This window comes from Tamandua tetradactyla, chromosome 1, assembly GCF_023851605.1.
Source record: "Tamandua tetradactyla isolate mTamTet1 chromosome 1, mTamTet1.pri, whole genome shotgun sequence".
NCBI classification, from domain to species: domain Eukaryota; kingdom Metazoa; phylum Chordata; class Mammalia; order Pilosa; family Myrmecophagidae; genus Tamandua; species Tamandua tetradactyla.
This window is the reverse complement of record NC_135327.1, coordinates 36292532-36364620: the sequence shown is the minus strand read 5'-3', so window position 1 is coordinate 36364620 and position 72089 is coordinate 36292532. Positions and strand designations below refer to the sequence as shown.

The 72089-nt window shown below is 41.6% G+C and overlaps 2 protein-coding genes, 1 non-coding gene and 2 pseudogenes across 4 annotated transcripts; 4 read left to right on the top strand and 1 right to left on the bottom strand.

The window, feature by feature from the left end:
* The first annotated feature begins 35622 nt into the window (after window positions 1-35622).
* Window positions 35623-47327, top strand: LOC143684045 (cystatin-13-like). Of its 2 annotated transcripts, none has more exons than XM_077160717.1 (4): window positions 35623-35807; window positions 37410-37751; window positions 40692-40805; window positions 46999-47327. In XM_077160717.1, exons 2-4 carry the CDS (start codon window positions 37524-37526, stop codon window positions 47080-47082), a joined length of 426 nt encoding a protein of 141 aa, XP_077016832.1. In that variant the 5' UTR covers window positions 35623-35807; window positions 37410-37523; the 3' UTR covers window positions 47083-47327. The 2 variants fall into 2 exon arrangements, with proteins under 2 accessions (XP_077016832.1, XP_077016831.1); XM_077160716.1 differs by having other exon boundaries at window positions 37407-37751.
* A 2728-nt stretch (window positions 47328-50055) lies between these two features.
* Window positions 50056-53002, top strand: CST9L (cystatin 9 like). Its single transcript, XM_077160704.1, has 3 exons — window positions 50056-50337; window positions 51884-51994; window positions 52694-53002. Exons 1-3 carry the CDS (start codon window positions 50119-50121, stop codon window positions 52781-52783), a joined length of 420 nt encoding a protein of 139 aa, XP_077016819.1. The 5' UTR covers window positions 50056-50118; the 3' UTR covers window positions 52784-53002.
* A 3464-nt stretch (window positions 53003-56466) lies between these two features.
* LOC143680534 (ATP-binding cassette sub-family F member 2 pseudogene) lies at window positions 56467-58275 on the top strand (annotated as a pseudogene).
* Window positions 58276-60474: 2199 nt separating this feature from the next.
* TRNAG-UCC (transfer RNA glycine (anticodon UCC)) lies at window positions 60475-60545 on the top strand. Its single transcript has one exon. It is a non-coding gene; the product is annotated as a tRNA-Gly (tRNA).
* A 7518-nt stretch (window positions 60546-68063) lies between these two features.
* The window catches only part of LOC143680527 (actin-related protein 2/3 complex subunit 5 pseudogene), a 14329-nt pseudogene continuing 10303 nt past the window's right edge, over window positions 68064-72089 (bottom strand).

The window sequence follows — 72089 nt, the reverse complement described above, 5'->3', positions numbered from 1 at the left end:
TTATAAGGTCTTCAGCCATATTGATTGAGGCCCACTCTCTTTCAGTTTGGGCACACCGTAACTAATATCATCTTCAAAGGTCCTGTTTACAAATGGGTTCACAGCCACAGGACTTGGGACGTGAACATGCCCTTTGTGGGCCAGTCCTCATCAGAGTCCAATTGTTCTTCAAATACAGTCTGGTCAGTGGACTTCGGTATTTCTGTCCCAGATAGGATGAGGCCATGAAACGCAGAGCCCAGCCTCTGGTTTCTCAGTTCAGCCTAACTGATGCCACGCAGTGGAGAGGCCTGTCTCACCTCTTCCCTTCCCTACCATAGTCTACAACTCTCATTCTTCCTCTCCCACCTCACCTTCATGCCTCCTGCTTTTGTCTAATCAGGTCCCTTCCTCTGCTTCCTTGTTCTCCTGCTCAATATCTTCACCACACTAAGAGGCCATGGTTTGGATCTGAAGCATATTTTTACATTACTTGAGCTTAGTACACTTAACCTAATTAAAACTATTCTTCCCTATGGGCCAGGAAAACGCCACCAAAATTGCTTCCCTCACTCCTACATCCCAGGCACACTGATGGGATGGCCCAGAAAGGGCAGCAGGTAAGGGCACCAGGTAAAGGGGCGATTTGTGAGCTTGATGGATCCACTATACCTCATGTGTCTTATCTGGCTTCATTGAACATGTTCAAGGAGCACGTAAGTGTGTTGGAGAAAGATTGCCTTATGGGTCAATATCATGGATTGTCTTTCCTCCGAATCTCAGCTAGGTGGGAATCCCCAGGACCAGACATCTGGAGCAGGCAGACATCAGGCAGTGTGCAGCCAGCCTAGATGGGTCTGCTTCCCACGTGGGCCCAAGTACATGTCATATACATGTGCTTATATGCACGGCCTACTTGATTTTTAAGTGGTAAAACATGTCATCGTGGTTTAATTGGCAGAATATTTTCCTTAGTAGTTGTGCTGATTTGAGAAAATTTATGTACCCTAGAAAAGCCATGTTTTAATCCTAATCAATCTTGTGGAAGCAATGGTTTCTTTTAATCCCTATTCAGTACTATAGGTTGGAAACTTGATTAGGTTATCTCCAAGGAGATGTGACTCAATCAGTTGTGGGTATTAAAGTTGATTAGACATGTTTCCACCCATTCTACATGGGTCTTAATTAGTTTACTGGAATCCTTTAAAAGAGGAAGCATTTTGGAGAAAGGACATAACCACAAGAAGCAAACAGTCCACCAGTCAGTGACCTTTGAAGCTGAAGAAGGAAAACACCTCCTGGGGAGCTCTGTGAAACAAGGGGCCTGGAGAGAAAGCTAGCAGACGCTGTCATGTTTGCCATGTGTCCTTCAGCTGAAAGAGAAACACTGAACGTCATCGGCCTTTTTGAACCAAGATATCTTTTTCTGGATGCCTTGGATTGGACATTTCTATAGACTTGTTTTAATTTGGACAATTTCACAGCCTTAAAACTGTTAACTAAGAACTTATTAAATTCCCCTTTTTAAAAGCCATTCTGTTTCTGGTATATTGCATTCTGGCAGCTAGCAAACTATAAGAGTAGTCCATCAATAAGGGTGAATCATATGAAGGTATCATAGATTCAATAAAATAAAATAGTAATGAGCAATAATATATAACATTTATTGAACATTCCTCACATGTCAGATAGAGCACTAGGCATGTATTAATTTCATTTAATCACTACAAGATTAGCAGTGATTATATAAGGTAGAAACAAATACTATTGCTATTTTACACATTAAGAAAACAAGGTATACAGGAGCGTAATAATTACCCAAGACCATACAGCTAGTAATTGCAAATAGGAAGCGTCCGGGTCAGGCAGTCTAGTTATAGCATCAGCCAACTTAAACATTGTATCTAATTTTAACACTCAAAAAACACTGCTTACTTGGAAATAAACATCCACTGTAGGGGAAAATATCCACCACTCCCAGATCAACATTTATGAGTTAGAATCTGGTAAACTGGCCTAAATATCCAGATTATTAAGAAAACTACACTACACATAGCATTTTCTCTCTCTCTCTTTTTTTTTTTACTTTTTATTGCATAATATAACATACATACAAAGCAAAGAAAGAAAAAAGCAATAGTTTTCAGAGAACTCCTGAACAAGTGGTTACCAGACAGATCCCAGAGTTTGTCTAAGACTACCATACAATCATCTCAGATTTTCCCTCCCAGCTACTCCACAATATAGGAGGCTAGAAAGCATAAATATCTTTTATCACAACCGACTTTTTTTTCCTTCTTTGTAAAAAATAACGTATATGGAAAAAAACCAATAAATTTCAAAGCACTGCACAACAATTAGTTGTAGAGCAGATTTCAGAGTTTGGTACGGGTCACAATTCCACAATTTTAGGTTTTTACTTCTAGCTGCTCTAAGATACTGGAGACTAAAAGAAATATCAATTTAATGATTCAGCAATCATACTCGTTTGTTAAACCCTACCTTCTCTGTATAACTCCACCATCACCTTTGATAGCTCTATCCCTCTCTTTAGGGGTGATTCAGCCATGGCCATTCTAACTTTTTCATGTTAGAAGGGGCTGTCAATCCTATGGGATAGGGAGATGGAGCTAGCTGATGTACTGGAGAGGCTGGGCTCTCTAGGTTTCAGGACTTACGTGGCTCAGGGACCATCTGGAGGCTGTAGGTTTGTGGAAAATTACCCTAGTGCATGGAATCTTTGTAGAATCTTATATATCACCCTAGGTGTTCTTTAGGATTGGTTGGAATGGTTTTGGTTGGAGTTTGGAAGTTATGCTAGGTGGCAATGTCTAACTGAAGCTTGCATAAGAATGACCACCAGAGTAGCCTCTCAACTCTATTTTAACTCTCTCAATCCTGATACTTTATTAGTTGCACTTCTTTTCCTCTTTTTGGTCATGTTGGAATTTTTGATCCCATGGTGTCAGGGCCAGACTCATCCCTGGGAGTTATCTCCCACACCACCAGGGAGATTTTCATCCCTGGATATCATGTTCCACTTAGTAGAGAGAACAATGATTTCGCTTACAGAGTTGGGCTTAGAGAGAATGAGGCCGCAGCTGAGCAACATAAGAGGTACTCCAGAAGTAAGTCTTAGGTATACCAATAGGTAGGCTAAGTGTCACAAGAGTAAATGGCTTGGCCTATTGATTTGAAGTCCCTGGCGTTTGATACAGTATCAGTGGTTTCCCTGGTGGTAAAGTATAATAGCTCTATATTTTTTTCTCTCATTCTTCAAGGGAATTTGCCAATACTTTTTTATTTTCTGCTTAATATATTCTAGGATGTATCCAGGCATTACATTAAGTTATTGCATGCTCTATTTTTTTTTTGCACTGGCAGGCACCGGAAATTGAAACAGGTCTCTGTATGGCAGGTGAAAATTCTGCCGCTGAGCCACCATCGCACTCCCACAGTCTACTTTTAAAGATGTTTTTGTTTATGTTATGATTTGATTTAATTTAATCTTATCCCTTTCAATCTACCTCTCCAAATCCCTTCTCTTTCATTAACACAGCCTGACTGAAAAAACTGCAAGGCAGCCTTCATTTCCCCTACTTTGGATTTAATATGCCTTTGCTAAAAAGTTACAGGAACACACACATGTACACTACAGATGCAGACACGCACACTCCCTCATTTGCACATGCACACATTTACACACACATGAACACATGTAAATATCTTTCTCTGCCCTTCTCCAGAGTGGAGTCCTTTGTATGTAACCTCTAGTTTCTGTTAAAGAACTGCCTTGGGCCCTGAAAGCCAAACACTATCTGAACATGGGGTGCAGAGGCTACAGGGACCAGGAAAAACAGTGATCTAAAGGAAGTAGACATAAACACTTGCCACCTACCCAACATTTCAATGAATATAGCAGGAAATGGTAGGGGTGAGTGTGGGACCACTTGTGCTTTAATTTACCTCGCCTCTTGCTCTTCCTCTGAGGAAGGGATTCACTCTGGTGGACCCTAAGGTAAACTCTAAGACTTTTCGATGCTCTAAAAGTCTTGCTGCTCAGGGTGGCAGCATCAGCACCCCTCAAGAACTCGTTAGAAATGCAGAGTCTCAGGTCCCACCCAGACCCACTGAGTCAGAATCGGCATTTAATAAGCTCCCAGATGATTGGTGTGCACATTAGCACTGGAGCAGAAATACCCTAAATTCTTACACATTTCTCCAGGGTGCTGATTATAACTCCTCTAATTCTGTAAATTAACAAGAGATGACTGGCATTTTTTGAATATTGTAAATCCTGCGGTGTTTTTAAAATTTATTTTTATAAAGATTTTATATACTTGCCACTATTTTGTTTGTAATTAGCTTCCCAGTGGTTTTCTGGTTACTGCTGTAAATGGAAACCACCTTCCAATTTTTTGTGGTTTGTGTGGAGACTATAGTAGATTTTATTATGTAGTGAGGTTTTGGCCCCTTTCTTACTTCTTAGAGTAATGTGAGTGGGATTTGTATTGATTCTTTTGATGGTTAAACCAAAGGGTTTAGAAGTTACTGGGAGATGAGGTGGACACATCAGAAAGCAAAGAGGGCTTTGGAGGGTGTGCCCTGGCCCGCAGGTGGGTAGAGGAAAGGACAATCTGGCTTTCTGCCTTTGAGAGCAGCCTTATCTAAGAGAAGCCCTGTCATCATTCCTGGAAGCATGTGTGATTTCCTCTTCTCCATTCTTCAGATAACGCTGAGAGTCAGCACCAAAAGAGGAAGAAGGCTTCATGCAGTTTTCTCCTGTGAGACCCCCTGAGCCACGGAGAAAAATGAGTCCCCAGAGCCTTCATGCCAGTGTTCTGACTCTACCACACACGCCTCGGGATCTGACCCTTCCCAACTCCTCAGCCTTTTATCTCTGGTTTTTCTCCTCCCTTCTCTTTCAGTGCCCTCAATACCAGATCCCAGGAGTTCTGTCACAGCCAGCTCCGAGAAGGGCTTAGGGAAGCGGTCTCATCAACAATGTCCTCCCTCCCTGCCTCCTTCCCTCCTTCCTTCTCTTCCCTTTCTCCTTCCTCCCTCACTTCATCCTCCCTCCTCTTCCTCTCCTCCATCCCCTTCCTCCCATCTTTCTCTCCCCTCTTCCTTCCCACCCCTTTACCCCATGTCTCCTCCCATGTCCTCTCTTCCTTCTTCCTCCTTCCCCTTGTCCTCCTTTCTCTCTCCTTCCTTCTCTTCTTTCCCTCTTTCTCTTCCCTAAACTTGAAGCATAATTGATATTATATCTCATTACTGACTACATTTTTCTCATTTACAAAGTCAGTTGTGTTTTTCTGTAGACCAATGGGAACTAACAGAAATCATTTTGGGGCCCCTATCACCAACTTTCTGCTGAACCTGTGTGGCTGGATCAGTTCAAGGTCATTGATCTGCATGGGGTAGAATTAAGAATCTCTGCAGCCCCTCATGCTAGTCTATCCTCTCTATGGATTGATGAGGGCAGGTTACCAGCTTCTGGACAATACCTTCTGTGAGATTTGCTCCTGGGGGTGATCATGGCCAACACTGTTAAGGCCCTCACTGGCTTGGCTCCCACCACTGCCCAGTGTTATTTTGTCCTCTCCTTGATGAGGCTTCCGCCTTCCTCTGACTGCCTGTACCCCACATGACCTAAGACACAGAAAACATCCTCACCTGGAGTCACTAGAGCTCCAGGAAGCAACAGATAGTAGAAGATAAAGGGCAGGAGCAATGGGACATGAAGAGAGGAGCTGTTGGGCTTGGGTCACTGTGGTGGCTGTGAAACCAAGCTGGGGCCATAGAGGTGAAGGGACCAGCACATATTGCACGTCCTTCTTCCTACAGTGGCTTATCTGCCTATATAGGTAGGCACTGCCTCGCTACCTGGGAACCTAGTCCTAGCTAATCACTTTCATTCTTAAGTATGACCATTCTTGAGCACAAGGGAAAGGAGGTTCAAAATCTTAGCTGAATCATGGGAACCCCACAATGAGAAATGATGTCAGAAGCATGGGTTCTGTGCATGGATACCAGGGACAACTTAGGTTATGAGCCCAGGCCACAGACATTCATACGCTCATGTAGAAGATAAGCCACAGGTCAGATGTGGAAGATATAAGTTCTGCCCCAGCTCTTCCATTTCCTGGTCTCAGGACCTTTACTGTGGGACTCAACCCTGCAGCCTGCTCACTACAACTCAGAAGAACAGCAGAGCTGCCATCTTAGATGGTATTTCTTTGAAGTAGAGGGAAAGAATATGTAGTGGATAGGAGTTGTGTACTCCTGAAAACATGTTCTTCATCTTAACCCATTTTTGTGGATATGAACCCATTGTAAGTAGGACCTTTTGATGAGGTTACCTCAATTAAGATGAGGCCCAACTGAATCAGGATGGGTCTTAATTCTATTACTGGAGGCCTTATAAGGAAGGCCACAAAGAGAGAAGCCACAGTTTGCAGCCAGAAGCTGGAAGTCAACAGAATATGGAGGTAAAAGGAGAAGTGCCACCAAGTACATTGTTATGTGATGGAAAAGCAAAGGAATCCCAAAGATTGCTGGCCCACCAGAAGATACTGACCTCAGGGAAGGACCAAGCTTTCTAGCCTCTGAAAATGTTGTTAAGTCAATGCATTGCATGGTATTTGTTTTAGCAGTCAGGAAACTAAATTGGATGGTAAGAGAAGTACTGGATGTGTTTCCACATGCTTCAGTGGTATGGCATCATTTCCCCTTATCTTGGCTAAGAATACATTTGGATACTATTATTTATGATTCACTGATGGAGACAGCTAGAGCAATGGCTCTGAAACAGATGGCATAACTGGGGCTGGGTGTTGGATAGGTTTCCAAGGAAGATGGCAGACATCACCTTCACTGACTTTGTCAGCACACATCCATTTTTGCCTACTAAGTGGGATTTAGGTGAGAAGGCAGGACACCCAGTGGGTATTTAGCATAAGGAAGCTTCACAACCTGCCGCAGAGTTTGTGTACTTGAGGAGGGAGAATTGCATTGACAATGAACCAAATAAAACATGCAGTGAGCCTAGGTGGACTTAGTTGGATCCGTACTGTTAATCGAGGGCTTGGCACATTCCCACTCATGATCGTACCCATCAGCAGCACCTCCCACCTTTAGATAGGAACAATCTTTTGCTCTCATATAAGTTGTGGAAAAGCCGATTCAAGACAAACATCATGGTTTCTCTTCCATCAGAACAGTTGTAGATGAACTCTTGCACTACAAAAATGTTGGAACCAATTTGAGCTATAGAATACAGATAAAGTTATTGAAATACATTGTAAAGTGATTAATTTCTCCCTCTCTGTCCAGGCCTCTGTCCTTCCATGCAAGCCTCCCTCAGAACTCTCCCCAATCTCTGCCTTCAGGATGGAGGATCTGCCCAGAGTCAGGGATGTGGCTCTGTGTCCCAGGAAGAGGTCCCCACAGAGGATGGTCAACTGATGTGTCAAACTGCATGCTATTACTTTTGGATTAACACCCTTTAAAAAGTAAACTAGTCTGGGAGGGAACATGGTTCATCACCCATTTCTCCTTGGATCCATTATGTTCCAGCCATTTAGCAAGGACAGAATCTGACCTACACGTGCAATCCCAATTAGGGGTGCACTGCCCAGCAGGGTTCAGTGTCAGACATGGGGGCCAGTCTTGGGATCAGAATCCCTGGGCTATACTACCAAATTGGTAAAGTTGCTTAGTCTCTCTAGCACTCAGCTGTCTGATGGACCAAGTGAGAAGACAGGATTGTGTGACCTGTAGTTCTAGCTAAAATTATCTGATTTGATGATTTTTCCTATAGCACAACCCTCTTGATCCAGGGGCTGCTGAATCAAAAAAGATCCTTTAGAAATTTCCTTGGGGAATGGGGGTGGGGGCAAAGCAGTTCTTGGATTTTGAGCAGTTCTTACTCTGATCTACAGCCGGCACTGGGCCTTCTCTGCTAGGTGAAGTTTGCTGTAACTGCTGAGCCAATTCCACTATTGTGTCAAGCTCGTCATTTTGCAAAGGGCAGAGTCCTGTAGTGTGGTTTCTTTGGCCTGACCAGGCAAGGTTGAGCGAATGATTCTCCTTTAAGGAGCCAGCTATGGTCCTAAAGGTCCTGGCAGAGAGGGACAAGCAGGGGCCCAGAAGCAGAACCCCTGCATGTAAGCACGCCTTGGGGTGAGTTGCTGTGTCAGAGAGCTCTGGGGCCTATCCCTGTAGGGTCTGAGGTGGGGACAAGAGGGCCAGGGAAATGGGCAGAGGGAGAAAGGGTAGAGTGTTATGACCTTTCAGCCATTCTTTCCCTGAGAGTAACACCCCACACTTACCGTTTTGTTCATGCAGCAAGGTCCTGAGTGATACATAAAACCTGGGGACTTCTTCCCTTGAGCCCTCCCTCTCCCCAAAACTGAGAACCTTCTATTCTTTAGGCAGCAAGCACCATTGTGTTCTCTCTTTTGTCCCTGATCTGCTTTAAAGTTGCAAAAATCAAAGTCTGTATCATTTCAGGAGTAAAAGTGACCACAGGACTAACATCTTGCAATTCTTGGTTGGGACAAAGTCAATAGTGAGCGAGTGGGAGGAAGTAGCAGAATAAGGACCCATAGTTCTCTCTGGCCCTTCTTGGCTACAGGTCATTGAAATCCAATGCTTTCACAACCCCTCGCCTGGCTCCCTGCAGTGCTCCAGAAGTGCTTGTGGATAGGAAGAGGAGATATTCAGCATATTCTAATTGGGAAAATTAAGCAGGCTGAGCCCTGATCTTAATTCCAATGCAGTGGTATGTGTCTAAGGAGGAGGGCTTCCTCCCATAATGTTTTCTAGAGCTCCTTGAAAGACTGATAATTCTAGTTAAAATAAAATGGACAGATGACAGCCCTGCAGTGCTTAAGCTGTACACTGGTAAAATCAAACAGAGAAATAGTGAACATTATATGTATTTTCAGTTTACACTTGGATGGACTCTTATGGGGAACTTGAAACCAAATTCCAGAAGCCAAGAATTGTTTTTGCTTGAAAGGAATGATAGGTGATTTTTGGTTGTTGTCAAAACAAATGGTCTTTAAATTGAATTTAAATTTAAAATCGCTACCATCAGCACTGCTCCCCAGGAATCCAGGTAAAAGATATGTGTTTTTGTGATAGCTTATACAATATTGATGAAAATTTGTTTTGGAGGGGATGTGAGATGCCTGAATGCTTTGCTGGGGAAAATGTCTTTTGGAAGCAAAACTTTCCCAATTTCAAAATTTACTACATTCTGACAGTAATCAAAACTGTGTGGTAATAGCAGAGAGACAAATAATGCAGATTAATGGAACAGAATAGAGAAGCCGGAAATAGACCCACACAAATATGTTCAAATGATTTGTGACAAAAATGCAGAAGCAATTCATTAGAGAAATGATGGCCTTTTCAACAAATGTTGCTGAAGCAAGTGAACATCTCTAGGCAGGAAAATGACCCTCAACCTAACTCTCACACCTAACACAAAAACTAACTAATAATGGGTCACAGACTTAAATGTAAAGTGTAAAATTATAAAATGTTTAGGATAAAGATACAAGAGAAAATCTTTGAGGTCTTAGGACAAGGCAAAGAGCTCTCAAGCTTGATTCCAAATCACAATCCATAGAAGGGAAAACTGATAAATTGTACTTCATCAAATTTAAAAAATTGCTCTGCAAAAGACGCTGTTACGAGGATTAAAGGACAATCTTCAAAAAGGGAGAAAATATTTGCAAACCTCATATCTGTTAAAAGATGAGTGTCTAGAATATACAAAGAACTCTCAAACAGAATGTTAAAAAATCAGTCAATCAGATAAGGAGCCAAGATGGCATCTTAGTGAGGTGTGGGATTTAGTTCGTCCTTCAGAGCTGCTAGTAAATAGCCAGGAACAGTACAGAACAACTTCTGGGCCACACCAGTGACCAGACACACAACTTACAACAGTCTGGACAAGCTGGACCTGTAGCAATCCCACCCAGAATTATGAGTCCCCCAAGACGAGGTGGCCAGTGCCAGTTCCCCACAGGCTGGCTCCCAGAGGGAAAAGAAAAGAGACTTTACTAACAACAAGAGGCTGACCTCCACCAAGCTCCAATTTGTGGAATTAATTAACAAATTCTGACTACTGAAAATAAGCCCCCACTTCAGCTGAACCACGAATAAAAGCTAAAGTTGCTGGGTTTTGCCTTGCGGTAGAGGGGGCAGGGCTGACGGAAAAAGGAAAAAAAGTAGAGGTTTTTTTTTTTTTATCAGACAGCATAAAATATTTGAAAGGGTCTGGGACCTAAAGGAAAAGAGGGGGCACTTAGAACCTGGAGATACACAGAACAATGTACCAACTTATGTTATTGATTAGTAAACCCGAAGAATGGGGTCCTGCTATGAAAAAGATTTTCTTTTCTTTTCCTTTTTCTGGCTGTGTTTCTATGGCCTGACTGCTCTTTGGATACAACTGCAAGGCTTCTTGGGCTCCAACTGCCTCAGAAAGGACAGAATTAAGCTTGTTTGAGAGCTTATCTTGAGGTTGTGCCTTCCCCAGAAGAGGGGAGGGGCCCAGCTCAAGTGGAATCCCTCCCTCAAGGAATGTAGACCCCAGGGTCTGGAAAACTGAAGTGATTAATGCCAGCCTACAACCTCTCCCTCTGTCTTAACCATACCCCCAGCAGGGACAATCTGCTGAAGTTAAAGATACCACATCATCTTATGTTGGTGGGACCCACAAGCAGACAAGTGCCACATACTGGTCAGGATAGGAAAAACACAGAGTCTAGAGGCTTCATAGGAAAGTTTTTTAACCTACTGGGTTTCACCCTCAGAGAAAACTGATACAGGTGACTCTTTCCTCCTAGAGGAAGCCAGTTTAGTCTGGGAAAATCTGGCTGGGGCCTATAATACCTAAGTAGACCCTCCTAAGGGAGACAAAAAACATGCACCATACAGGCAGGGCAGGAAATAAGAACTGAAAAATTCTGATGTGTTAAACAAAACCTAAGATAGAGGTCTAGAATAAGATGAACTGAATGTCAAAGAACAGATAGACAACAAAGTCATCCCACAAGAAATCCTAGGTAAAAAAAAAAGTGAAAACAATCTCCAGAATTAAGGAAATTAAATGCCTTGATGCCAGCAACAAATAATGAATCATACTAGGAAAACTGAAGATATGGCCCAATCAAAGGAACAAACCAACAATTCAAATGAGATATAGGAGTTGAAACAGTTAATTCAGAATGTTCGAACAGACATGGAAAACTTCATCAAAAATCAAATCAATGAATTGAGGGAGGATATAAAGAAGGCAAGGGATGAACAAAAAGAAGAAATCAAAAGTATGAAAAACAAATCACAGAACTTATGGGATTGAAAGACACAGTAGAAGAGATTTAAAAAAAATGGAAACCCACAATGTTAGATTTCAAGAGGCAGAAGATAGGATTAGTGAATTGGAGGATTGGACATCTGAAATCCAACAAGTGAAAGAAAATATAGGAAAAAGAATGGAAAAGTATGAGCAGGGACTCAAGAAATTGAATGACAACATGAAGCACATGAATATATGTCTTGTGAGTGTCCCAGAGGAGAAGAGAAGGGAAAAGGAGGAGAAAAATGAATGGAGGAAATTATCACTGAAAATATCCCAACTCTTATGAAAGACTTAAAATTACAGATCCAAGAAGTGCAGCATACCCCAAATAGAATAGATCCAAATAGATGTACCCCAAATCACTTACTAATTAGAATGTCATATGTCAAAGAAAAAGAGAGAATATTGAAAGCAGCAAGAGAAAAGCAATCCATCACATACAAGGGAAACCCAATAAGACTATGCATAGATTTCTCAGCAGAAATCATGGAGGCAAGAAGACAGCAGTATGATATGTTTAAGATATTAAAAGAGAAAAACTGCCAACCTAGAATTCTATATCCAGTAAAATTGTCCTTCAAAAATGAGGGGAAAATTAAAACATTTTCAGACAAAAAGACACTGAGAGAATTTGTGACCAAAAGACCAGCTCTGCAAGAAATACTAACAGGAGCACTAGAGACAGATAGGAAAAGACAGGAAAGAGATGTGTGGAAAAGAGTGTAGAAATGAAGTCTATCAGTAAAGATAAAAAAGAATAAAAATTAGATATGACATATAAAATACAAAAAGCAAAATGGTAGAAGAAAGTACTGCCCCTACAGTAATAACACTAAATGTTAATGGGTTGAACTCCCCAATCAAAAGACATAAACTGGCAGAATGGATTAAAAAACAGGACCCATCTATATGCTGTCTACAGAAGATACATTTTAAGCCCAAGGATAAACATAGGTTGAAAGTGAAAGGTTGTGAAAAGATATTTCATGCAAACAAGAAAAGAGCAGGATACTAGACCATGAAGATGAAATAGACAACTTCCTAGAAAGGCATGAACAGTCAACATTAACTCGAGAAGCAATAGACGACCTCAACAAACCAATCACAAGTAAAGAAATTAAATTAGTCATTAAGACACTCCCAGAAAACAGAAGTCCAGGACCAGATGGCTTCACATGTGAATTCTACCAAACCTTCAAGAAAGAATTAGTACCAATCCTACTCAAACTCTTCAAAAAAATTGAAGAAGAGTGAAGGCTACCTAACTCATTCCATGAAGCCAACATCACCTTCATACCAAAGCCAGACAAAGATACTACCAGAAAAGAAAATTACAGACCAATCTCTCTAATGAATATAGACGCAAAAATCCTCAACAAAATTCTTCAAATCGGATCCAGCAGTGCATTAAAAGAATTATACACCATGACTAAGTAGGATTCATCCCAGGTATGCAAGGATGGTTCACCATAAGAACATAAATTAATGTAATGCACCATATCAACAAAACAAAGCAGACAAATCACATCATCATCTCCACTGACGCAGAAAAAGCATCCTTTCTTGTTGAAAACACTTCAAAGGATAGGAATAAAAGGGAATGTCCTCAACATGATAAAGGGAATATATGAAAAATCCACAGCTAACATCATCCTCAATGGGGAAAAACTGCAAATTTTCTCCCTAAGATCAGGGACAAGGTAAGGATGTTCACTATCACCATTGTTATTCAACATTGTATTGGTAGTTCTAGCCAGAGGAAAGGAAGAAGTAAAACTCTTACTGTTTGCAGATTATAATGATACTATATGTTGAAAACCCTGAAAAATACACAGCAAAACTACTAGAGCTAATAAATGAGTACAGCAAAGTTGCAGGTTACAAGATCAACCCTCAAAAATCTGTAGCACGTCTATACATTAATAATGAGCAATCTGAGGGGGAAACCAAGAAAAAAATTCTATTTACAATTGCAACCAGAAGAATAAAATATTTAGGAATAAATTTAACTAAGGATACAAAAGATCTATACAAATAAAACTACAAGAAATTGTTAAAAGAAATCACAGAAGACCTAAATAAATGGAAGGGCATACCGTGTTCATGGATTGGAAGATTAAATATAGTTAAGATGTTAATTGTACCTGAATTGATTTATAGATTCAATGCAATACCAATCAAAATCCTAAAAACTTACTTTTCAGAAATAGAAAAACCAATAAGCAAATGTATCTGGAAGGGCAGGGTACTCTGAATAGCTAAAAATATCCTGAGAAAGAAAAATGAAGTTGGAAGTCTCACACTACCTGACTTTAAGGTGTACTATGAAGCTACAGTGGTCAAAACAGCATGGTACTGACATAAAGGTAGATATGCTGACCAATGGAATTGAAGAGAGTGTTCAGAAATAGACCCTCTCATCTGTGGACAATTGATCTTTGATAAGGCAGTCAAGCCAACACACTTGGGACAGAACTGTCTCTTCAGTAAATGGTGCCTAGAGAACTGGATGTCCACATGCAAAAGAATGAAAGAGGATCCATATCTCACACCCCATACAAAAATTAACTCAAAATGGATCAAAGACCTAAAGATTGGACCTAAAACCATAAAACCTTTAGAAGAAAATGTAGGGAAATATCTTATAAATCTTATAGTAGGAGGTGGTTTCCCAGATCTTACACCCAAAGCATGAGCACTGAAGAAAGAAACAGATAAATGGGAACTCCTCAAAATTAAACACTTCTATGCATCAAAGAACTATGTCAAGAAAGTTAAAAAGACAGCCTACACAATGGGAGACAATATTTGGAAATGATATATCAGACAAGGGTCTAATATCCAGAATATATAAAGAAATTGTTCAACTCAACAACCAAAAGACAAACAACCCAATTACAAAATGGGCAACAGACATGAACACTTCTCAGAAGAGGAAATACAAATGGCCAAAAGGCACACGAAAAGATGCTCAACTTTCCTGTTTATTAGGGAAATGCAAATCAAAACCACAATGAAATATCATCTCACACCCACCAGAATTGCCATTATCAATAAAATAGAAAACAGCAAGTGCTGGAGAGGATGTGGAGAAAGAGGCACACTTATCCACTGTTGGTGGAAATGTAAAATGGTACAACCACTGTGGAAGGCAGTTTGGCAATTCCTCAGGAAACTAAGTATAGAATTGCCATATGACCCAATAATACCATTGCTAGGTATCTACTCAGATGACATGAGGGCAAGGACACATATGGACATTTGCACATCAGTGTTTATAGTGCATTATTTACAATTACCAAGAGATGGAAACAGTCCAAATGTCCATCAACAGACGAGTGGCCTAACAAGCTGCAGTATATACATGCGATGGAATATTATACAGCTATAAGACAGAATGAAGTTATGAAGTATGTAACAACATGGATGGACCCTGAGGACATCATGCTGAGTGAGATTAGCCAGAAACAAAAGGAAAAATACTATATGCTCTCACTGATATGAACTAACATTAATGAATGAACTTGGAGAATTTCAGTTAAGAACAGAGACCATCAGGAGATAGAAATAAGATAGACATTGGGTAATTGGAGCTCTAGGGCCACAGATTGTGCCATAGGATTGATTGTAAAAATTCAGAAATGGATAGCACAATACTATCTAACTGTAATACAACAATGTTAGTACACTGAATTAAGCTGTATGTGAAAATGATAGAGGGAGGAGGGCTGGGGGCACAAATGAAATCAGAAGGAAAGATAGATGATAAAGGCTGAGATGGTATAATCTAGGAATGCGTAAAGTGTACAATGATAGTGACTAAATGTACAAATTAAAAAATGCTTTTGCATGAGGAAGAAAAAGAAATGCCAATATTGCAGGATGTTGAAAATAGATGGTAATTCATATTTTAAAACTTTAACTTGTGCATGAGACTAAAGCAAAAAATGTTTATTTGGTACAAAATTTATATTTTGGCTAGTGCATCTCCTAATATAACTGAACACCATAAGCACATGGAACCTTAAGTAGGGCCTGAGATTTTGTACATTTGTTCAGAATGATGCCCCGATAAATCCCAGAGTGATGTGAACAGTGAATAAAAAGGTACTTGCAAAGTCCCCTTGGGGGAACGGTGAGAAAGAAGGAAAACTCAACTTCCCCATTTAGAGAAGTCCTGATATTCTCACAAGCAGTGAGGACAACAAAATTAATAGGCCAAGCCCTCAATCTTGAGGTTTGTTCATACAAAGTTTATCCCCACAAAGAATAGGCTAAGTCTACTTAAAATTAGGCCTGAGAGTCACCCCCAGAGAAGCTCTTGTGTTGCTCAGATGTGGCCTTCCTCTTAGTCAACATGGCAAGCGAACTCACTGCCTCCCAGCTCTTTACATGGGACATAACTCCCAGGGGTGTAAACCTCCCTAGCAACATGGGACAGAAATCCTAGAATGAGCTGGGATTCAGCATCAAGGGATTGAGAAAACCTTCTCAACTGAAAGGAGGAAGAGAGAAATGAGACAAAATAAAGCATCAGTGGTTGAGAGATTTCAAATAGAGTTGAGAGATTATCCTGGAGGTTATTCTTATGCATTATATAGATAACCTTTTCATAGTTTAAGGTGTATTAGAGAGGCTAGAAGGAAGGGCCTGAGCTGTATTCCAGTAGCCATGTTTCTTTAAGATGATTGTATGATATAGCTTTCACAAAGTGACTTGTTCTGATGCTCTTTTTATCTGTGGTATAGACAGATGAGTAAAAAATATGGATTTAAAATAAATAAATAATAGGGGGAAAAATGTCAAAATAAATCGGGTAGAGGGAAATACTAGTGGTCAATGAGAGGGAGGGGTATTTTTTCTTTTTTCTTTTTATTTGTTTTTCCAAAGTGATGTAAATGTTCTGAAAAATGATCATAGTGATGAATATACAACTATGTGATGATATTGTGAGCCACTGATTGCACACAAAGTATGGAATATTCATACGTTAAGAATGTTCACATTGTATTTTGATTGGTTTTATTAATAAAAATTAAAAAAAACCAAACAATCCAATTAGAAAAGGGGCAAAAATCATGAAGAGTTATCTCATGGAAAGGGATGTATAGATACCAGATAAGCATATGAAAAGATGCTTGATATTATTAGTCATTAAGCAATTACAATTAAATCCACAATGGGAAATCAGTAATCACCTATCAGAAAGACTGAAATAAAAGATGGCGACACCACCAAATGCTGGTGAGGAGGTGAAGAAACTGGTGGAAATGTAAAATGGTACCAGCACTCAGGAAAACAGTTGACAGTTTCTTTAAAAACTAAATATGCGATTATCATAGGATCCAAAAATTGCACTCCTGGGCAATTATCCAAGAGAAATGGAGACTTGTTTTCACACAAAAACCTGTGCACTAATGTTTATAGCAACTTTATTCATGACAACCCAAATCTGGAACCAACCCAGACATTTTTCAACAGGTAGCACATTCTTACTGCGTGATACTTCTCAGCAATTAAAAGGAACAGACTCTGGATAAACACACCATCTGGATGAGTCTCCAGAGAATGAGGCCGAGTGAATAGATGCCAAACCCCCAAAAGTATATATCACATGTTTCCATTCTGAAAATGGTAGTTATAGAAAAAGAGAACAGATTAGCAGCTGCTTGGGGCTGAGGAGGGGCAAGGGGCAGGAGGGAAGTGGTTGTGGTGACAGAAATGGTGTATCTGGAGTGAACTTGTGTTCATGTCCTGACTGTGATGTCGTCCTATAGTTCTATAAGATGGGTAAAGGGTACACAGAATCTCTGTCATGCTTACAACTGCATATGTAACTACAATTATCTCAGGATAAGAAGTTTAATTTAAAAAAAGTTTAAAAATGTCCTGGACCCATTAGGAAAATGGGCAAGGAGCATCAACAGTTAAAAAGATAGATACCAAGATACAAAGGTCTGTTAATATATGAAGGAGGCAACTCAGAGGTGCAGCAGCTGTCAAAGGGGCCAGTCCCATTATACTTAAGATAGTATAATCACTGCCAGTGTTATCTAAAGATTTTAAATTATTTATAAAAATAATGATTTTCACAAAACCTTTTGATTTGGTTAGACTGGTGGGTGAGCAGGAAAAATAAAACCCTTCTAATTTTTTGTTTGTTTGAACAGAGGCTAAAGCTTTTGAGAAACCAGTGGCATTTCCAGAAAACATTTTCAAATTTATATTTACTAATATATAGGAGAACTATGATGGAGAACTTTCAAATCACTAGGGGAACGAACCAAACAAACAAAAAACAATTCAGCAAACGTCAGTAAAGGGAAAAAGAAACAAGAGAAATCGTGATTAAAAGGAAAGAAAATTAATTAGCTGTTTACATGGATTTAAAACAATTAAAGATCACAAACATGTGAGTGGCTTAAATTCCGCTATTAAGAGACAGAAAAATATCATGCTTGTTAAGGATCCAAGATCTTGCAATCTAAAGTTTCTAACGGATAACTCTAAAGTTAAAGACTAGGAAAGATTATGTGTAAACTGGTGGATGAACACAGGTCTCGGGAACTGGACAGGCTGCCGTCCCCAAAGATTTGGAAAATGCAATGAGGCCAGAAAATGAAAGAACTGGTATAAACGTTAAGAAAGAGTAGAAAATCTCTTTTGTGGGATTACTGTTCACCTGGAAAACCCAACAGATTCTGTTAAAATGAATATTGGATCGGGCAGCCAAGGTGGCTCAGCAGGCAGATTTCTCGACTGCCATGCCAGAGACCAGGGATCGATTCCCCGATGCCTGCCCACGCAAAAAAAAAAAAAAAAAAAAAAAAATTGAACACTGGATCAAGCCGGTCCCCGCGCCACCTGCTCAGGGGGATCCTCCCCCTTTCGGGTTCTGAGGAAGCCACGCCCTCAACCCACATTTAGAACAACGCAGGCAACCTTCAGGAAATTTTTCTTGAAACAATAAATGAAGGGAGCCATTATTTAACATCATGAAAGGTGATTCAATCTGAATATATAATCACCCTGAACATAAATGCACCCCAAATTCTACATGGGCTTCAAAATAGAAAAGGCAAAAATGAACTATTACAAGGAGGCACTGAGAATTCCCCTGTGACGGGGAACTTTTCTACACACACCTTTTCCAGTGAATGAGAACAAGGGAGCCCCAAAGCAGAAAGAACTGGAGAAAGGGAAGCGCCCATCCATCTCAGGCTTTTCCGTCCAGCCCCGCACGCAGCCCTGGGCAGGTTTCTGGAACAAGGGCTAATCTCACCACAGTGGCTGAGTGGGGATGGACTGGAATTTGTCCTAAGCAAGAAGCTGGGTATGAGCATTACACTGTCAATGATAATAGCAAATGATGCACATGACTTGAGTCAGCTTAGGGCTGGGCTAAATCCATTAGGGAATGTTATTCCGCAATTGCAGGTGGAAAAGTTCCTCCTTATACGATGTGTTGGGTGGGAAGTGGTGGCAGAAAATAGCAATGAACAAATAAATAAGGCTGTTTCAGATATTCAAAAGCGGTCATAGAATATGAAATGGGGTAGTGGGTTAGAGACTGATGGAGAAGTGGGGGTAGCCTGAGAACTCCCCGAACCAGGTAGATCTTGCTCCACATTCTACTCTCCACATTTCTGTCCAAACCCACCTCCCCCGGTTCTTGCCCCGCCGCCACCGCTTGACCTAGGCATTACCTGGGGGTCGCCTCTGACTCCTCCTTCTCAAGACCATGTTTTCCCTGCATCTGATTCACCCCACTTGCACCCCAGTAGAAACCACCTCCTGTCTGAACCTCAATATATCAATAGCCTTTAACTTCAATATCTCCCATCATACAGAGGACCATATTAAAATATCAGAAATCATACCATGCCAGTTCTCTAGAGCTCCATGCTTAAATGTCTATTTTTCATTTTCATCTTTTTTTATTAATTAAAGAAAAAAAAGAAATTAACACAACATTTAGAAATCATTCCATTCTACATATGCAATCAGTAATTCTTAACATCATCATATAGATGAATGATCATCATTTCTTAGTACATTTGATCGATTTAGGAAAAGAACTAGCAAAACAACAGAAAAAGATATAGAATGTTAATAGAGAGAAAAAATAAAAATAATAATAGTAAAAAAAAGAAAAGGAAAAAGAAAAAATAGACAAACAAACAAACAGACAGACAAAAAAAAAAACCTATAGCTCAGATGCAGCTTCATTCAGTGTTTTAACATGATTACTTTACAATTAGGTATTATTGTGCTGTCCATTTTTGAGTTTTTGTATCTAGTCCTGTTGCACAGTCTGTATCCCTTCCGCTCCAATTACCCATTATCTTACCCTGTTTCTAACTCCTGCTGGACTCTGTTACCAATGACATATTCCAAGTTTATTCTCGAATGTCGGTTCACATCAGTGGGACCATACAGTATTTGTCCTTTAGTTTTTGGCTAGACTCACTCAGCATAATGTTCTCTAGGTCCATCCATGTTATTACATGCTTCATAAGTTTATTCTGTCTTAAAGCTGCATAATATTCCATCATATGTATATACCACAGTTTGTTTAGCCACTCGTCTGTTGATGGACATTTTGGCTGTTTCCATCTCTTTGCAATTGTAAATAACGCTGCTATAAACATTGGTGTGCAAATGTCCGTTTGTGTCTTTGCCCTTAAGTCCTTTGAGTAGATACCTAGCAATGGTATTGCTGGGTCATATGGCACTTCTATATTCAGCTTTTTGAGGAACCGCCAAACTGCCTTCCACAGTGGTTGCACCATTTGACATTCCCACCAACAGTGGATAAGTGTGCCTCTTTCTCCGCATCCTCTCCAGCACTTGTCATTTTCTGTTTTGTTGATAATGGCCATTCTGGTGGGTGTGAGATGATATCTCATTGTGGTTTTGATTTGCATTTCTCTAATGGCCAGGGACATTGAGCATCTCTTCATGTGCCTTTTGGCCATTTGTATTTCCTCTTCTGAGAGGTGTCTGTTCAAGTCTTTTTCCCATTTTGTAATTGGGTTGGCTGTCTTTTTGTTGTTGAGTTTAACAATCGCTTTATAAATTCTGGATACTAGACCTTTATCTGATATGTCATTTCCAAATATTGTCTCCCATTGTGTAGGCTGTCTTTCTACTTTCTTGATGAAGTTCTTTGATGCACAAAAGTGTTTAATTTTGAGGAGCTCCCATTTATTTATTTCCTTCTTCAGTGCTCTTGCTTTAGGTTTAAGGTCCATAAAACCGCCTCCAATTGTAAGTTTCATAAGATATCTCCCTATATTTTCCTCTAACTGTTTTATGGTCTTAGACCTAATGTTTAGATCTTTGATCCATTTTGAGTTAACTTTTGTATAGGGTGTGAGATACGGGTCTTCTTTCATTCTTTTGCATATGGATATCCAGTTCTCTAGGCACCATTTATTGAAGAGACTGTTCTGTCCCAGGTGAGTTGGCTTGATTGCCTTATCAAAGATCAAATGTCCATAGATGAGAGGGTCTATATCTGAGCACTCCATTCGATTCCATTGGTCGATATATCTCTCTTTATGCCAATACAATGCTGTTTTGACCACTGTGGCTTCATAATATGCCTTAAAGTCAGGCAGCGCGAGACCTCCACCTTCGTTTTTTTTCCTCAAGATGTTTTTAGCAATTCGGGGCACCCTGCCCTTCCAGATAAATTTGCTTATTGGTGTTTCTATTTCTGAAAAATAAGTTGTTGGGATTTTGATTGGTATTGCATTGAATCTGTAAATCAATTTAGGTAGGATTGACATCTTAACTATATTTAGTCTTCCAATCCATGAACACGGTATGCCCTTCCACCTATTTAGGTCTTCTGTGATTTCTTTTAACAGTTTTTTTGTAGTTTTCTTTATATAGGTTTTTTGTCTCTTTAGTTAAATTTATTCCTAGGTATTTTATTCTTTTAGTTGCAATTGTAAATGGGATTCATTTCTTGATTTCCCCCTCAGCTTGTTCATTCCTAGTGTATAGAAATGCTGCAGATTTTTGAATGTTGATCTTGTAACCTGCTACTTTGCTGTACTCATTTATTAGCTCTAGTAGTTTTGTTGTGGATTTTTCCGGGTTTTCGAAGTATAGTATCATATCATCTGCAAACAGTGATAGTTTTACTTCTTCCTTTCCAATTTTGATGCCTTGTAATTCTTTTTCTTGTCTAATTGCTCTGGCTAGAACCTCCAACACAATGTTGAATAATAGTGGTGATAATGGACATCCTTGTCTTGTTCCTGATCTTAGGGGAAAAGTTTTCAATTTTTCCCCATTGAGGATGATATTAGCTGTGGCTTTTTCATAATTCTCTCTATCATTTTAAGGAAGTTCCCTTGTATTCCTATCTTTTGAAGTGTTTTCAACAGGAAAGGATGTTGAATCTTGTCAAATGCCTTCTCTGCATCAATTGAGATGATCATGTGATTTTTCTGCTTTGATTTGTTAATATAGTGTATTACATTAATTGATTTTCTTATGTTGAACCATCCTTGCATACCTGGGATGAATCCTACTTGGTCATGATGTATAATTCTTTTAATGTGTTGTTGGATACAATTTGCTAGAATTTTATTGAGGATTTTTGCATCTATATTCATTAGAGAGATTGGTCTTTAGTTTTCTTTTTTTGTAATATCTTTGCCTGGTTTTGGTATGAGGGTGATGTTGGCTTCATAGAATGAATTAGGTAGTTTTCCCTCCACTTCGATTTTTTTGAAGAGTTTGAGGAGAGTTGGTACTAATTCTTTCTGGAATGTTTGATAGAATTCAGATGTGAAGCCGTCTGGTCCTGGACTTTTCTTTTTAGGAAGCTTTTGAATAACTGATTCAATTTCTTTACTTGTGATTGGTTTGTTGAGGTCATCTATTTCTTCTTGAGTCAAAGTTGGTTGTTCATGTCTTTCCAGGAACCCGTCCATTTCGTCTAAATTGTTGTATTTATTAGCATAAAGTTGTTCATAGTATCCTGTTATTACCTCCTTTATTTCTGTGAGGTCAGTAGTTATTCTCCTCTTCCATTTCTGATCTTATTTATTTGCATCCTCTCTCTTCTTCTTTTTGTCAATCTTGCTAAGAGCCCATCAATCTTATTGATTTTCTCATAGAACCAACTTCTGGTCTTATTGATTTTCTCTATTGTTTTCATGTTTTCCATTTCATTTATTTCTGCTCTAATCTTTGTTATTTCTTTCCTTTTGCTTGTTTTGGGATTAGTTTGCTGTTCTTTCTCCAGTTCTTCCAATTGATCAGTTAATTCGTGCATTTTTGCCTTTTCTTTTTTTCTGATATAGGCATTTAGGGCAATAAATTTCCCTCTTAGCACTGCCTTTGCTGTGCCCCATAAGTTTTGATACGTTGTGTTTTCATTTTCATTCGCCTCGAGGTATTTGCTAATTTCTCTAGCAATTTTTTCTTTGACCCACTCGTTGTTTATAAGTGTGTTGTTGAGCCTCCACGTATTTGTGAATTTTCTGGCACTCCACCTATTATTGATTTCCAACTTCATTCCTTTATGATCCGAGAAAGTGTTGTGTATGATTTCAATCTTTTTAAATTTGTTAAGACTTGCTTTGTGACCCAGCATATGGTCTATCTTTGAGAATGATCCATGAGCACTTGAGAAAAAGGTGTATCTTGCTGTTGTGGGATGTAATGTCCTATAAATGTCTGTTAAGTCTAGCTCCTTTATAGTAATATTCAGATTCTCTATTTCTTTATTGATCCTCTGTCTAGATGTTCTGTCCATTGATGAGAGTGGTGAATTGAAGTCTCCGACTATTATGGTATATAAGTCTATTTCCCTTTTCAGTGTTTGCAGTGTATTCCTCACGTATTTTGGGGCATTCTGGTTTGGTGCATAAATATTTATGATTGTTATGTCTTCTTGTTTAATTGTTCCTTTTATTAGTATATAGTGTCCTTCTTTGTCTCTTTTAACTGTTTTACATTTGAAGTCTAGTTTGTTGGATATTAGTATAGCCACTCCTGCTCTTTTCTGGTTGTTATTTGCATGAAATATCTTTTCCCAATCTTTCACTTTCAACCTGTGTTTATCTTTGGGTCTAAGATGTGTTTCCTATAGACAGCATATAGAAGGATCCTGTTTTTAAATCCATTCTGCCAGTCTATGTCTTTTGATTGGGGAATTCAGTCCATTAACATTTAGTGTTAATACTGTTTGGATAATATTTCCCTCTACCATTTTGCTTTTTGTATTATGTACATCATATCTGATTTTCCTTCTTTCTGCACCTTTCTCCATACCTCTCTCTTCTCTCTTTTCGTATCTGACTCTAGTGCTCCCTTTAGTATTTCTTGCAGAGCTGGTCTCTTGGTCACAAATTCTCTCAGTGACTTTTTGTCTGAGAATGTTTTAATTTCTCCCTCATTTTTGAAGGACAATTTTGCTGGATATAGAAGTCTTGGTTGGCAGTTTTTCTCTTTTAATAATTTAAATATATCATCCCACTGTCTTCTAGCTTCCATGGTTTCTGCTGAGAAATCTACACATAGTCTTATTGGGTTTCCCTTGTATGTGATGGATTGTTTTTCTCTTGCTGCTTTCAAGATCCTCTCTTTCTCTTTGACCTCTGACATTCTAACTAGTAAGTGTCTTGGAGAATGCCTATTTGGGTCTATTCTCTTTGGGATGCGCTGCACTTCTTGGATCTGTAATTTTAGGTCTTTCATAAGAGTTGGGAAATTTTCAGTGATAATTTCTTCCATTAGTTTTTCTCCTCCTTTTCCCTTCTCTTCTCCTTCTGGGACACCCACAACACGTATATTTGCGTGCTTCATTTTGTCCTTCAGTTCCCTGATTCCCTGTTCAAATTTTTTCATTCTTTTCCCTATAGTTTCTGTTTCTTTTTGGAATTCAGATGTTCCATCCTCCAAATCACTAATTCTATCTTCTGTCTCTTTAAATCTATCATTGTAAGTATCCATTGTTTTTTTCATCTTTTCTACTTTGTCCTTCACTTCCATAAGTTCTGTGATTTGTTTTTTCAGTTTTTCTATTTCTTCGTTTTGTTCAGCCCATGTTTTCTCCATGTCCTCCCTCAATTTATCGATTTGGTTTTTGAAGAGTTTTTCCATTTCTGTTCGTATATTCAGCATTAGTTGTCTCAGCTCCTGTATCTCATTTGAACTATTGGTTTGTTCCTTTGACTGGGCCATATTTTCAATTTTCTGAGTGTGATCCATTATCTTCTGCTGGTGTCTGGGCATTTAGTCAGATTTCCCTGTGTGTTTGACCCAACAGGTTGAAAGATTTTTCTGTGAAATCTCTGGGTTCTGTTTTTCTTATCCTGCCCAGTAGGTGGTGCTCGTGGCACTCGTTTGTCTGCGGGTCCCACCAGTAAAAGGTGCTGTGGGTCCTTTAACTTTGGAAAACTCTCGCCGTCGGGGAGGTTCGCCAGCCGAAGCAGCTTGGAAGAGTGCCAATCTGAATCTCCCAGCCGGCCTGGGGATCCGAACGCGGGGAGGGTCGCCGGCCGCCGCAGCCCGGGAGAGCACCCATCCGAATCTCCTAGCCAGCCCAGGGTGCCAAGTGTGGCAGGGGGGCGCCAGCCACCGCGGCCCGGGGGAGTACACCATTCCCAGCCAGACTGGGAAGCCACGTGTTTGAAAGGGACCCCGGTCACCCTTTTCCGCAGCCTGGGGTTCTCTGATCCAATTCTCCCAGCTGGTCCGGGGGGCCGCGCGTGGGGGGGGGCTCCAGGCGCTGCGGCTTGAAGGGACCGCCTGTCCAATTCTCCCAGCCAGCCCGGGAAGGAGGGAGGGCGGGACTCCAGCCGCCTGCCACCCCGGCCCGGGGAAGCGCGTGCCCCTCGGCGATCTCACCAGAGCGGGTTTCCCAGCCAGTCAGCCATTCCAGAATGGGGTACGCTGTCTTCTTGATCTCCGTCATGGCTCCGGGAGCTGTTCTGTATCGTTTCTACTCCCCTAGTAGCTGTTCTGGAGGAGGAACTAAGACCCGTGCGTGTTACTAAGCCGCCATCTTCTCCGGAAGTTCCTCCATTTTCATCTTTTTAAGTTATCTGATGGGCAAAGCACAATTATGGGAGGAGGAGCAAATGATGCAGCTGACAACAAAAGGTGGGGCAAGGGGATGGAAAAGGAAGGCTACTATTCTTACCCTACACAGATTCAGAAGGAACTACTGAAAGCCAATAGAGCAGAAGGAGAGGCTTAATTATATTTTTTAAACTTACAAAAGTAAGGAATTATCTACATTTACCTATCTGCTCAGACAGGGATAAGAAAAGGGAAGAATAAAGAGTCAATATGTGAACTAAATCCCCATCTTTCATATTAAACACACCCAATGATTCTATGATTTCTGGGAAATGGAACTAGGGTGGTTTCTTAGTTTGCCTTAGCACCAATAAAAATACCACAAACTCCGTTTGTCTTAATTGGAATTTATTGCCTTATGGTTTTGAGGCTAAAAGAAGTCCAGAATCAAGTTAATAACAAGCTTGATTTTTTCCCCAAAGAGTGTAAATTTTTGGTGCTGGCTGCTGGCAATCCCTGAGGGATTGGTTTGCATCTCTCCCTTGGTTATATGGAGATATCCTCTCTTTTCTGGCTTTTGAGACTTCTGAGTTCTCTTTCTAAGCCTCAGAAATCTGGATTAAGGACTACCCTGGTTCAGTTAACTATACCTTACAAATAATCTTAATGGTGGGTTCACACTTACAGGAGTGCAGATTAAGATTAAGAACATGAGTTTGTTGGGATATGTAGGTCAATTTACATTGAAGTGGAGTGGGCACTTGCTTTTCACCATTTTGAAGCCTTTTCTACTATTTGAATTTTAGATGGAACCTCGAAAAAATTTTAAGGAATTCTGTTTATTAAGAAATCAAACATTACTAAAAAACTTAACTTAAAAAATGAAATTCCCCTGTAATCACATCCCTCATGAACAAGCCTGTGAAGGGTTTGAAATTTCCAGATTCATTTTCTTTGAGCCTAATAAACCATTATCTTGATTATTTACTAAACTTGATTCCTTCTCTGCACATTGTTTTACAACTTGTTTATAAAATTTATATATATTAGATATCTTTCTTTGTCAGTACATGCACATAATTTGGCTACTTTCTTTAGCTCCCATTTCATAGGTACTAACATATTTTATTAGTCTATTGTTGAAACATATTTCAGCTATTCCTTCCATTCCTGTTCCTTTTTTGCTTTTTTTAGACTATTGGAAACTATGTTGCAGAGAATAATTTTAAATTGACTTTGTGCACATAGACAATAATTTCTAGGGGTTGAAATCATAGATGTAGAACATCGAGTGAAGAATATGTAACTTTTTAAATGTTTAGCAGAGATTGCTAAATCGTTATTAACAAAGGACAGCAGATTCCCACGCTTCTGAAGATACCCAAAGGTGCCTTATCAACCAGACATTGTCACTGTGTTTAATTTTTCCCCAATGTATAAGAGAAACGTTACAAAAAACTTTGGATAAATTGAATTTTTATTGTCAAGGGAGGTTAAGAATATTTTCACATGTTTATTAGAGATATTTAAACTTCTTTTTTCTGTGGCCTATGTGTTTATGAACTTTATTCATGTTTTCTATTGGAGTTTAGTCTTTAAAAAATTTTGACAACTCATATAATCCATTATCAATATTTTTATTCACAGTACCTGGATTTTATGTCATGCTTATAGAGGTCTTTCTGATCCCAAGCTTTTAACATTTTTTACCTTTCAATAAAAAAATTTTGTCCTAACTTTCAAAACAATAAAATGCACTTTATTATGTATTAAACCATCACTCTGATGAGAATTTAATAAATATAATATTTTTGGAACACTAATTGCAATCTGTACTTAAACTTTAAAAATAATCATATACTCTGAATCAGAAATTCACATCTGATGATTTATGCTAAAACTATAATCAGATACAGTATCACAAATTTATGTAAAAGGCTTTCAGTTGACCAAGATAAGGATGTAAGAGGCTCCAGGGTTCCATTTCCCCACAGACTCTGTGAGAAAATTACCAAAAACTGGCAAAGCCATCTCCCTCAGAACTCCAGAAAGCAGTTAAAGGGTTGCAGTAACTGGGTAAGTGCCAAAACAAGAAAGCACAGCTGTAAAAATGGTAGGAGACGTTCACAGTGCCTGTGCTGACCTCTCCCCTACAGCCCCACGGGCATGATGTGGAGACACCTCGTGGTACTGTTTCGGAGGGAGCAACCCCTAGGAACATACAGCGGTGCCTACGTGCTGGTGCCATCTAAAGGGGGCAGCCCGAAGGATGAACAAGAAGCACACTTCATGCTCATCCTCTCAGAAGCAGTTTGTGAATAGTTAAATCAGTGTAAACACGGTTAAGTCAAAGTAGCCTGGGATAAAAGGATTACCTGCATTAACCTGTACACTAGAGCAATTGGAGTGAAAAGAAGTCTAACTCATAAGGAGTAGAGGGGGCATCTGAATTCCCGTAAAGGGGAGATCTCCTAAGGACACAAGCGAGCACAAGTTTGGTAGAAGACCAGGACAAGACACAGGCTCAGAAAAGATGGAGAGGCCCCTGAACTTCACTTTCACTTTAGGCTGATTTTGTTGGTAGGAGATCTAGACTCTGACGGAGAGCATCGACCAGTACAGACCTAATTTCCAAAGACTTCGAAAAGTGATTTTTACATTTGTTTTTGTTAGCTACTAGCACCCAAGGACATTTCTATATCAATAACTGGGTATAAACACAAAGAACAGATAGTCCAGGGACTAAATCTCAGAGTTAACACCTTAAAATGTTAAAATGTAGAATGTAGAGTGTGCAAAAAAAAGATTAAAAGACAAACAATGAGAAAGAAAAGAATAATAATTCCAAAGGAAAAAGAAACCATCAACAAAGAACATCAGACTTCGGATATAGCAGACAAAGACTTTAAAAAAATCATTCTCAATATGCTCAAGGAGATAAAGTAAAACAGAGAAAGAGCAAAAGGATGTCAAAAAAATGATGAATGAATAATATGACAATCTAAGTAAAGTGATAGTAATCTCAAAAAAGAAGCTCCCTGACTTCTGGGAAGATGGGAATAAGGACAGGCAAAAATCACTCCATCACCAAGAGCACCTAAAGAACAGGCAGGAACTATCCAAAGCAGTGGTTCTGGGACTTGGGAGACCAGTGCAGTCCTGGTCCAACTTTGGGCCAGTGAAGTTAACCCTCTCAGTCCCGCAACCTAGAGCCTTTCCACAAAGCTCATAGAGTCATTAATCACACAAACTGAGAGTCCACGGCAAGAGACTAATCTCCATTGTGGTTCCTGTCGGATATCCCCCATCCCCAAGGCTGGCAGATGTGATACAGTCCTGGGAAAACTGTCGGCCAGCAAAGTTAATGTTCTCAGTTCTGCAGCCTAAAGCCTTTCCATACAGTGGACCAGGAGCCTGCAGCTCAAACTGGTTCCACAAACACAGAGACTGTGGTGAGAGATTGAGCTGCACCAGGGGACCCAGCACCCATCCCCCACCCCTGAGGCCAGAAGATCCAAGTGCATCTAGTTCTCATCCCACTGGCTACAGTGGGCTAGGAGAGACAGGGAGGGACTCCCCTTGGGGAAAGTGGGGAATGTGATATAATCTCGTTCCAGCTGCTGGCTGGAGAGGGTGATCCTCTGGATCTCACAGCCTTGAATCATTCCACACAGGAGCCCAGGGCACTTCCCCCTCACTAGTTCCACAAACAGAGAAGCTGCAGTTCCACTGCAGTCCCAAGCACCTTTCCTCCACGCCTGAGGACAACAGCCCCGCGTGTGCCTGGGTCTTGCCTGGCAGGCTGCAGTGGGAGACGTGGAACTGGTTTGACCCAACTGTTGGCTGGTGAAATAGAACAAGGGGAGCCACAGCCACGGTCCTTTCTGGACAGTAGTCCAAAGCACCACGAGACCTTTATTGCTGTTCACTGTAGAAACAGAAGGGTCAGAGAATTTAAAAAATAACTTAATCTTTGTAGGGCTGTGGGACATAGGTCGTCAAAGAGCATCAACTTTTGGGAAAGTGCAGTCTGAGGAGCTATTTTCCTAATACCTTTTCTAGGGCCCTTTGGAATGGGTCTGAACCCCTGCATGGGACTGTGGCCCTGGTTTGGCTGTGAAATACCGAAGGATCAAGTGCCAAAGTAAATTTTCACCATGAATCCAATAAAAATAAATTTTTAGACAAAAGAAAACCTAACTTTCAAAATAATCTAATCACTGATGATAATCTTATTCTGATAATCAGATACTCAGAAACCAGCAAAAAATCGCAAGACACATCAAGAAACAAGAAGATATGGCCAAGTCAAGTGATCAAATTAAAAAGTTGGAGAAAAACCAGAATTTGGAACAACTAATCAATGATGGTTAAACAAATCTCTTAAATAACTTCAATGAGATTGTTAAAGAAATAAAGGATATTAAGAAGACACTGGGAGACCATAAAGAAGAATTTGTAAAAATATGTAGAAAAATAGCAGATCTTATGGAAATGAAAGATATTATAGATGAAATTAAAGATATACTACAGACACACAAAAGCAAATTTGAAGGCGCAGAACAAAGAATCAGCAAACTAGAAGACGGAGCAACCAAACTCAAGCATGCAAAAGAACAGTGGGGAAAAATATGGAAGAATTTGGGCTTGGTCTCAGGGAGATTATTGATAACATGAAGAACACAAAGATAAACATTATATGGGTCTCAGAAAGAGAAGAGATGAGTAAAAGACCATAAAGAATATTTGAGGGCATAGTGGCTGAAAATTTCCCAACCCTTATAAAAGATATAAATATCCAAATCCAAGAAGCCAATATACTCCAAATAGAATAAATCTGAATAGACCCACTGAATAGTCAAGGAGAGAACCTTGACAGCAGCAAGAGAAGAGCAATTCACCACATACAGGGAAGCCACATAAGGCTCAGTGCTGACTTCTCTTCAGGCAGGCATTATGGAGGTGATAAGGCAAGTGGTATGATATAATTCCAATACGGAAAGTGAAAAATTACCAGCCAAAAATTCTTTATCTAGCAAATCAGCCCTTCAAAATGAATGAGAGCTAAAAATATTCACAGATAAACAAAAGCTGAGAGAGCTTGTTAGCAAGAGAGCTGTCCTGCAAGAAATACTAAAGGGAGTTTTGCTGGTGGAAAATAAAGACAGGAGAGAGATGTTTTCAGGAGAATATAGAATTAATGATCATTATTAAGGGTAACTGAAAGGATAAAAAGAGAGAAAAATAAAAGATTGACAAAAGCCGAAGAATAAAATGGTTGAAGTAAGGATGGCTTTTTTGTTCGTTTGATTTTGCTTTTGTTTACAGTTGGTTCATATTTTATTTTTAAAATATCTTTATTGACAAATCTTCACACATATACATCCCATACATGGTGTATAGTCAATGGCTTACTGTATCATCACTTAATTCATCACCATGATCATTTTTAGAACATTTGCATCACTCCAGAAAAAGAAATAAAAAGAAAAAAATCAGTACATCCCACATCCCTTACCCTTTCCTCTCATTGACCATTTGTATTTCAATCTACCCAATTCATTTTACCCCTTATCCCTACTATTATTTATTTATTTTTATCCATATTTTTTGCACTCATCTGTCCATATTCTGGATAAAAGGAACATTAGACACAAGATTTTCACAATCACACAACTACACTGTAAAAGTTATATTATTTTACAATCGTCTTCAAGAATCAAGGCTACTGGAACACAGCTCAACAGTTTCAGGTGCTTCCCTCCAGCCACTCCAATACAACATAAACTAAAAAGGAATATCTATATAATGCATAAGAAAAACCGTAAGGATAACCTATCAACTCTGAAATCTCTCAGCCAGTGAAATTTTATTTTATCTCATTTCTCTCTTCCCCCTTTTGGTCAAGAAACTTCTCTCAATCCCATGATGATGGGTCCTAGTGAATCCTGGGAGTTCTGTCCCACAAAGCAAGGGAGATTTATACCCCTGGGAGTCATGTTCAATGTAGGGGGTAGGGCACTGAGTTCACTTGCCAAGTTGGTTTAGAGAGAGAGAGACCACATATGAGCAACAAAAGAGGCTCTCTGGTGGTGATTCTTTGGCATAATTTTAAGTGGACTTAGCCTATCCTTTGCAGGAATAAGTTTCATAAGAGTGAACCCCAAGATCAAGTGTTCAGCCTATTGATTTGGTTGTCTGCACTGCTTATGAGAATATCAGAAATTGTCCAAATGACAAAGGTGAATATTTCCTTCTTTCTCCCCTGTCCCCCAAGGGGACTTCGCAAATATTTGTTTATTCACTGCCCAAATTACTTTGGGATATTTCGAGGCATCACACTAACCTGGACAAACCAACAAGATCTCACACTCTATTCAAGATTCCATGTACTTATGGTTTTCAAATAAACTGACCAGACAAGTTAAATTAGGTAATGTGCTACCCGAAATATAAATTTTGCACCAACTAAACATCTCTCCCATGGTCCGAGGATGGTTTTACAATACTAACATTGAATGCTATGGAATAAACTTCCCAACCAAAACACACAGATTGGCAGAATGGATTAAAAACTATGATCCGACCATGTGCTATTTACAAGACATTCATTTTAGACCCAAAGACACAAGTAGGTTGATAGTGAAAGGATGGTAAAGATATTCCATATAAGCAGTAATCAAAAAAAGCTGGGGTAGTTATATTAACATCAGACAAAATAGACTTTAATTGAAAAAATATTATGAGACAAAGGACACTACATATTAATAAAAGGCATAATTTACCAAAAGGAAATAAAAATCATAAGTATTTATGCAACTAATCAAGGTGAACCAAAGTATGAGGCAAGTACTGTCAAAACTGAAGGAGTAGTAGACATCTTTACAATAACAGTGGGAGGCTTGAATACAACGTTCTCTTCAATAGATAGAAGATCCAAACAGAGGATCAGTAAGGACAGACAGAACCTAATTAATATAATAAATGAACTAGATCTAACAGACATATATAGAACATTGCACCACAAAACAGCAGTATATACATTCTTCTCAAGTGCTCATGGAACATTCTCCAGGATAGACTACATGCTGGGACACAAAATAGATCCTAATAAATTTAAAAGGATTGAAATTATATAAAGCATTTCCTTTGATCATAATAAAATGAACCTGGAAATGAATAACAAATGGAGAAGCAAAAGCTTCACAAATCTACAGAGGTTGAAAAACATCCTCTTAAACAACCAAAGGGTCAAAAAGAAAATGCAGGAAAAATCAGTAAATATCTTGAGACAGGCAAAAACAAGAATAAAACATACCAAAACTTATGGGATGCAGCAAAGGCAGTGCTGAGAGGGAAATTTATAACCCAAAATGCCTACATTAAAAAGGAAGAAAGAGCTAAAACAAAGACCTAACTGAACGACTGGAGAAACAAGAAGAAAAACAGAAAACTAATTCCATCGCAAGCAGAAGGAAATAAATAATAAAAATTAGACAGGAAATAAATGAAATGGAGAATAAAAAAAATGATGGGGAAAATCAATAAAACCAAAACCTGGTTCTTTGAGAAGATCAATAAAATCAGCAAATTCCTAACAAGATTGACAAAAACACAAAAAAGAGAAGATGCAAATACACGAAATCAGAAATGGGGGGAGGGTCATTACCACAGACCCCAAATAAATAGAGCTGGACAATTTGGATGAAATGGAAAATTTCCTAGAAACACACGAACAACCTACACTGACTCTTGAAGAAACAGACGACTTCAACAAAGCAATCACAAGGAAAGAGATTGAATCATTCATCAAAAATCTTCCAATAAAGAAAAGCCCAGATGGCTTCACCAGCGAATTTTAGCCAGCATGCCAAGAAGAATTAACATGATTCTTGCTCAAACTTTTCCAAAATTTGAAGAAGAGGTAATACTACCTAACTAATTCTATGAAGCACAACCCTAATACTGAAGCCTGTAAGGATACTACAGGAAACCACTGACCAATTGCTCTAATGAATATAGGTACAAAAATCCTAAACAAAATACTTGCAAATAAAATCCAACAGCACAGTAAAAGAACTATACACCATGACAAAGTGGGTTTTTTTTCAGGTATGCAAGGTTGGTGCAACACAAAGTCAATTAATGTAATATACCTCATCAACAAATTGAAAGGGAAAAACGACATGATCATCTGATTAATGCAGAGAAGACCTTTGACAAAATCCAGCATCCTTTCTTAATAAAAGCAATTTGAAAGGCAGGAATCAAAGGAAATATCCTCAACATGATAAAGGGCACATATTAAAACCCCACAGAAAACATTGTATTCAATGGTGAAAGATTGAAAGCTTTCCCTCTTTGATTGGGAGCAAGACAAGGATGCCCACTGTACCACTGTTATTCAATTTTATGCTAGAAGTTCTAGCTAGAGCAATTAGGCGCACCCACACCCACATGCACACACACACACACACACACACACACACAAAACCCTGAAGAAAGTCTGCAGGCATCTAGCATACTTGTCACACGGGAAGGTCAGTGTCTACTGGTCCTTCTCTTCAGGGTTTCATTGTTTTCAGCTTCTGGCTTTAGTGGATTTCCCTCTGGGCTTCTGTGGACCCTCTCTTCATGCTCTCCAAGAGCTTTTCTTTGAGGTCTCTGGGTCTCACCTCTTTTCTTCTGTTTTATCTTTTCACAAAGGACTCCAGTGAAAAGATTAAGACCCACCTCGAGTGGGGTGGGTCACATCTCAATTGAAATAACCTAATCAAAAGGTCCCACCCACAATAGGTCTGCACCCACAGGGATGGATTAAAAGAACATGGCTTTTCCTGGGATACATAACAGCTTCAAACTAGTACAGGCTGTTCCTCAGAAAGCTAAGTATTGAGTTGCCTTATAATCTAGCAATCCTGCTATTGTTATATTCCCAGAAGACCTGAAATCAGGGACGTGAACAGACCCTTGCAGACCGATGTTCACAGTGGCATTATTCAGAATTGCCGAAAGTTAGAAACAAACCAAGTGTCCATCAACAGATGAATGAATATACAAAATGTGGTATATACATATGATGGCATATTACTCAGCAGTAAGAAGGAATGAAGTCCCGAAGCACACAACAACATGGATGAAACTTGAGGACATTATGTTGAGTGAAATAAGTCAGACACAAAAGAACAAATATTGTATGATTTCATTAATATGAACTAATTATAATATGCAAATTTATAGACATAAAATCTAGAATATAGGTTAGCAGGGGATAGAATGAGACTAGAGAATGGGGAATGGTTGTTTAATATGTACAGAATGTTTAACCAGGGTGAACTTAAATGTTTGGAAACAGAGGTGACCGTAGTATGTTATTGTGAGTATAATTAACAGTGCTCAATTGTGAGTGAATGTGGTAGAGAGGGGTAGTTTAGAGCCATATATGTCACCAGAAGGAAGGGTAGAGGTGAAAACATCAGAATATACAGCACAGTGAATCTTCTGGTGTCTGTGATCAACAGTTTAAAAATTAAAAAGTTCTTTCATGAACTAGAACAAATGTATGACACTAATACAAGGAGTTAATACTAGAGGGATATTTGGGAGAAAATGTACCTATTTCTAACTATGGACTATAAAATCCCTGGCTTGGGCAGTGACCCAAGGACCACAAATAGGGAACTCCAACAAGAGGGAAGTAAGCAGAGACAGGAGTCCTTACCCGGACAAGTTTAAAGATGGGGAAGATAAGTCCATTCTTTCATTCACTCACTCAACTCCTTCACTCCTTCATTCATTCAACAGTTTGGGCTGTTGCCAGCTGACACCTTTTGACTCCCTGGAAGGGCCTCCTCATGCCACCCCAGGCATGAGGCACCCCTGACTGCCTCCCCTCCTGGGGGCCTCTGGGTCCCAGATTCCCTGAGTCTGGCTGTTTGATGCCTCATCCTTCCTCCCAGACCATGGGGTCACATAGCAGTGCCTGATGGAAAAGGGCATGGAGGTGTTTTTGCTTCCCACTGGTTCACTACAAAACCAGAGATGACTCCATTAAGAGGTGTGGAACAAAAATGCCAAGGGCCTCCACATTGAGGGAGACCCTGGTGGTTCTCCTATACTGAAGATGTCTGGGGATGGCAGTATTCCTGCCAGAAACCCCTCACCTGAGCAGTGTCAGAAGCACTGGGTTACCTCACAAAGGGACTCTAGGTGTGGTCACCCGTGGGGGCTGTAGTCAGAGAGTAAAAGGAGCCCAGAGCTCTGAATCCCTGGTCAGGGGCAGGGCATGAACTGGGCACACTGGGCACCAACCGTGGCCGGAGGTTGGAGGAGGCAAGCAGCTCCAGTACTCAAGAAGGAAGAGGAGCCTTCAGGGACCTGGAGAGTCAGGACTTTTGAGGTGAGTCTGGGTGCAGCCGTGTCTGATAAGAAATCACTCCATCCCTGAGTTGCTTCCATATATATGCTCAGGCTAGCCATTCCAGGTCAGGGAGCAGAAGGGATCCCAGAGCACAGTGGATGCCCGAATCCCACCATTCATTAAATCAATTGAAAACATAGCACAAGAAGCAAGGAAAGAAAGCAGGTTAAGCTCTGGGTACATGTGGGATGGAGGTGGAAGGACCACATACCTGGACCCTGGGGTCCTTCAGAGTGCCCGCCTGTCTCTCCCTGCTGGCACAACCTTCACATTGATAGTGTGGTCACAAGTGCAGGCAGGGAGCTCAGCCCCAGACTGAAGGTGCTGAGACCTTATCCTGCAGAAGAGACGAGGGCAAGTCTGCCCATCCATAGCTGTTGCTCATAGATAAGTCTCCTGTACTACTTGGGCTTTATTTGCCTTACCTGGGGTAGGAGAAACTTAGGGATGGAATGATGTCACCTGTGGGCAGCCAAATGAAGACTTCATGGCTAGTCTGTGCTGTCGGGGGCTCATGGATAGTCAGTGATGAATATCAGTTGTCTCTCAGTTTTGTCATCATGTTCTGTGTACATCCTCTATCTGCTTTACTGACCACTTAATTTTAGTTAACATAACACAAATTCTGCCCATCTCTCTCAAGCTATTTGCTCATTCATCATCTTGAATTAACACATCCTAAGGACTTCACTGATATCTTACAAATGACCCCAATTTCTTCTACAGCAGAGTGGAGTCTCCTCAGAAGCAAATGCTCATTGCAAGTTGCCATCCATCCATACATGCCCAGTAGATTGAAGAGGGAGTAGAGGGATCTGTGAGGGCAGGTACAGAATTAAAACCTGGAGACCCCTTCAAGCAAGGAAGTAGCCTCAGGCATTTACTTGATTCTTTAGGAGCCTCATTTTTCTCCCACAAAGGGGTTTGGCTAATTCTATGGTCCCTGTGGGAGGTGGCAATGATTAAATGAGACAAAACATGGGAGGTGCTTATCAGAGGGCCTGGCAATACTCAGTAATGCTCGGTAATAGAGGCTCGGGCTACTAGCAATGAGCCCGACCAGAGAGGGCAGAGGTGGTGGGTGCAGTTTTGAGGTCTGTGGGAAGGCTTGGGATGCTAAGTGCGGAGTTTCCTGCACACCTTGGAGAGGTTTTGGGAAAGTAAGACGAGTTCCAAGACCCAAGTTCTATAGCGGAAGTCCTTCTGCAGGATCTGGTGCCTGTGTTTGTTCCATACTTAACACAAGTAGGCTCCTCCACTGAGGGTGGGGTGGCCTGTGCAGGTGAGACAAGAGGTCAGCATGGTACGGAATGGGTGTGCATGCATATGTTAGTGTGTGCACATAGGAGTGCACATGGGTTTGTACCTGTGTGTGTATTTGTGTGTGTGTGTGTATCTGTTTGTACCTGTGCGTCAGCTCCCAAGTGTGAGCACATGGAGATATGAATCCTTCCAGAAAGGAAAAGTCCAAGCAGAGCACATGGACTGAGCTGTAACTGCGGATTTCTCAGTTGGCTTCTCTTGGGGGAAAGAAAGAAAAGACCATTGTAAGAGAACCTCACTCCTTTCCAACCCCAGCAGTGCTAAGAGGAGCTGTGGGCCCAGCAGAGGCAGCCTGAGCCCACTCACACACGGTCAGCCCCCGCCCTGGCAAGACAGCAGGACTTGGACCTGTGCCCCCTTGGCTGAGGAGCCATGGCCAGACCCTGTCAGACCTTGCTGCTTGTGGTGGCTGCTACGGCACTGGCGCCCAGAAGCGTGCAAGCCTGGGGCTCACCCAAGGTGGTGAGGGAATTCCAAGACATCCCCGAAAGCTACGTGTATGTGCAGCAGGCGCTCTGGTTCGCCATGAAGGAGTACAACAAGGCCAGCCAGGACAAGTACTATTTCCGCGTGGTGAAGATTCTCAAGTCTCAGGAGCAGGTTGGTGCACGTGGGCTCTTTGGTTTCAGATCGTCAGCCAGGGGTGGAGAGAAGCCCTACCCACTGATGGCTATTGAAAGGGGGAATGGAAAACACAGCCATGGGATGCCTTTAGCTAAAAGTAATGTTAATTCTATGTTACACGTTTTTTTAAAAAAATTATATTTATAGGATGCATTGCTATTTTGAGATTCACCTGGAGTAGGGGACATCCATTAAACTAATTTAACATTGGTAAAAGAAAACTGGTAAAAAAAAATTGGTAGAAAAAAGTCTAGGTAAGGGCTCAGAAGGCAGCTGGAAGGGGGTCTGGGGGGCCAAGTTTGGGACAGTTTGGAGCATCAAAATGAACAACGTCAGGGATGGGTTATAACACAGTGAACAAGCAAACAAAAAAGAAAATCATGAGTCCAGCTAGCCTGGAAGAAGGGAGCTGGGACACAGAAAGGCCTTGCTGACCTTGCATGCTCCTTGTGTAAAGACACAGAACATACCTGCGACTAGATGTTGAAGGGACTTGACTATAAAGCCACGTTTTGCAGCCACCCAGTAATAAATTCAGGGAAAACTTCATCCAGAGTGCAATGGCCATATTGTCAGGGAACTAGCCCTGAGGGATTACTTATTCCTTACAAAGCAAAAACATACATTTATAGTCAGGGAATCTAGGGGAGGGAGGTGCATGTCTTCCAAGCTCTCAGCCTTTCCATCTCATGCCCACTGAAATGATGGGCTGAGGAGGATGCGGCACTACCTCTGTAGTTTCTTGCCCAAAATGCATACCCCAAATCTAACCACAAGTAACACTGAGGCATTCTGTAGGACCTCTTAAAAATATCAATTTTATGAAAGACAGAAAAAATGCTGAAAAGTTATTATAAAGGCGATATAAGAACACTATGACTAAATGTGACATGTGCTTCTTAATTACATCTGGCATTAATTTTAAGGGTTATAGTTTTGATCCTATAAGGTCTGATTTTTTCCCAAACCTGACACATAGTTCTTAAAATAGTTTTCACTCTTTTTCCAAAACGATCATTTTTGGCTTTTATCTTTTCTGTTTTGCCTATTCCCATGTCTGCAATGTTTAGCACAGTTCCATGCCTTGATAAGGAGGGCAGAAGCAGAATCTTTACTTGAGTTTGAGCTAGAGAGAAAAGGAGAAGATAAACTGGAAACTTTGTTTCCCAGTTAGCCCTACGCTTTGAAGCTGGCCACATTGTTGTGAAAACATGTAGTTTTTTATTTCTTAGCTGCTCCATAGTATTCTATGATGTGCAGTTCCCAAGTAGCGAATACCCACTTGCGCTCAGCTTTCCTGCTATCACAAGCACTTCTCTATGAACATCCGTGTGTACACCCTTACAGACCTGCTGAAAATTTCTCTGGGATGTTCCCAAGAGTGGGAATGCTAGTTCCAAGGGCATATATTATTTAACTTGCTCATATACCATAAAATTACCCAAAAGTTTTTGAATCCTTCCTTCTCCACCAACACTTGGCAGTTTTCTCTTTTCTTTCAATTTCTGAACTGTATAGATTGAAAAACTATTGACTTAATCCATATTTCTTTAAGTTTCAGTTTGAATATCTCTGTGAATGTTTGTTAGCATTTTGGGTTTTCTCATCTGTGAACTGACCATATGTTACTTTTCTCTTGAGGTCCCTATCTTCATTACAGAAGTTTTTGTGTACACTAGCTAGCATCTTTTGTTGGTTTTAGACACTGCAAATACCTTCTCCCAATCACCTATCTATTAACTTTGTCCATGCTCTCCTTTTTTGAAGATAAACTCTTAATTTTGATATAATCAAATTTTTTTCATTTTTTTCATTATTCTTCATGAACTGAGATTCACAAAGATCATCAATATTTGCTTTAAAACAAAAGCAAATTTAAAACAAAATATTGCTTTATCCTTTTGGATAAAGAAGAGAACCCAGCTTTATTGTTCTCCATGCAGTGAGTAATTTTTTTCTGAATATCATCTGCTAAGTGGTTTGTCCTTTGACCACGAATTGTTGGTACAATATTTATTGAATATTAATTGGTATATACACCACTGGTTATAACTTCTCGGGAAGGTTTCTTCAAGCCCATTGCATTCATTTCTTATGTTGCATAACAAATTCCTGCAAAATTAGAATATTAAAACAGCTTCCACTGTTTAGCTCACAATTTTGTATATAGTGGCTGGTTCCCTGCTGAGGGCATCTCAAGGCTCAAACCAGTTGTTAGCTGCACTGGACTTTGTCTAGAGACTCTAGAGACAAAAAAAACCCCACATTTTAAAGCCGAGCCTTGATGTTGGCAGAATTCAATTATTTGTAGGGGCAGGACTGATGTCCCTATTTTCCTTGCCAGCTGTCAGCTGAAGGCCACTCCCGATTCTTAGAGGTCCCCACACTCCTCTTCACAGACTCTGTCTTTGATTCAACAGCAGCACGTTGAGTCTTCCTCATGCCTCAGATCTCTGACTTCCTGTCTCTCAGCCTAGACCCAAGGGGCCCCTTTCCCCACCCCTACCCTACTCCCTGGTAACCTCTATTCTAGATTCTGACTCTATGAGTTTGCTTATTCTAATTATTTCATGTCAGTGAGGTCATACAATATTTGTCCTGAATAAGAATAATGGAGGAGGGACCTGGGATCCTATGTTTTAATAAGACTTCCAGGTGATTCTGTTATCCACTAAGCGTGAGGACCATGACTTTAACTGTGGGTGAATGTGACACACACAGACAATTATCAAGGTAAGAAGCCCACAGAACCCTAAAACTTCTGTCAAGGGACATTGTGGCAGAGAGAGGGGTCAAGGGAGGAGAGGTCAATTTTCTTTGTCGTAAGCAGCCAGTGCCATGTTTATTTATCAGTGTGGCAATGGACACGGTATACAGCCTTTTTTTAACTCTAATTTCTTAATGACTCACCAACAGGTCACAGATAGTTTGGAATACTACATTGAAGCCAAAATTGCCCGAACAATGTGCAAGAAAATTTCTGGGGAAAATGAAAACTGCTTATTTCAACAGGATCCCACAATGCAAAAGGTATGTGGCCGAAGCGAACAGGGAGCAATGACCCAACTAGGTTCCATGTACTAGATGAGAAAAAGTGATGGGACCAACCCTGCTTTGCTTTTCTAGTTTCCTTCATATTCCAGACTGCAGATGCCAGGTTCTAGACCTGCAGCACTTTTTCTATTATCTACTGCTGCTCCAATCACCACCCCTCCCACACTCACAGTTAGTGGCTTAAAGCAACCACAGCTCATTATTTCTCACTCTTCCTCAACCTGGGGTGGGTTCTGCTGTGCGATTGGGTCAGCCCCTGTGCTGTCTGCTGGCGCAGGAACATTCCATGTTGGCTTCTTTCCTCCCACATCTGGTGCCTTGGCTGGGGTGACTGACATGGCTGGGGGTGGGATGGGAGCAGATGTCTTTTCAATTTTGTTCAGGGCCATTCCATGGGGCAAAGTGGTGGGTGACCATGGTCTTGATTTGTTCAGGGCCAGGATTTGCTGGGATGTGGAGTTTTTGGTGCTGCACTCAGGAAAGCCCTGGGTGAACCAGTAGAATTCTATCACCCTCTGCTTGTGTTTTCTCATGACGTGCTGGTCACAAGGAATTCAAACATCTTAACTAGCTTCCAAGAGAGAAAGCCAAAGTGACCACCAGTCCTCTTAAGACCTCAGCTGAAAGGTTCCAGAATGTCCACCACATTCCTTTGGTCAGGGCAAGTCACAAGGCCAGCCTAAACACAAGGGGAGGGCATTGAGTCCTTTCTATATCGTGTTCTGTGTGTGCCACGTCCTGGCAAGGAGGGCATTGGTGGCAGCAGTCTTTGTAGACTGTCTACCCAAGATGCTTTTCATTTCAATATTTTTAAATTGTGAAATTTAACATATATACAAAAAAGAAATAAATTTCAAAGTTCATTATAACAACTAGTTATAGAATAGATTTCAGTTTCGTATGGGTTGCAGGAGCACAATTTCAGATTTTTCCTTCTAGCTGCTTCAAAACACTGAAGACTAAAAAGAAATATCAATATAATGATTCAGCAGTCATACTCATTTGTTTAATCCTATCTTCTCTGCTACAACCCTTCCTTCTCCCAATCTTTAGGGGCATTTAAGCTATGCCCATTCTAATTTTTTCATGTTGCAAAGGGGTATCAATAATATGGGATAGGAAGATGGAACTAATTTATGTGCTTGGAGAGGCTGGCCCCTCTGAATTTCAGGACTTCCGTGACTTAGGAACTACCTGGAAGTTGCAGGCTTCAGGAAGGTAATCCTAATGCATGAAATTTTTCTAAAATCTGAGACACTTTTCACCCATGGGTGCTGACTTAGGAGAAGACAAGCTGTGACTTTCCCCCCACTGATGTCCTTGAAAGAGGGAACCTGTCAGGGCTGGGATTGCACAAGCTTGCAATCTCTTTGAAGCAGGGCATGTTAGAAGAAACTCTCATTGATTCCAACAGGTCAGCTGCATTGAAGTCTTCAGGGTAACCCTTAAATTAGGATTCGATCTTAAGTACCTCCTTGACATCTGGTAAAGTCAGGAAAGCCTCAGATGGTCTAATTGCAAGTCCCCTACCCACTCTGTTCCCACAGATAAGGTGCCCTAGCCACATAATCTCCCTTATTAAGGGAACCAGGTAAGTGCAATTCCTGCTTATCCCTGAGCAGAGGGCTTCGGTCCCTGCCAGCACAAGGAATTATTCAAACAAGCCAGTCACATCCTCCCAGGCCAGGCAAGGGTCATCTAGCCCACTTGTCACTATGACGCTTGCTTCCCACAGCCCCGCTTGTTCCACTGCCCCAGAGTGCAGCCCCAGGTATGCACCCTCTCCGCGGGCAGTGAGTATCTGTTCCCAGTAAACAGCCGTCCATCTCATTTACCCAGAGACGAGTGCCATGCTTTCGGCCATCCCCACCAACGGCGTGAAGAGGGCATGAAAATAAAGACCCAGGAGGCTTTGGGGTGGTCCCAAGACACCCTAGCCCAGTTACCCCCCGTGCTCAGTGTAGTCTCATGTGTTCAGTGTTCTGCTTCTTCACTTCAGATATAAGAAACAGTCCCAACTGGGTGGGGGTGCTGCCAGGTCTTGCACCCAGATACGGGCTGTCACAAAGGGGCCACCTCATCTCTTGGCCCTATTCAAACATTCCTTACTCTCATCACATTTGACTAATAAGAATATGGTTGATTTAATGTAATTATTTTAAATGCACACAAGTATTTTATAAAAATATGTGATCATTTAAATATGTGCTAGAAGTGATGGCATACCCTACTGGTGCCTTGAAGATGTCCCACCTCCCCTCCCTTTCACAGGAGGTACTGCTGGGATCACTTGTGTGGAAATAAATCCACAGGGCAATTTTCCTTTAAATGTCCATAAACAAATATGTCCTTTTTCTTTTTTTTTAAAGCATAACTGCTAAGGAACTATGTGTATTTGGTTCAACATCTTTTTTCATCTTGTAGAATTTGTCTTGATGATCCACTTCCTACTTTTCTCTTTCATAAATTAAGCAATGATGAAAATCCTTACACGCTTATTTTTGAGCCTTGTGTGTTTTTCTTCACAAATTTGTTATATAACTAAAGCTGGCACAAGATGTGGCTAAGCATAAATAATCACAGATGCTTAGTTGTCAAAATTACCAAGTACATGCTTGAAAAAAATGCAAGAAAAATATCTTCATACTTTGCTGAATAGAGGTACCATATCAGCATGCCAAAATGTAAGTGGATGGGTATAATGACAGAGTTAACTCTTGTTATAAACAACTAGAAATAGTTTTTAAAATTAAATAAGAAATCCCGGTAAAGACCAAGAAGAAGACATCGAATGTCCATGTACCTGGGCATTTTACAACCGTTATTATTTTATCACGTTAATTATAAATATTTATTTTAAGGAGTAAAATGTGACACATCCATTCACATCCCTCTCTCAGAGATAACTACTATTCTACATTTGGCAGATAATGTACTTTTCCATGTTTTAGAACCTTTATCCATGTGTTAGAGTTTGTGAAGCTGCTGATAGCAAATACCATAAAATGGGTTGGCTTTTACCAGTAGGAATTTATTAGCATAAAAGCTTACAGTTTCAAAGCTGTGAAAACGTCCAAATCTAGGCATCATCAAGTTAACGTTTTCTTCCTGAAGACCAGTGAACTGACAATCCTGGACTTCTCTGCCACGTGACAGGGCACATGGCAGCATCTGCTGTTCTCTCCCTTTTCCATGGCTTTCTCTCTTCATCTTAATTTCATTCTCTTAAAAAAAGGACTCCAGTAAGAGGTTTAAGACCCACCCTGAGTGAGCTGAATCACATCCTGACTTAAGATCCTGTGCACCAAATGTCCAGACCTGTAATAGGTCCATACCCATAGGACTGGACCAACTTTAAGAACATACTTTTCTGGCATACATAGAGCCTCAAACCATCACATTACATATATAGAGTTTTAGGTGTTTTTCAAAATTCACATACATTTTGGAACTTTTGTGGTTTTTAATTCAACAAAATGTCTAGAGGTTTATTCATGTTGGTACAATCTGTTATTTATTTATACCTAATGATTTCTTGGGCCCCTTGATGTATATAGAAAACGGCAGAAAAATTGTTCCTTTCGTTGTATATATTGAGCTATTATAAGGCTATATTATATTGTATAATATATTTCCCTATTTTGGACACTTTTCAATTTCTCACTTCTAGCAACAATGCAGTGACCAACTAAGAATTTCTCCAGGGAGGATCTTGGCAGTGGACCTGCCATATTCTAGGACATGAACCAACTTCAGCTTTACTGTGATAGGCCACACAGAACACACAACTTCCATTTTACTCCAAAGTGGCTGCTCCTGCATCTCTCTCATCAGTGCTGTATGTGACTGCTCATTTCCCTGCAACCTTACCTGCACTGGGTATTAGGAGTCTTACATTTTTTCCAACCTGACGTAAACAAAATTTTTCCTCCTCCTCCTCATTTCATTTTGCATTTTCCTGATTTCTAATGAGATTTAGATATTTTTATATTCCCAGTGGTCATCCAGGTTTCCACTTCCACAACTTGTTTTCATGTCCTTTTCCCTGGTGCAAGCTCAGTGCCCCTGACAAGAACCTTGGCCTGGGGGGGAAGGACACAGCCCATCTACTGCTACCCGAGACCTCATTCTCCTCCTGCCTTCCCATCTCCTGCATCTCTTTCCCCTCTATCAAACACAGCCAGAACCCAGAGGGAAAGGCTACCCTTAACACAGTCTGCAGAGGTCAGTGCTGCAAGACAGAGCCAGGTAAAGTCAGTTGGAATGCAGAACTGAAGGGGCACACATAGGAAATCCAGCCCAGGGGCAAGGTGGAAAAAGAGAGAGAGGTAGGGCTCTGTTGAAATAGTTCAGAGGAGAGATTCTATTGGTTAGCTCATCATACAGATGCTCAGGTCCTGGATGTTTGAAAGGTCCGGTCAGAATTTGTCAATAAATTTGCCCAGGGAACATGAGACAGTAAAAATGAAGGATGTCTTCAAGGTTTGAGAAGGTTGGGGGCAGTTCACTCTCTTGTGATTCCATTCTCCATATTGAGCACACAGCACTCCATAAACTTCACCGACTTGCTCACCTGCCAGTTCCCATGAGGAGAAGGTAGGACTCAGTTCTTTATGACCTGGCCATGCCCTTCCTGGAGAGAGGTTCTTTCCCAGTTCACAGAGCTCTTCTAAGCTTGGCCTCATCTATTTTCTTTGGCTTATTTATTGGAATTTAGAAAAGAAGAAAGGGCTCCTTAGAACATAAAATTTAAGACCTGATATTATTTTAAGCAGTCCTTGGCCTGATTTATTATGGTAGAAATTTTGGAATTTTTAAGAAATATTAAGTAGCTTAAAATCAACCATAAATGACATCATGTAAAGTGTACCACTGCCAATATATTATTCTATGTTCTAGTTTTTCTTTTATATTTATATTTTCATTTCTATTTATTTCATTAGATGAAATTTTAAATGAAAATTAGAGTTTCATTTAATAATAAAACCTAAGCATTTCTAAAACTGTATAATTGTTTGAGAGCATCATGTAATGAAACTATTTGATTTCATTTTATGGTTCATGTATTATTTAACCATTCCCCAAGAATTGACTATTCAAGCTTTTCTAATTTTTAACTAGTATGAACAGTATTGTGAAGGATATTTTTCTTTATATCTATTTGTAGATACAAAGCAAAGTTTCCAAAAGTTGAATTACTCTTCCAATGCCCTGATACATTTTAAAGATTTTTAAATATACATTGCTAAAATGTCCTTTAGGATTAAGTTTTTCGATTCCTCTGTTTCCTGTTTTGTTTGTCTACCTTGGTTGATCCAGAAGTTAAGCTCTTAGTCAACCCTCTAATAAACCCAGAGCCCACACTTCCCACTTCCTTGCTGCCATGCATGGGCTCACTCTCATCCTGGATATCCCTGTCTAGCCTGGAGGCACCAAGGAAAGCAGAACTAAGTACTTCATGACTTCTGTGGATAGCTGGCTGCTTGGTCCTATTTTCTCCTTCCTTGTGATTCCACAGCCTTTGTATCTCGTAGAACCTCAACTGCCTTTCATGCTGTCCAGCAGTACTTCCATTTTGTTATGTTCCATTTTGTTTATTCTGACTAAGTAAACACTTTAACAGAAAGAAGAGAGCCACAGGTGTCGCTGTGAACCTGAAGCCCTCTCAGTCTGTGGGACTCTCAGAAGAGGCCTATGCAGCTCTCCCCAACTCTCTCCACTGTGGGCTTTTTATCTTGGCTTCTGGCCACATGCTGACTGACCCCCTTTGCCTGTGGCATGAAGGATCCTATGCCCTCTAGGATGCCTCACCTGGGCAGAAGCTGCTGGATCTACCATGCAGCATAGGGTCTCTGTGGGCTAAAGGAATGGTTGGGTGAAGGGTGTTAAGGCTGGAGATGGGTTTCTAGTGGCTTACTGGCCCCTGGCCTCCTGCCCTTGCTCAGGTCAGAGGATAGTATGACAAGGACCTGGTGAGTGAGACTGCCTCTGGCCCCTGGCTCTAGGCCAGTAGCCCCATGGACCACAGCATGCATGGCCACTGCAGACAACCCTTTCACCCTCACCAGACCAGATCCTGGCACCTGAAGATGTAACTTTTTCTGTTTCTGTTTGTCTGTTTCCTGTTTCTTTCATGCAAGCTGATGATTGATTTTCTTGTCTGTTTTAGACGGTTCTTTGTACTTTTATTGTCGCATCCAAACCCTGGAAATTTGAACTCAATATGCTGAAGAAAAAATGTGAAGATATCTAAGTGTCTTCTAGCATGATCTGCCATGCTCACTTCCGTATTGAAGAAGCAAAGATACTCGGAAGATGTTTAAACAACACAGCTGACCCATTTACTTCACTTTTTTTTTGTGGACGTTTTGCTTTTTTGTGTTCTTCAGTGGCTGGTGTTGAGATACTTTTTACAGCGCTGGCACTGTCTGCCCAATTCATCTGCTAGCAGGGACAATCTGCTACCAATAAATCAAATACAGTGTGACTGTGTACATACCTTTTCAATCTCTGAGTACAAATTAATTTTCACTAACTCTTTCTGGGTTAACTGACCAGAGGACCCAGCCCTCCATTGTTCTGAGCACGGTGAGTGCTTTCTGAGTGGTTCTGAGGATTGGCTGGCTGAAAGTGTCCACGGAAACACCCCTGCCCAGGACTCCTGGGAAGGCAGTGTCTGTTTTTGTTTTGTTTAAGGGAGGGGCAGGGAAAGTGATAGACTATAGATTCAAGTTATTTAAGGGATGTTAGAATATTTACATTTTATTGAGTATATCTTTTCATAACAATATAATTATTGTTATAAGTATTTTTATCTGATAAGACCAAGTGGGATGGATTGAAGAGAAACTGGTAGATAAGTGACTCTTGGCATCTATTCCCAAAATATGGCAGAAGAGATAGCCTGAAGGACTTCCTCAAATAAACCTGAAATTTCTTGCTAAAATATTAAATATATTACTACTTTTTGTGGTCAATTGTTTACTAATTTGGTGATAATTTACCACTGATTTTTAAACTACTTATTTAAGTACATTATCATCAAGAAATACAGTTAATCCAAAAAGCTATATTTTTGGATTGGTAATATCGTTGCCATTTTTGCCACCTTTTCACTATTATCAGATCATTCTTTTAAAAATTTAAATCTAAAATGGGTAGAGGGATTCACAGAAAACTATTAAAGTGTACTAGTTAACTGTAATTTTCAACTGAACTATATCCTTTGTGATGTTCAGCCTGCTTGATATCCACTTCTGAAAGATGTATTAGTATCTCCCAACAGGATCATGGAATTGCCATTGTTCCTTATACTATCAGCTGTTCTGCCATTTGCTATGTGTATGCAGGTTCCTGATGATTATAACTTTGTGATGGATTCCTTTTTAAATCGTATCGTGCCCATTGTTTTTGGTGCTTTCAGCATTAGATCCAATCATGTGCCATGTGCCTCCTGCTACAAGAACATCCTTTCAGCTGTCATTTGACTACTGAAGTGTGAGTGAAAGCTTTGAAATGGAAAGCCATAAAGTTCTTTTAATGGGAGCTACTGATTTCTGTACTCGATGGCACTTTTGTTAGCTGGGGGTAAGTTATCCATCTCAGTCCTCATGTGAGGGAGAAGCCTGACTTTGGCACTCGATGCCTTGGTGGTTTAGGATGGACACTAGACTCAAACTGAGCATCACAAGGAGAGCACACCCCATGATGCAGGGAAGTGGGATTGCCCTGTGTGGAGTGAGGAGAGGGTGAAGAAGTGCGGGGCATGGGGACAGGGCAGATGAGGGCCGTATCCCTGGAGCACCTGAGGCAGACACTCCTACAACCCAGAGACCTTGCCTGGAGAAGGCTCTGTGCTCTCGCCCTCTATCTGCCATGCCCCCTGGTAGACACTCAGTATATTTTGATCATCACAGGGGTGAAAATCAGGTCCAGATCCAACGCATGGTGGTCCTTCTAGGTGCCACCAACAAGCCATGACTTAACACTCTGTCCCCAAGGTGATGGCCCAGCCCTTCCACCCCATGACCCAAATTCATGCCCTAAACATCACACTTTCAGGAAGGCATGGCCACTCATTGGGAAGTGGGAAACTGAGGCGCATAGGACATGGTACACAGAGCGTGGCTGAGCTCAGTAGCACTCAGCGATCCTAAGGCAGGCACCCTGTGGTTCCCAGAGGAAGTCAGGTGAATCCAAGGGGATCATCCAACTACTGGAAGTCCCCCAGGTCTCGGTGGCCTCACACCATGAAATGTCAGTTTTCACTTACAGCCCAGGACAAAGAGGGCCAGCCAGAGGATAAAGGAACCTTGCTGCAGGAGCCACTCAGAGACCTGGGCCCTTTTCCTCACCTCCATGGGCTCAGAGTCCCCACCTGGACCCTCCCTGTGTCCCGCAGGCCTGGGAAGAGAGGACATGCAGGACTCCTGGGTGTTTCACAGGCCTGGATGATGACAACATGATGGCCTCCCTCACTCCATTGTCCCAGCTCTATCACAGGCTGCACTTGATGTTCCCATGTGCTGGAAGAAACCAAATGAGCCGCTGAGCATGTAGTGTCGTCTCTGCCACTCTGAGCTTGGGTCCTTGACTTCCTCTTGCCGTGTGGGGTCCTACAGCCATTCCTCTTGCATCTGCAGAAGGTGCAGGTAATGTTGCCACAATCCCCAAAGGGCTGACTCGGCTGCTAGTTACTACTTGTCTTTTCTGGGGTCTCTTCTGGCATGAGGATGCTCTGCCATTGCAGCCAGCCTGCAGAACTGAGGAATGAATGAAAACCTGGGGAGCAGTCTACACCCCCGAGGAGAACTGTATGGGGAGGTGGTTGGACCATTTCCCAGCCACTTGACTTGCATGTTCGCCCTTGGCAGCTCAGCCATTTGGCCCTGACCCTTCCCAGCCTTGTTGCCCCTCTCCCTGCTGGCACTTCCGTGGTTACCTCCCACCAGTCCCTCTAGCACTTGTATCCTTGTCTCAAAGTCTGAGTCTTGGGGCACAGCTGGTACAAATCAAAGGCCTCCGAGTCCATTCGGGCACTGGGGGCACAGTGTGGCTACAGAGGGTCTCCAGGCACACCACCCTTCTCACTTCTGCTCTTCCCTTTACTCCTGCACAGAAGATAACTTTACATGACTTGGCATAGAGGAGGTGGAGTCACATTGGGGGAGGCCGAGGGTGTAATGTCCGAGGGGATGGCCAGGAGGGAGGAGTTAAGCACTGGACATGTGCCTGGGGAGGCTCCTGTGGGAGCTGGAGCAGCCAAGGCCACAGCAGCCAACAACCCACCATGCCCAGCACGCAGCGGACAAGGGCTCTGGCCAGGGGGGTGCTCCCACTCCTCCTGGGGCTCCAGCTCCTGGGGACGCAGGCCTGGCTTGGAGACCAGAACATTGTGGCACGTTATTTCCCAGCCACAGTGGAGTATGCCTTGCACATGTTCAACGTCCACAGCAGGGACACCTACGCCTACAAGCTGCAGCGAGTCCTGAGCAAGTGGAGGGAAGAGGTGGGTCACAACTTCGCTACTTGCTCAGATCGGCTGTGACACGGTGGGGCCGGGGGGGTCCCATCCAGGAATTCCGGTTCACCATCGGAAGTCCATGCTCGAGGGAATTTCGACTTAAGTCAGTTCATTTCAATTTTGTAAAAGATTATTCTTGAAGATTTTTAAATGTTTTTAAGTCTTAAAAATATTTTTAAGTCTTTGTCAATTTTATGAGATTGTTTAACTGAAGAATGACTTCAAAATATGGACTATTAAGTAAATGAAGATATCGGTAAGGCAAAAAGTTTGAGAGAAAATGTCCACAGACAAGGATTGATATTGCAAGGAAATGTAATAAAATGAGATAATTAGAAAGAGAGAGAGAGAAGGAATAAGGAAGAGAAGGAGAAAGGGGAACAGAGAGACAAAAAGAAGGTGGGAGGGAGAGAAGAGAAGGGGAGTGGGAGTAAAAGGGAAGGAGGGAGGGACACAGGGACAGAGAAAGAGAGAGAAGGAGGGAGGGACAGAAAGAGGCGGACAGGAGAGATTAAAGGCGGGAGAGAGGGAGAGCACTTGAGGATTCAAGGAGTGACAACGATTCTATGTGAGCTTTGAGGTGGATTCTCTGATTTCCACTTGCGCTGAGTCTTGCAGTGCTCCCCATCTTCAGTTTACTTCTTAGGGGACTGAGTGCTAGTTTGTACTCTTCCCCAGATCTTTGTCCTTAACGGGATCCCCACAGAATTCCATCACTAACTTCATCTGGGCCTCAGGCCTTAACTGTAAAGCTGTCTTCCAGAAGGAATCCTTCCAGTCTTCTGTGCCAAAGCCTGTGTGCCAGGAGGGCTAATGAAGCCACTCTGGACATATCAGATGGATCTGTGGTTTTCAAGCTCAGCCTGCAGCCCATTGTGTGGCTGCAGAATCAGGGACAGATGTGTGGGATTGGTGGGAGGTCATGGAATAGAAAGAAAAGGGATACAATGGACAAGCACAGAGATTTTCAGAATGTATTTTGTAATAGGGAAAAATGGTTTCCTGTAACCGTTGTTCCAAGTGTGTGTTAGTGCGTGCACGTGTTTATTCTTCCATGTGACGTATTTTCTGCTGTAGGTCCAGGTGGAAGTTTTGACAACACTGCTGTATTTAAGACCCTCTCTTTTGGGGACCACATAGTCCAGCAATCTGTGGCAGAGCTGGACTCATCTCAGATAAGCAGGCACAGGTAGCTGCTGCCATTCTCTGGAAATGCAGCTCTAGCATCAGAAGTTTGCTGGTGTGGAAGGGGGAACTGTAGCGTGGGTGAAGAGAAGAGGGGTCTCATGATATGTTCATAAAGTGACTCTGTCTTCCCTAGAGCCTCCATTGAACCCACCTGCCCCTTTGTGACTTCCCAAACTAGAGGCAGCTCCAGCCTGTGCTTTACCTCTGGGGAGCAGAAGGCTGGGCCCGTGGGGCGGGAGTGCTGGGCCCTCCTTGTACCAAACACACTGACATAAGCAGTCACCTGACGTGGCAAGCAGGGGTGTCTCCATGTTGATGAGTGTTTGTGCAACTTGTCCCTTAGGCGAATCCTGAATTGGTGTTCTCCATGGAGCTGGAGCTAAGCCGGACGAGGTGTGAGAAATTTGAGGAGGACATTGACAACTGTGCCTTTCAGAAGCCCCCAGGGAACCATGTAAGACTCTAAACTGACCTTCAATCATTTTTACTCAGCTGCAGTGCTGCACAGGCAAACTGGCGAGCGCCTTCCCAAGTGGAGCAGACAAGGCTGGGTGTTCACTTGTGGGTTCCTGGTCAGTCCCAACTTCCCTGACTCTGTCTTACCCTCCCCTCTCAGGCTATCTACATCCCTGGCCACACCGAGGTTCAAACTGCTCTTGGCTCCCTTGTGTCCTAGGCATCTGGCTCACCAAGTAGAGGAGGTCTCCCCTCTGCTCTTCATTCCCTGACTGCCATGCCTGCCTTCAGGAAAAGGAGCCTAAGAGGAGGGATCTCAGGGTATTCCCTGGCACTAATCCACAGCCCACTGGGGATGGAGCTGACGAGGGTTTTACCTCTGGGGAGGGTATCATGCCTCTCTGTCCCATCTCCCTACTTTTGGCCTTGCTGAGATGACAGGGCAGGAACTGGGAACTTCTGGGGCAAGTACAATTTGCGCCCCGGCTCTGGGATTAGCCCCACTGTGAGTTAGCAGCTCATTGGGATCAGACTACATGGGACAGCCTGGGGGATCCCAGCAACTGTATCCCAAGCCGCCTGCCCTGACAACAGGCTATGTCCTAGCAGACACAGGGATGGCTGTTTGTTTATGCCCATGCCACCAACTTTCCAAGCCTCTTCCGTCACTTACTCATTTATTTAATTGCTTCCTCAGACCATTGGCTGCTTTTTCACCATCCGCACCGAGCCCTGGAAAACAGTGTTCACCCTCCTGAACAGCACCTGCATCACAGGGAAAGCTTGACTAGTGATCACTCTGCAGGCCTGGTCTGCATTGTTCTTTCCTTGGAACCAGCGCTTCTCTCCTAGTGGCTCTTCAAAGGCCCAGCGGCTTCATGTTCTGCTTCGTTCTTTGATTTCTAACTCTCTAGGGCCTCATAGCTGCCATTTTGGATTCTGTACAATTATTCACTTCTCCAGTTTGATCATATAGATAAATCATTAAATGTCAGCATGCTAAGAAGCTTTGTGTGCAGTGGTTTCTGGAGGGAGGGGAAAGGCATTGGGTGGAGGGAGCCACAGCAGGACAGCACTGGGGAGCCTGGGGTGGTCACCACTGAACTCAGGGTCCCCCACACAGCCTTGTCCTGGCCTTGTCCCAGACTTGAATGAATAAGACCCTCCCACCACCTCTCCTGTCTGCTCCCACTTTGACTCTTAGCCTGGACGTGGCCCAATCAGAAGAAGCAGTTCAGAGGAGGCCCTTTACCCACTGTAGTTCCAAAATCTGTTTTCCAAAGAGGTCCATTCTATTCATTCCACTCCACTGGTATTTCCCAGGCTGCTCCTCTTAGAAAGTTTCCTGTGTGATCCCCCCACCAGGAGGGAAATGCGACCCTGGGCCACAGGTGAGCAAAGCCTTCTCCATGAGGGAGTGAGATAGAAAAGCCCACAAGGCCAGCATCTCCAACCAAGTGTGCTCACACTAATGGGTTAGTCCTACTCTGTGGATGGCACAAGTGTGTTTCTCAGTTATCCATTCTCAGTGTGTCTTCTCCATGATGTCTGAGTCTGACATGGACACTACAGTGTCCCCATGTCCTGAGCAGTGTGTGCAGGTAATGGGGCTGCAGACTTTGTAGGTTCCGTGGGACAAACTTTGAGCAGCCTCTTCTTGTAGGAAGACCTCTCCTGCCTTGCCCTGCCCACCTGTACCTGGGTCCTGGGAACGAGCTGGTCCCTTCCTTTCTTTCCCAAATCTGGGTGTTAAGGAGCTGAGTGTGGCCTAGAGGGGGGTGACATGGGCGAATGTGATGCAGAAACAGAGGCCAGAATGTGTTGGAATACGTGGTCAGTAACATCACTGGCCCCAACCCCCAAAGAGGTCAGGGACCACAGGCCAAGATGCAGTGCTGGAGATTCGACTGTTCTTCAGAACTGAGAGTTTAGTCAGGACTCTGTACCCTCCTGCTCCAAGCCCTTCAGCCTCTATCTTCTGGCTATTCACTGGAGGTGATGTATGCTTGGCTAACTTTACAGCTGGGCACCAAACATGGTAGTGGAAGGAAACATCTCAGTGCATGTTCTGGATTCTGTGCCGTGGATCTTGGCTCACCTGCTAGGGCTACTATTATGAAACTTTCTTGATAGTTCCTAGGGGAGCCAGGGCTGGACACAGCCCTGAGGACACAATAACAACAGGACTGAAAACCAAATAACTATGACATGAAAAAGTTGGGGAGGTCGTAGAAGAGGCAGAGGGCCTTTCCCCTGGGAGACAGACAAAGGGTAGAAGGGGCTGGAGCTGGGGGAGGGTAGGGAGTATCATGAAATATCCACAGGGACTGCCTTCAGGCTGCCAGGACTTTATCCTAATTGTGCTTTTTCTCATGACTCTCACACATCCCAGAAGAAAGTGTGCAGTGGGGAGAGTTGGGAAGAAGTATGTAGATGTCTTCGCAGAGTCCTGCAGAAGGAGGGGTCTTCAGGTTTACGGGTCAGAATGAGCACACCGGTGGCCCTTCTCTCTCTGCTAAAGTGTTTATTCAGTTAGAATAAAGATATCAAACAAGAATGCCTCCACACCAAAATGCAAGCACTGCTGGGCAGCACGAAGGGTGGCTGAAGTTTGGATATACAAAGGCCATCTGAGCACAGTGAAGAAGAAAATAGAATCAAGCAACCAGCTACCCAAATAGCCATTGAAGAACTGACTCCTGCTTGCCTCGGAGCCTCCAGACTAGATGGGATGTGGCATGCATGGCAGTGGGGAAAAGCAGGGAGATTGGGATGTGGGTTTATTAAAGGGTTGGCTACAAGCTTAACTTCTGGATCAGCCAAGGTAGACAGAAAATCAGCAGGAAACAGAGGAATTTAAAAACACATTTATGAACATTACTCCTTAAGTATGTTTTAGCAATGTGTATTAAAAATCCTTAAGGGATGACAAGCTATTGGAAGTATAATTTAACTTCTCGGGACTTTGCCTATCAGGAAAACAATAAACAGATATACCCACATACAGATAAAGAGAAAAATATTCATTATGACTCTGCTTGTAACAGCTAAAACTTAGGGGAAAAACCCTAAATAATCAATACTTTGGTATTGACCAACTATTAGAATGCACTCGTGCAGTGACATAATCAACTGGTGATATAAATATGCCTTGAAAAAGCCTCCCTAGAAATTTAATGAATAAAAGGACAAACTTTCACTTGCTTTCTCTCACTCTGGAGGAAGATAGAGACTGGAGAAGGACTGCACAAACACTGAATCAAAGAAACAGAAAAAATCTCAGGTAGAAGTCTGTCCCACACTGCTGGTCAGTTTGTTTCCTCTCCCCTCACCAGTCCTGGTGAGGGGAGAGGCAGCATGGCCCCAGGTCCCTCTTCCTGGGATAGAGACTGTAGACTGAGTCACAACAGTGAGTCAGAACCCCATGCATATCCGGGCACTGGGACCTAAGTTCACACTGGAGCTGAGGAGTGCTGCATACAAAAGGGCCTAGGGAGTGGGGGTAGAGGGAGGAGAACATCGTCATAGAAAGGCTGGTAAGAACTGTTGTGACCAATCCAGTTTTAGTTGACTGGACCACCTAAAGAAAAAAATGGGCTTTTCTCAAGTGATCCACTTTTCTGAATTGACCCCATCTGGATCCCCAAAGCTGGATTTCCTAACAGGGAAGAAACTGGAGGTAGGAAATCCTCTCAGAAAAACCAAAGTAGGGATGGTGGTGGTGTTAAATTGAACTGCTGTAAGATAGGACAGTTCCCAGAATTGAAAAGAGTAAGGAAAATTGGTCATTGATTGAGGGGGAGAATTTAAACAAATCATAGGAACTAGGGAAAAAAGTCTGTACATAAAGAGAACAAGGCAAGGTGCTGCCCCCTGAAAGAACAGTAGCCCACGCTGTGCTACCAGAAATGGAATGGCTTTTAAAATGGGGAATTTAATAAGTTGCTAGTTTACAGTTCTAAGGCTGAAAAAATGTCCCAGTTAAAACAAGTCTATAGAAATGTCCAATCAAAGGCATCCAGGGAAAGAAACCTTGGTTCAAGAGGGCAGTGAAGTTCAAGGTTTCTCTCTCAAATGGAAAGGCACATGGCAAACAGTCAGAGTTTCTTTCTCATCTGGAAGGGCACATGACAAACACAGCATCATCTGCTAGCTTCATCTCCTGGCTTCCTGTGTCATGAAACTTCTTGGGAGGCATTGTCCTTTTTCATGTACAAAGGTCGCTGGCTAGTGACTCTGCTTCTCGTGGCTATGTCATTCTGCCTTACTCTCTCTGAATTGCTTTTTCTCCAAAATGTTCCCTCTTTCATAGGACTTCAGAAACTAATCAAGACCCACCCAAATGGGTGGAGACACATTTCCCCAATCCAGTTTAACAACCACTCTTGACTGGGTTACATCTCCAGGGAGACGATCTAATTATAGATTCAAACACACAGTATTGAATAGGGATTATTCTGCCTTTACAAAATGGGATTTAGATTAAAACACGGCTTTTCTAGGGGACATACATCCTTTCAAACCTCCTACCTGGCCAAGAGGAAGGCAGCCCAAAAGAAGGAAGCTGACAAACAACAACAGTGGCCCAGAAAAGGGGATGAAGAAAACAAAGATGTGTCACATAACCACAAATGGCAGAGGAGAACAATGAGGAGGCCAATGGCAGAAAGACCACAGAAGTGGATTTGCTGCCTGAGGAGCGAGAGACTATGAGAAAGCTGCTATTTGTGCTGCCACTGGCATCCTAGCCTCTCTTCTCAACAGTACTGATGTTCACATTATCAAATTCTCACTCACTTTTTTTTTATTTGCATGGGCAGGCAATGGGAATCAAACCCGTGTCTCCAGTATGACAGGCAAAAGCTCAGCCACGTGGCATGCCCTCATTCACTTTTCATGGTTAAGGACTGCTCAGTGACACCAAACTGGAATTAAACTCAGGCCATCACTATGCTTTATTGGTTTAAATGGAGTTGGAAATTTTATGCTGCTCTGTTATTGGGAAATATGATGTGCTTATTCCTAAGTACGACATCGACCACATGACTTGAGAGATGCCTGCTAGTGATAAAGCACCCTTGTAGTGTGTGATGGAAGTAAAAACAAAGAGGACTGTGCTGGAGAGGAAGGCTGAGTGGTTGGTTCATGAGGATGTGGAGTGTGAGAAACTAATGGAGCTTTATGAGCTCCTAGAGGTGCTGGATGATGACAAGGCAGAAATGAAGGCCTCACAGATCTTGCATGGACTGGGTTTCATACCTGCTATGCTGTGCGAGAAGCTGACTTCAGCGGGGGCTGGAGCATGAGGACTGCCCTTGTCTGAACACTTTTTATCTAACCCTTCATGCTTCTCCTGGATGAGCCCACCAGCCACTTGGATCTAGACGCTTCCATGTGATTGGAAGAAGAACTCAGGACTTTTAAGTGCACCTTGGTCCTGGGTTCCCATTCTCAGGATTTTCTGAATGGTGTCTGTATGAATATCATTCACAGGCACAACAAGAAACTGAAGTATTATCTTAATAATTATGATTATAATTATTAATTATCTTAATAATTATGTGAAAATGTGACTGGGGCTGGAGTAGAAGCAGATGAAGGGGTTTAATGGGGAGCAAGGTCAGATAGCTCATGTGAAAAGCTACATTGTTAGGCCTGGTCATGGCAGTTCCAAGTTGGTCTGGCAGGCCCAGAGCAAGAAGATGCTACAGAAAATGATGGCATCAAGAACTGACAGAGAGGGCCATTGAATGCCAAGTCACTGTTATTTTATTTCCTACCATGTGGCAAGATCCCTACACCTGTCATTATGGTGCAAAACATGAGCTTCAAGTATACAAAAGATGGGCCTTGCATTTACAACCATCTAGAATTTGATATTGCCCTTGATGTATGGGTCCCCTCTTGAGCTTGATGGAGCAGGAAAATAAACTCTTTTGAAGCTGTTAACTGGAGAGCTACTACACACAGACGGGATATCCAAAAACACTCTCATATCAAGGTAGGGAGTACCATCAGCATTTACAAGAGCAACTGGACTTGGATCTCTTACCTTTGGAGTACATGATGAAGTACTACCCTGAGATTCAGGAGAAGGAAGAAATGAGAAAGATGATTGGGAAACAGCAGGTAAGCCCAATCTGGAACCTGTCATATGGACAGAAGTGCTGAGTGTGTTTGGCCTGGCTGGCCTGACAAAACCCCACATGCTCTGGATCTGGTCCATGTAGTAGCTTAGGATCCTTTTTACTGTGGATTTTGCTGATGTTGGAAGAATAACCCCAGCCCCACCACCCTCATTCCTTTCTGCTTCTGGCTTGGAGCTCTGGACCAGAGTGTTAGGCCTGGTCATTATTTAAATAATTATTTAACAGTTTAATTCTAGACCTGCATGATATCTGCAAAGCATCCAACAAAGAAAGAAAAAGTCAAAACAAAGCAAAACATCAAAAACCAAACAACAACAACAAAAGACAGAACAGATCAAGATTACTGGAGAAAAGACAAAAAAAGGACAGCTTTCTCCTGGAGGTGAAACAACTGCACTCAGAGGAGTTTCAGAAGTTGTACAATGAATCAAAAATGTTCAAACAAATCTCCTAAATCAATCCAAGGGGATGAGGGAAATAAGCATAAAGAGATAAAGGATATTAAGAAGACAATGCGTGAGCATAAAGAATAATTTGAAATTATAAAAAGAAATATAACAGAAATTATAGGGATGAAAGGTACAATAGTAGAGATTAAAAGCACGTTGGAAGCATATAACAGCAGGTTTGAACAGGTAGAAAAAAGAATCAACAACCTAGAAGACAGGGCAATTAAAATTGTACAGTCAGAACAGGTAGAGAAAATAAAAGAAAAAATTGAGCAGTATCTCAGGGATTTGAGTGACAGCAAGAAGCACACAAAGATATGTATAATGGGTCACCTAGAAGAAGAGGAGAAGGGAAACAGGGCAGAAACAATATTTGAGGAAATAATGGCCCAAAACTTCACAATTCTTGTGAAAGACATACATATACGTGTCCAAGAAGCAAAATATACTCAAGCAGGATAAATCCTAATATATCTACTCTGAAACATAAACTAATTAGAATGCCAAATACAAAAGAGAAAAGGACAATTCTGAAAGGAGCAAGAGAAAAGCAATTCATCATATACAAGGGATCCTCAAGACTAAGCGTTGATTTCTCATTAGAAACCATGGAAGTAAGAAGCTATTTGTATGACATATTTAAGGTATTGAAAAAGAAAAACTGCCACCCTAAATTCTTTATCTGGCAAAGCTTTTCTTCAAAAATGATGAAGAATTTAAAATATTAACAGATAAACAGAAACTGAGAGAGTTCATCAACAAGACACCTACGTTACAAGAATTACTAAAAGGAAAGAGTGACTTGGAGAAATTTGAAGAGATGAAGATTATCAGTAAGGGTAACTAAAGGCATAAATCTAAAACCTAAAAATATTGTATCTTCAATATACAACTCTATTCTTTAATTCATATAAGAATCAGAATACAATTGAACAAGAAAAAAGCATATTTCCTGATATCGGATGTGCAAAATACAAAAAGGTAAAGTGGGGAAAAAACAACATAAAGAGGGATCACTGAGGGATATGTGAGCAGAGGACATGTATGATATTGATGCTAAGTTGGTGTCTTTTCAAATTGGTAGATTATAGATATAGGTTGTGTAATAGAATGGGTGAAACTCCCCAATCAAAAGGCACAGGCTGGCAGAATGGATAAAAAAGCATGGCCTAACTATATGTTGTTTACAAGAGACTCACCTTAAACACAAAGACACAAACAGGATGGAAGAAAGATAATCCATGTGAATAGTAGCCAGAAAAAGAGCTGGAGTAGTGATACTTATATTGGACAAAATAGACTTTAAGTCAAAAGCTGTTATAAGAGATATTTCTTTGTATATATCAATATATATTAACAAAAGGGGAAATCCACCATCATAAATATGTAACCAGGGTGCCCTAAAATACATGAGACAAACACTGGTAAAACTGAAGGGAGAACTAGACATCTCCACAATAATACTTGGAAATGCCAATACACTATTCTTATCAATAGATAGAACATCTAGATGGAAGAACAATAAGGAAATAGAGAACTTGAACTATATGATAAATGAACTAGACCTAAAAGAAATATACAGAACTTTGTATCCCCAAGCAGCAGGATATAAATTCTACTCAAATGAGCATGGATCATTCTCCAGAATGTGCCCGGGGCATAAAACAGGTCTTAATAAATTTGAAAAGACTGAAATTATACAAAGCACTTTCTCTGATCATAGTGGAATGAAGCTGGAAATCAATAACAAATGGAGAACCAAAAATTTCATAAATATATGGAGGTTAAACAACGTCCTCATAAGCAATCAATGGGTCAAAGAGGAAATTTCAAGAGAAATCAGTAAATATTTTGAGACAAATAAAAACAAGAACATGGGTGCATAGGTGGTTCAGTGGTAGAATGCTTGCCTTCCATGCAGGAGACCTGGGTTCGATTCCCAGACCATGCATCCCCCCAAAGAAAATACAACATATCAAAACTTATGGAATGTTCATTTCCCTGACAACGCACCCCCCAAACAAAAACTTATGAGATGCAGCAAAGGCAGGGCTGAGAGGGAAACTTATAGCTCTGTATTAGTTTACAAGCTGTTGGATTACATATACCAGAAATGGAACTGCTTTTATAAAGGGAATTTAATAAATTACAAGTTTACAATTCTAAGCCTATGAAAATGTCCAAACTAAGGCATCCAGGGAAAGATACCTTAATTCAAGAAAGACCAATGAATCTGGAATGCTTCTACCAGCTGGGAAGGCATGGTGGTCCTTTGCTGGCCCCTTGCTCCTGAGTTCCACTGCTTTCAGCCTCTGTTCCTGGGGGGGTTCCTCACTTTGCTTCTCTGGGGCTGGCTTTCATCCCTTGGCTTCTCTTGCCTCTCTCCAAGCTCTAGCTTGCTTAACATCCCATGGCAGTATCTGCTGGGTTCCAAGCATCTCCGAGCATCTGTGACTGTTCTCCACAAGATGGCATCTGTCAGCTCTGCTCTGAAGTTTATGTTGGCTCTGTCACTTCTGAGGTTTCTCCACGTTTCCCCTTTTAAAAGATTCTAGTAAACTAATCAAGACCCACTTGGAATAGGTGGAGTCACATCTCCATCTAATCAAAAGATCATACTCACAATTGGACATGTCACATCTCTGTGGAGATAACCTAATAAAAATTTTCCAGCCTACAATATTGAATCAAGATTAAAAGAACTGCTGCTCCCACAAGATTGCATCAGGATCAAAATGTGGCCTTTCTAGGGCACACAATACTTTCAAACTGGCACAAGCCCTAAATACTTACATTAAAAAAGAAGAAAGACCTAAATTCAAAAACATAACTGAATATCTGGAGGAACTATTAAGAGAACAGCAAATTAACCACAAAGCAAGCAGAAAGAAAGAAATAACAAAGACTAGAGCAGAAATAAATGAAATTGAGAGTTAAAAACACAACAGAATTAACAAAACTGAAAGCTGGTTCTTTGAAAACATCACTAAGGTTGACAAACCTCCACCTAGATTAACAAAGAGAAAAGAGAATACACAAATAAATAAAATCAGATATTAGAGTGGGGACATTACTACTGACCCCACAGAAATAAAGGATCATAACAGGATACCATGAACAAGTGTATGCCAACAAATTAGATAACCTAGATGGAATGGACACATTCCTAAAAGCACATGAACAACATAAACTGACTCCAGAAGAAATAGGAAACCTCAGCATACCAATTACAAGCAAAGAGACTGAATCAGTCATCACAAACCTCCCAACAAAGAAAATCCAGGACCACGTGGCTTCACAGGTGAATTCTACCAATCACTCCAAGAAAAATCAATGCCAATCCAGCTCAAACTCTTTCAAAAACTTGAAGATGAGGGAACACTACCTAATTTATTTTATGAGGACAACATCACCTTAATACCAAAGCAGGATAAAGATACTACAGGAAAATTGCAGACCAATTTCTCTTATGAATGTAGGTGCAAACATTCTCAACAAAATACTCGCAAATCGAATTCAACAGAACATCAAAGAATAATATACCATGATCATGTTGGTTTTATAGCAGGTACTTTCAAATCATAAAATCAATTAATGTAATTCAGCACATAAGCAAAATGAAGTGAAAGAAACTAGATAATCATCTTAATTGATGCAGAAAAGGCACCTGACAGAATTCGGTATCCTTTATTGATGAAAACACTTAGAAAAATAGGAATAGAAGGAAACGTCCTCAACATGATTGATAGAATATATGAAAAACCCACAGCTAATGTCACACTCAATGGTGAAAGACTGAAAGATTGATTTCCCTCAAAGATCTGGAAAAGTCAACAATGTTGACTGTCACCACCATTATTCAATATTATACTGGAAGTCCTAGCCAAAGCAATTAGGGAAGAAAAAGAAAAAAAAAAGCATTCAAATTAGAAGGGAAAAATAATTGGTGCTGAGAGAACTGGATATTCAAATGCAAAATAATGAAAGAGGACTCCAATCTCACACTGTGTACAAAATCAATAAGAGACCTAAATATGAGAGCCAGAGCCATAAAACTCCTAGAAGAAAATACAAGGAAGTGTATTCTAGATCTTGTGATAGGCATTGTTTCTTAGAATTTAAGCAATGAAATAAAAAATAGATAAATGGGGCCTCTGCAAAATTAAATAGTTTTGTGCTACAAAAGGCTTTGTACAAAAAGTTAAAAGGCAGCCTACTCAATAGGAAAAAGTATTTTGGAATCACATATTTGATAAGGGTTAATATTAAAAATATATAAAGAAATCCTACAGTTCAATAAAAAGACAAACAAACCAATTAAAAATGGGCAAAAGACTTGAATAGACATTTCTCCAAAGAGGATATACAAATGACTAAAAAAACACATGAAAAGATGCTCAACCTCACTAGCTATGATGGAAATACAAATCAAAACCACAATGAGATATCATTTCACATCTACTAAAATGGCTGCTTTTAAATAAAGAGAAAACTACAAGTGTTAGAGAGGATATGGAGAAAGAAGAACACTCATTCATTGCTGGTGGAAATGTAAAATGGTGCAGCCATTCTGGAAGACAGGTTGGCATTCTTCGGGAAGCTAAGTATGGAATTACCATATGTCTCAACAATTCCACTACTAGGTATATACCCAGAAGAATCGAAAGCAAGGACTCGAACAGATATTTGCACATTGATGTTCATAGAGGCATTGCTCACAACTGCCCAGAGATGGAAAGCAACCCAAGTGTCCATCAACCTGTGAATGGATAAGCAAAATGTGGTATAAACATACAACGAAATACTATACAGCTGTGTAAAGGAATGAGGTCTGAAGCATGTGACAACAGGGATGAATCCTAAGGACATTATAATGAATGAAATAAGTCAGAAACAAAAGGATAAATATGATCTCAGTGATATGAATGAATTATAATCAGCAAACTCATAGAGATAGAATATAGACTGTAGATTACTAGGGAATAGGTAGAGAATGGGAAGCTGATGCTTCATTTATACAGAATTTCTATTTAGGTTGATTGTAAAGGTTTGGAAATGGATGGTGGTGATAGTAGCATATCATTGTCAGTGTAATTAACAGCTATGTATGTGAATGTGGTTGAAGTTTTAGGTCATGTATGTTATAGAAGGAAAGTTAGAAGATAAAACATGGCACTGTATAACACAGTGAACCCTGCTGTGAACAATGGACCAGGGTTAATAATACAAGTAAATGAATGTTCTGACATGAAGCATAAAAAATGAATGACACTATTACAAGGTATAGATAACATGGTGGCATATGGGAAAAATACATCCAATGTGAACTCTGGACTACATTTAATAATACTATTTTAATATCCTTTCATCAGCTGTAGCAAAGGTACCACACTAATACAAAGTATCAACAATAGGGCAGTACATGGGAATGTTGTATTTTTATATGACATTTCTGTAAAGCTACAACTTCTCTAATTAAAAAATAATAATAAACCCATCATGCTAAGTGAAAGAAACCAGACACAAAGTATTACATTTTGCCTGATTCAATTTATATAAAGTGTTAAGTATAAATAAGTTTATAGAGACAGAAAAAGATTGGTGGTTATGTAGGGCTGGGGAAAGGTAGAGGCATTGAGAGGTGACTGCTAAGAGGTATGGGGTTTTTCTTTTTGGAGTAATGCAATGTTCTAAAATTGACTGTAGTGATGAATGCATAACTCTGTGAATACACTAAAAGCCACTGACTGTACACTTTGGGTGGATTATACGGTGTGTGAATTTATATCAGTAAAACTTCATTAATGAAAAAAATGCATTTGAGTGATCCTCCTGGGCAGTGGCTCTGAGCTCTTAAGTACTCTGTGCAGTGGAAGTAAGGACTGTCAATTGAAAATACCTGTTGGGTAGTGACTCGTGCTCCCCATAAAGACATGTTCAAGTCTCCCTGGTCATTTGGGTGTGAACCCATCTGCCAATAGGATCTTGGAAGATGCTACTGAGGTGAGGCCCAATTGAATGAAGATGGGCCTCAATCCATGTGACTAGAGTCCTTATGAACAAAGGAAATGTGGGCGTGGAGGCAGGAGCCACAGAAGACTGAAGGGACAGATAGCCACGGGGCAGAAACAGAGGCTGAGCCCCTATCCGAGCACTACAGACTCCAGAGAAAGCATGGCCTGCTGATAACTTGATTTGGGATTTCTAGTCTCCTGAATTGCCAAGGCAGTCCTAGCCAGCCAGGACACTACCTGCTGTCTCTCTCCATGGGTGCTATCAGGTTAGCCACTGGCTGTGGGCCTGAGAACATTTTTTTTAACACCCAATCTGTTGTTCTAACCCCTTCCCTGATGCACGGAGCCCCCCTGAAGCCATTCTCAAGTGCCATGCCCAGGCTCGGAAGGCTGAGGCACTTCTCAGTTGTGGTTTGGCCCATGCGCACTGCAGGGAGCTGCTCTAGTCTAAGCGCGCTCTACTTAGAGTGCTCTACTCTAAGCGTGGTCCACTGACCAGAACCATCTCCACCCCTGGGGGACCATAAGTAGTGCAGATGCTCTGACCCTACCCAGATCTGCTGGGTCAGGACCAGAAGGAGGGCCTAAGAACTTGGGTGTGAACGAGCCTTCCAGGGGATTCTGCTGCCCTCTACATTTGCAAGCAGCTGCAAAAGTCTTCCGGAGAGAGTGTGTTAACTAGTTACTCAGAGCCCCATTTGCTGCTGGAGTTGGAGGCTGTGCAGCTGTTTTCCAGAGCCCAGCTTTCCAGATGGGGAATGCGGTTGTCAGCTGTGGTGGCCACTAGAGGGCACCCTCAATCACCAAATGGGCAGAGGCAGCTTCAGGAGCTGGCTCTGTCTCTGTCTCTGTCGCTGTCTGTCTCCCTCTTTCTTTATCCACACACCCCCACCCCCTTTAATTTCAAGACGGTTTCCCTGCTCTGAACACCTTTGGAGGAAGGGTCTTTACACAATCCCAGCCAGGCCCTAAAGCCAGGCACTTGGCTGCAGTGCTGGGCTGGGACAGGGAAATGCAGCAGCTCCTGGTTCTGGATTCCCTCATGCTCCCACAGCCTTCCACTGAACTTCATTCTCCTCCAGAACTCAAGGAGGTCTGGGGGAGCATCATTTAATGAAAAGCACAAAGGGATGGACTCCTGTGGCCCTGCCTTCCCCAGGATGCACTGCTCATGCTCCCATCACCACCATCATGGAAGGCATCAGAGGTTGGCTCTCTCTCTCTCTCTCTCTCTTCTTTCCACCCCCCAACGCCCCTTAATTGCAAGAGGGTTGTCCTCCTCTGAACACCTTTGGAAGGAGGGCATTTACACAGTCCTAGCCAGGCCCCAAAGCCAGGCGCTTGGCTGCAGTGCGGGGCTGGGACAGAGAAATGCAGCAGCTCCTGGTTCTGGATTCGCTCATGCTCCCCAGCTTTCCGCTGAACCTTGGTCTGTTTCGGAACTCAAAGGGTTTGGGGAGCATCACTTAGTGAAAAGCACAACTGGATGGGACTGCGGCGGTCCTGCCTTCCCCAGGGCTGCACTGCTCATGCTCCTGGCACTGACCTGCTATAAAGCCTGACACCTGCTGCCAGATCAATCCGATTTCAACCTGGGTAAGTGTTGGCAAGGGGATTTTTTCTAAACTTACATACCTTGATAGAAACAGCCTGAGTCATAGGTGTCCCTAGAGGGGCCCTTGGAGCAGCTTTTCCAGTGCAAAGGGGGTTAGGAGGGCAGGAAGGGGGTGAGAAGGGCAGGGATCAGTAAGCTTTCGAGCATCCCTCCCCCAGGAGGTAACACATATTGCTTGCTGCCAAGTAAGGAGCAGAAGAGGTCTTCAGGTCAGACCTTTCACCGTGTCCTGAAAACCTGCACCAAATAGTGTGAAACAGTATGAAACAGAGCTACCCTGGTAAGGGAGAAAAAGGGAACTCAACTACATCCAAAGGCAAAACCCAAACTTGGCAAGGGAGTGGCTGGGAGGATGGTAGGGGCTTGATCCTTGGAAGCATCAGGGAGTTCCTGAGGTTGTCATTTGGACCACTTTGTGCTAATTAGCCCCCTGGAGTCTGTAAAGGCTGGGAGAGAGGAGGAGGGAAACAAAACTTGCCTCCCAGACGCCCTGATAGCTTAATGGCCCAAGGGAGAGGCAGAGAGGAGGGGCAGATTGATATTTAGAATAATGTGGGTTTGAAGTTATCTTTTATCTTTTTTTCTTTTCCCTGCAGTCCCACTTGTTTTTTACAACAGTCCCACAACTGCAAACTAGTTTCAAGGTAGTCAGGGCAAGGGAGGGAGGGGCAGGGGCAGGCCCCCTTCTCCTGTGCTGGCCTCCACCTCCAAAGGCACAGCCCCGGATGTCTCAGAACCAACTGCTGTGCAAAGACAGAGATTTTATTATTCGTGATTGCAGCTACGCTGCTTCCTGTGGGTATGGTATATGGGGGCTCTCCCAGTCCCCAGGCTGGGGCCTGGCAATATGACCTTGACAGCAATGTCTGGCATTCTGTAGAGTCCTGGGGGAGGTTGCAGGGCTTGACTATGTGGCACTGCGTGGGCTGGTCTCAGCCTGTCCTTTCAGCCCAGGTCTGCCTCCGTCTGGTTTGGTTTCCTGAACTGAAATTATAACCTGTCAGGCCCAATCTTGGCCTAAGATTAATGTTGTTCTGGCAGGATTTGCAGCTGGGAGGGGCTGAGCACTTGTTCCTTCTCCAGCAAAAGTGGGCTTCTTCCTCGAGCCTCCTTAGGACCCCAGGTCTGATAGACAAAAGCTTCCAGCTTCTGGGGGCTGGGCGGGAGACAAGAAAGACCTCCAAGCCTCTGGGGTGACTGTTTGGATTCCTGACTCTCTGCTGCCACCCTGTGGCTATCAGGCCAGTTGACGCCACATCTGGAAGGGGGGGTAGTGTCCGTGTGTGTGTGTGTGTGTGTGTGTGTGTGTGTGTGTGTGTGTGTGTTGGTGAGGGAATTCAGCAAGAGAGCCAGAGAGAGCTGGTCTTTGTATCTGCTCTCCTCTCCAGAACAGGGCTCTCCCTGCTCTCATCTCACAGCTTGGTCAAAAGAAGGAACCCGTCTGGCCAATGTTTTCAGTCCACTGCGTTGGCATGTCTGAACAGAGAGTGTGTGGGCAGGGGCATGCTGTGTCAGGAAGGTTGTGATTGGGGGTCAACTATGACTGCCCGCTCGGGAAAGGAAGAGAGAAAGTCCACCTGGGTCAGACAGGAACATGGAGCCTCTGGGTTGTCACGGGACAGAAAGTCCATGCAGAAACGAGACCTCCCCTCGTTGGAAAAGGACTTCTCAGGATTGCTGGAGGAGTGGGGGAGTAAGGGTGGAAAGGCGAGTGGCAAGATCAGAGGAAAGTTCCTACCACCTTCCTGAAATCCTGGGGTGGAGGACCAGGCCCTTGGGGAGCCGGGGTGAGCTGAGGGAGGAGTCAGGGGAGGAGTTTCCTGGGCCTAGCTGGACCTAGTCAGGAGGGCAGTGGGGGACGCCAAGCTGGACTCAGGCAGAATGAGGAGGACTGGAACTCATAGGACTCTGGACAGTGAGTGAGAGAGGCCATCACGTGGTCGTGGTCCAGACCCGTGAAACACCTGGGCATCCTCATGTCCTCTCTTCCCAGGCCTGCGGGCACAGGGAGAGCCCAGGTGGGGACTCTGAGCCCATGGAAGTGAGGAAAAGGGCCCGGGTCTCTAAGTGGTTCCAGCAGCAAAGCCCCTGCACCCTGTGGCGGCCCTCTCTACCCTGGGTTGTGAGTGAGAAATGACATTTCACGGTGTGAGGCACACCACGACCTGGGGACTCACTTTCAGCGTTGGATGGTTCCCGTGAATTCATCTGACTTCCTCCAGGAACCACAGAACACCTGCCCTAGGAGACCTGAGTGCTGTCGAGCTCAGCCATGCACTGTGCACCCATGTCCTCTGTGCCTCAGTTTCCCACTTCCTATTGGGGGTAGAAATGGCCATGCCTTCCAAAAGGCATGATGTTTGGGGTGTGAATTTGGGTCATGGGGTGGAAGTGCTGTGTTAGCTGGAAAGTTCCTTGCCCAGTAGGGAAGTATTCTGCCCTGTGACTGCTTCTCTTAACTTTGCTGCGGGTACATTTGGAACCTGCGCATTTGTCACTTCATGGGCTTTGGGAGCTGGCCCACTGTCTTGGGGACAGAGCACTAAGGAAGGACTTGCTGCTGGCACCAAGAATAATAGTCACCTGCAGGATCCAGGACTACTCCAGGGTGGGATTTTATTTTATACTTCAGGTTATAATCCAATACTGCTTTATTAATTTTTTTGCATACATTTTTTCAGCTTTGGCCATTGGGAGTTCTTTCCATTGGCTTCAGGGTCACTTTGATGTATCCCTATCTTTGTGGTTTTTTCCTTGCTTGTTTACTTTCTGGCAGTATAAGATAAACCAGATTCATATTGTACTTGACCTTCTCCTGTCCTAAAATCAACCTTTTGCTGTGAAGCCCTGCTGCCTTTTATTGTTTTTTTTTAGAGTTTTATTTTTTTATTTAATTTTTTTTACTGTGAAATATGACATATATACAAAAAAGTAATACATTTCCAAGTACATTTTTTACATAGTTAATATTGTCATTTTTATTTTATTTTATTTTATTTTTTTAACTTTGTTTATTAATTTAAAAAATTAACAAACAAAACATTAAGAGATCATTCCATTCTACATATACAATCGGTAATTCTTAATATCATCACATAGTTGCATATTCATCATTTCTTAGAACATTTGCATCAATTTAGAAAAAGAAATAAAAAGACAACAGAAAAAGAAATAAAACGATAACAGAGAAAAAAAGATTATACATACCATAGCCCTTACCCCTCGCTTTCATTTACCACTAGCATTTCAAACTAAATTTATTTTAACATTTGTTCCCCCTATTATTTATTTTTATTCCATATGTTCTACTCTTCTGCTGATATAGTAGCTAAAAAGAGCATCAGACACAAAGTTTTCACATTCGCAGAGTCTCATTGTGAAAGCTATATCATTGTTCAATCATCATCAAGAAACATGGCTACTGAAACACAGCTCTACATTTTCAGGCAGTTCCCTCCAGCCTCTCCACTACATCTTGAACAACAAGGTGATATCTATTAATGCATAAGAATAACCTCCAGGATAACCTCTCAACTCTGTTTGGAATCTCTCAGCCATTGACACTTAGTCTCATTTCACTCTTCCCCCTTTGGTCGAGAAGGTTCTCTCAATCCCTTGATGTTAATTCTCAGCTCAGTCTAGGGTGTTTTCTCAGTCCCTTGATGCTGAGTCTCAGCTCATTCCAGGATCTCTGTCCCACGTTGCCAGGAAGGTCCACACCCCTGGGAGTCATGTCCCACGCAGACAGCGGGAAGGTGGTGAGACTGCTCATTGTGTTGGCTGGAGAGAGAGGCCACATCTGAGCAACAAAAGAGGCTCTCTTGGGGGTGACTCTTAGGCCTAAATTTTAAGTAGACTTGACCTATCCTTTGTGGGGTTAAGTTTCATGTGAGCAAACCCCAAGCCTGGGGGCTCAGCCTATAGCTTTGGTTGTCCACACTGCCTGTGAGAATATCAAGAATTCAACTTGGGGAAGTTGAATTTCTCCCCACTCTCACCATTCCCCGAAGGGGGCTTGCAAATACTTTTCCAGTCACTGATCAAATCACTCTTGGATTCATCGGGGCATCACTCTGGACAAACCAACAAAATCTCATATGCTACCTGAGATTCCAAGTACTTATGACATTCACTCAAACTATCTGCATGAGTTATATTAGGAAATGCTCTAGTCAAAATATAAATTTTGTAACAAATAAACATTTTTTGCTTTAGTCTCACACATAAGGTGACATTTTAAAGTATTAATTATCATCTATTTTCAACACCCTGCAATAATGACATTCCTTTGTTCTTCCTCAGGCAAAACATTTCTTAAATTTGTACATTGTACATTTCACTATTATTATACACTCTAGGCATTCCTAGATTATACCATCTTGATCTTTACCATCTATCTTTCTTTCTGATTTCATTTATGTCCCCAGTCCTCCTCCCTCTATCATTCTCACATGCAGGTTCATTCAGTGTTTTAACATAATTACATTACTGTTAGGTAGTATTGTGCTGTCCATTTCTGAGTTTTTATATTCAGTCCTGTTGCACAATCTGTATCCCTTCAGCTCCAATCACCCAATATCTTACCCTATTTCTATCTCCTGATGGTCTCTGTTACCAAGGAAATATTCCAAGTTTATTCACTAACGTCAGTTCATGTCAGTGAGACCATACAGTATTTGTCCTTTTGTTTCTGGCTAATCACACTCAGCATAATGTCCTTAAGGTCCATTCATGTTGTTACATACTTCATAACTTTATTCTGTCTTACAGCTGCATAATAGTCCATCTTATGTAAATATCACAGTTTGTTTAGTCAACTGTCTGTTGATGGACATTTTGGCTGTTTCCATCACTTGGTAATTGTTAATAATGCTACTATAAACATGTAAATGTCCATTTGTGTCCTTGGCCTCGTGACCTTTGAGTAGAGACAGCATATACATGGGTCCTGTTTTTTAAACCATTCTGCCAGACTATGTCTTTTGATTGGAGAGTTTAATCCATTAACATTCAGTGTTATTACTGTATGGGTAGTACTTTCTTCTACTATTTTGCCTTCTGGATTTTATATGTCATATCTAATTTTTCTTCCTTTTACCTTTACTCATAGTCTTCCTTTCTACACTCTTCTCCACACCTCTCTCTTCTGTCTTCGTATCTGTCTCTAGTGTTCCCTTTAGTATTTCTTGCAGAGCTGGTCTCTTGGTCACAAATTCTCTCAGTGAGTTTTTGTCTGAAAATGTTTTCATTTCTCCCTCATTTTTTTTTTTTATTTTTATTAATTAAAAAAAGAATTAACAAAACAATTAGAAATCATTTCGATCTACATGTACAATCAGTAATTCTTAATAACATCACATAGTTGCATATTCATCATTTCTTAGTACATTTGCATCGATTTAGAAAAAGAAATAAAAAGACAACAGAATAAGAATTAAAACAATAATAGAAAGAAAAAAAACAAAAAAAACAAAAGCAAAAAACCTATACCTCACATGCAGCTTCATTCAGTGTTTTAACATAATTGCATTACAATTGGGTAGTATTGTGCTGTCCATTTCTGAGTTTTTATATCCAGTCCCGTTGTACAGTCTGTATGCCTTCATCTCCAATTATCCCTTCTCTTTTTTTTTTTTTTTTAATTAACGGAAAAAAAGAAATTAACCCAACATTTAGAGATCATACCATTCTACACATGCAATCATTAATTCTTAACATCATCGCATAGATGCATGATCATCATTTCTTAGTACATTTGCATTGGTTTAGAAGAACTAGCAACATAACCGAAAAAGATATAGAATGTTAATATAGAGAAAAAAATAAAAGTAATAATAGTAAAATCAAAACAAAACAAAACAAAACA

Coding starts and splice junctions, on each gene's coding strand:
- LOC143684045 (XM_077160717.1), top strand. CDS start 37,524: ATGGCCAGACCCTGTCAGACCTTGCTGCTTGTGGTGGCTGCTACGGCA. Junction 37,752..40,691: donor TTCTCAAGTCTCAGGAGCAG/GTTGGTGCACGT, acceptor ACTCACCAACAG/GTCACAGATAGTTTGGAATA. Junction 40,806..46,998: donor AGGATCCCACAATGCAAAAG/GTATGTGGCCGA, acceptor TGTCTGTTTTAG/ACGGTTCTTTGTACTTTTAT.
- CST9L (XM_077160704.1), top strand. CDS start 50,119: ATGCCCAGCACGCAGCGGACAAGGGCTCTGGCCAGGGGGGTGCTCCCA. Junction 50,338..51,883: donor TGAGCAAGTGGAGGGAAGAG/GTGGGTCACAAC, acceptor CTTGTCCCTTAG/GCGAATCCTGAATTGGTGTT. Junction 51,995..52,693: donor AGAAGCCCCCAGGGAACCAT/GTAAGACTCTAA, acceptor TTGCTTCCTCAG/ACCATTGGCTGCTTTTTCAC.